The sequence below is a fragment of the Cebidichthys violaceus genome, unplaced genomic scaffold (genome assembly GCF_023349555.1).
Source record: "Cebidichthys violaceus isolate CVI_PGR_0920_01 unplaced genomic scaffold, fCebVio1.0.p SCAF_7, whole genome shotgun sequence".
NCBI classification, from domain to species: domain Eukaryota; kingdom Metazoa; phylum Chordata; class Actinopteri; order Perciformes; family Stichaeidae; genus Cebidichthys; species Cebidichthys violaceus.
In genome coordinates this window covers 10,540,295-10,612,383 of record NW_027176927.1, presented here as the reverse complement: position 1 = coordinate 10,612,383, position 72,089 = coordinate 10,540,295, and the positions used below count along the sequence as shown (strand labels likewise).

General features: G+C 40.7%; 2 protein-coding genes and 1 pseudogene across 2 annotated transcripts; 2 read left to right on the top strand and 1 right to left on the bottom strand.

Annotated features, from left to right (window-relative positions):
• Positions 1–449: 449 nt before the first annotated feature.
• Positions 450–3,744, top strand: ncoa7a (nuclear receptor coactivator 7a). The gene is made up of 6 exons (XM_068736299.1): positions 450–610; positions 916–1,068; positions 1,310–1,462; positions 1,589–1,684; positions 2,208–2,281; positions 2,482–3,744. The coding sequence occupies exons 1-6, from the start codon at positions 497–499 to the stop codon at positions 2,618–2,620; spliced, it is 729 nt and encodes a 242-aa protein (XP_068592400.1). The 5' UTR covers positions 450–496; the 3' UTR covers positions 2,621–3,744.
• A 9,098-nt stretch (positions 3,745–12,842) lies between these two features.
• znrf2b (zinc and ring finger 2b) lies at positions 12,843–42,585 on the bottom strand. The gene is made up of 5 exons (XM_068736135.1): positions 41,676–42,585; positions 22,207–22,302; positions 14,580–14,685; positions 14,240–14,312; positions 12,843–14,125 (listed from the first exon to the last, which is right to left on the bottom strand). The coding sequence occupies exons 1-4, from the start codon at positions 42,067–42,069 to the stop codon at positions 14,255–14,257; spliced, it is 654 nt and encodes a 217-aa protein (XP_068592236.1). The 5' UTR covers positions 42,070–42,585; the 3' UTR covers positions 12,843–14,125; positions 14,240–14,254.
• A 9,907-nt stretch (positions 42,586–52,492) lies between these two features.
• On the top strand, positions 52,493–59,165 carry LOC137891059 (acetylcholine receptor subunit alpha-like; annotated as a pseudogene).
• The last annotated feature ends 12,924 nt before the right edge of the window (positions 59,166–72,089 follow it).

Here is a 72,089-nt window from a genome sequence, read left to right as displayed (position 1 = left end):
GTAAGGTTTGCACAAATACACACAGAGACACACACACACACACACACACACACACACACACACACACACACACACACACACGATCAAGGATGAAAACAAAAGCCCACTGGGGCTCTTCAACAGCAGGATAACATCAGGGCAGGGCAATAAATACAGTTTAAACATTTACTGAACATTTGTCAAGCACTAGTTTACAAAAATCATCAAGTATCCCTGACTTACAGTAAGTGAGGCACCAGAGTGCTTGGCAGTTCTCCCAGAGGTTGTGGGAAATCCCACAGTCTCCATATATGGACATCCTATCTGTAGCTCCCTCCCATTATCCCAGAGCAGCATTCACTTTCCTATTACAGAGAAAAGGAACTGTTCCACGTCAGAGCTAACCAATGAGAAGCCCCTCCACTTAGGTTTCAAACCAATAGCCTTCAGATATAAAAGTGAAAGTAACCCAGAGTGGAATAAAACGTATAGATGCTGCCAGTTTCGAGTAACAGACATGCGGTACTACAGAGTGCAGAGTTTGACGGAGAAATCAGAAACTATGAAGCTACTGCCAGAGAATGTCAAGGTGCTTTATTTTGCCAGTGACTGCGTGGAGCCGTATGTTGAGGTAGGCCTGCTATGCTGCATGTTATCATTTTAGGAGGTGTTGTGCATGTATGGGGTAAAATATACTTTACTTTGGGGGTAAGAAATGTTAGTCATCATCCATCCATCCCGCCAGCTTGTCATCCAGCAATCCAGTAATGAATTCACTTGTGATGAAGCTGTGATAGCCAGGATCTACTGGTGAAATAGAATGTCTTTCCTTTCAAATTGAATGTGTGCCCTGTCTAAATGAGTTATTCAACCACAAGTTGCTGTAACTAATGTAGAGGAAATTTTCATTTTGGAACATCTCTTGTCCTCCACCAGATTATCACAGTAAAGGACTCCAAGTGGCATCAGAGTCTGTGTAGCTGTGGGGATTATGAAATAGAAGAGCCAGAGTACGAGGAGGAGGTCGAAGATGCTCTCCCTGTCCTGAACGACCACAGCCAGCTGCTGGATGACCGACACCTGGAGCGAGTAAGTGTGCACGTACACACACACACACACACACACACACACACAGACACTGCTTTTTATCTTTTGATAGAAGTCTTAATTTGCATGCCCTCTATGTTGTGTAAATTCTTCGAGTTTATTATTGGATCGAGTTTTGAAACTCCGGTATGTGACAACACTAATACTAATATAATAATAATATAAAAATGTGTTATACCTTTCAGTCAGACATCTTTTGATTAACATCTCCTTTTCCCAACAGATTGCTGCCCAAATGCCAGCAAAGACCCAGGGCTATCCATGGCAACTAGTCTACAGCACGGCCGTTCACGGGAGCAGCCTGAAGACTCTGTACAGGAATATGGCTGGCCTAGACAGCCCTGTGCTGCTGGTCGTCAAAGACATGCACAAAAAGGTTTGCATCTTTATCTGAACACTCCAAGGCGTTTCTGTAAACAGATGTAGTCAAACTGATTAACAGTGATTAATAGAATATCTGTGGGTACTCTTTAAATAACTCGATGTCTTGGTCTTTTTTCAGGTGTTTGGGGCTTTTTCTTCTGATCCATTCAAAGTCAGTAAATACTGCTACGGCACAGGAGAAACTTTCCTGTTCACCTTCAACCCTGACTTCCAGGTACGAGGGGGGTTTCTTATTGATGCAAAAATAATATCTACCAGCAAGTCTGAGAACTGATGTATTTATATTACAAGTCAAGTTTGCAATCATCTGAGAGTGATTATTTTCTTATGGAACTAAACACAATCTCTAAGAAAATGTTTAAACTTGTACACTGGGTTTGATTTAGGGCTGTCACAATATCAGATTTTCCCTACACCATTATCATGGCCAAAATAATGAATGATAATGATGTTACTGCGATATTTATAGAAAATTTTAGAAAAGTATATGATGCTATTAATCAAATTCATCTTTGTGTTTGTTTATGGTGCGCTTTGTCTGAGTGTAGGGAGGTGGAGAGTCTGTAACCATTATTTAACAAAAGTGTGAATAAAGAGGGCATGGGTTATTAACACAATATCATCATGTGTATTATTAACAAGATATCAATATTTAAATTTTATGTTATCATCAATACCGGTGTATCGGCATAGTTTGAGTGCAAGTGTCTTATGTCTTTCATTTGGCATTTTCCCAGGCATACAGGTGGAGCGGTGAGAACTCCTACTTTGTAAGTGGAAACCTGGAATCTCTGCAGATTGGTGGAGGAGGGTAAGTTATGTGGTTATTTATTTCCCCTAAAATATAGACATGCTCACCCAAGGTAATGGCAGCAGTTAAGTCTGACATTGTCATGAAGAAATAAAAAGCAAGACCATAATGTAATTACTTTATCTGGTATCTGAGAGCATAACACATTAACAACTTTAAAACAATTTGACATTTAAGTGCTTTTTTTTGTTTGTCTGTAGGGGCGGATTTGGCCTGTGGCTGGATGCTGATCTGTACCGTGGCTCAAGCTTCTCCTGTCCCACATTCCAAAACAAGTCTCTCTCCACGCAAGAGGACTTCAGTGTACTAGACCTCGAAGTCTGGACTGTGCAGAACTGAGAGCAGAACATCTGAACAGACAAGCTAAAGTAGATCCTACTATCCTGTCCGGAGTTACAAAACGTCGAGACTTCAAGGGGGTATGTGTGGTTTTAGCCACTACAAAATCTGATAGAGCAGCTGCTTTCATCTGTGCGCCTGGTCCAGATAAACTCACATCCAGTAGCAGGATCCTGCTCTAGCAGTTCTTGGGCTGGACTTTCCGTTTATGCTGGCTTGATCTGTGCCAATAAAAGACAAGTGATCAAATGAAAGAGTCAGGGTCCTGCTGCATTAAACTACTGGGTATCCATCGGTAGCATTTAATAACTGGACTCTGACGCTTTAAGCCCTCCATACCAACTCTTTGTTGTGGAGAGCATTATAATACAAAGTTCACAGTAACACTGTTGAATAAAAAGATTGTAACTACTCTAAGCACATTCAGGATTTAAGGAAAAACTTTTCTATTTTCTGTCTAACAGCCATGTACAGTATATTTAAGAAAAATGTTTTTTTACAGTATTTATCTCTGTGTAAGTGTGCATGATTGGGATGGAACATACTTGGCACATAAAGGGCATAAATACTTATTTTATGGTAAAAACACTGTAATATTATAGGGCCCACAATTACCTATCTGGACTCTAATTGTGCTTGTTTTTTTTCTAACATGAGTTCTGGTTTTATTGTTCTCCATTTGAAAACTACTGCAGCAAATGAAGACCTTACCACGCAGGTTGAAAAACAGAAGTGTAGAGTGGCACTATAAACAATGTATGATATCGTATGTGTGTGGTTTGTGGAGGAAGAGACCTCAACTGTTAACTGTCACTTCTATTTTTAGAAAGTGAGACACCTGCTTGCCTATTTGCACAAACAGGCAATATTAAGGAAATTACGTTTACCATCTATATACATCTAAATGTATGTTTAAGAAAAACTTAACAGGAAAGCAAAGCCAACGTTATTGTTGTTTGTTTCACTTTTTGTTTGTTTGTGTGTATATCAGTGTCTGCCGGGCGGTGCTGGCACTGCCAATGCTGCTTTGTGGAACCACATTAAAATGTTGTCTTTCCTGGTGAAGACAATATTTTCAGAGCAATCATATTTTATTATGAATAAACCAAACAACATCCCCTTTTCCACTGAGTAAGCTGTTTTTTTTCATGCTACAAATAACAAAATAGAAGTAATCAAATTATGATTTTTGTGTGACTCTGATGAATAGCTGATGCTACTGTATTTTTTCTATAATATTGCATATAGCTACACAAACAGGCATATGATAGAATGAATGGAACAAACCAAAAATATAGTTGAACAGAAAAATTACAATAAATTAAACTTGCAGACTTCCAGAAAATAAGCCGCTGTACCTTTCTTTAGTAACTTCATGCAGCTAATGAATGCCTCCCCATACATCAGTGACCTCCTGTTCAATGATTTGCACTTGTCTTTAGAACCAAACTAACCTGAACAAAGATATCGAGACAAAGAAAATCAGAAAAAAAGAGCAGGTGGTGCGCCTGTAACATCATGCACTGAGTTAGGCAGAGCATACTCTGGACAGGCTGCCAGTCTAGATACAGGCATGAATGGGTTACTAAATGAGCCAACGGGCACCCGTACACTGGCCCTGAGCTCAACACACTGCAAATAAAAAAAAATGCAAAAAGACGAAGCAAATTAAGAAAAATCGGCATAATACAATAAAAAAAATATTTATTAAAAGTGTTTAGGCTATTTCTATTTCATTGGCTTCAGAAAACAGTATTAGTCAGTTTTAAGGTAGGCCTACTCTGCCTTTAACTACTGCGGTCAAGTCAGCAAACACTCCGATATCCGTGGTCAACTCACCAGACACTTAACTTTTAGTGCGCCTATATGCTAAAAATTACGGCAAACGCATTCAAACGGCACAGATCGGGAGCGAGCAAAGGACTTTGTAAAGTTAGCAGAAAGATTAACGTGAGATAACATCCGGTTTTCTTCGACGAATATCCGGTTTTCAAAATAAAACAAGATGTTTCGTCTTAATGTTGGATATTTTGTTGTATACTTGGAACAAAGTATACATATTGCATATTAGAAATAAGATTAAATGAACTACATTCACATTAAGTATGAAAAATGTTACCTGCATCTCGTGAGTAAAAGGGAAAATACACCTAAATTGTGCGTGAAGTGTCTTTATTCTTTGATTTGAAGGTTGCTGGAAAGATATTAAAATGAATAATACCTGACTGACAGTCAATTAAGATATTTTACTAAGCAAAAACTCTGAATTTGTACCTTCAAATGGCAAATTTCTGAAATTTTTAAGGTGCTATGAAAATGTTTTTCTCAATAATTCCACACAATGACTGATGTATATGTAATCAAGGCATCGTTGACTCCACCCATACTGAAAATCAGACATGTTTACTGTACGAATTAAGAGATATATCAAAGTAAATGTCTTACATTTGTACCAACAAAATATCTAATAACTGAATATTGAAATAATATTGGAACTATGCAATGTGTTGAGAATGAAAATAGAGTTTGAAAGGCTTTAATAATCATACATTTGTAACAAGAAAATAATTAAAAGTTTGAAGGGCTTTAATGTGTTCAGGACAGCATTGTCAGCGTTACATTGTTTAATTGTTAGATTTGGACACATTTGTACTCAAATGTATGACTTTGAGAAACAAATGGAGCATAGATACAAATGTATGTACATTCTGATATAGCATTTAAAAATTAAAGCCCTTCAAAATAGCATACATGAGCTAACTTCAAATCACATTCATGAGACAATTTGGCTAATTTCAGATGAGATTTTAGAGGAAATGGAGCATAGTCACAGTCATTGTTTAGAATTATTGAGGAAATCAATTTTATAACACTTAAAATATTCAGTTTTTAGATATTTTTCGGTACAAATGTATGTATGTTTACTTTGAAATATCTCTTAATTGGTACAGTAAAAATGTCTGATTTTCAGGATGGGTGGAGTCAGAGATGTGTTGAACACATATTCCTCAGTCATTGTCTGGAATTATTGAGAAAATACTTTTTATAACACTTCATATATTTAATTAGATATTTTCTCTGTAAAAATATATGACATTTAATTTGAAATATCTCTTAATCCGTACAGTAAAAATGTCTGATTTTCTGAATGGGTGGAGTCAACGATGCCTTGATTACATATACATCAGTCATTGTGTGGATTTATTGGGAAAAACATTTTCATAGCACCTTAAACACTTCAGAAGTTTGCCTTTTGAAGGTACAAATTCAGTTCAGAGTTTTTACTTTGTAAAATATCTTAATTAACAGTCAGTCAGGTATTATTAATTTTAATATCTTTCCAGCAGCCCTCAAATCAAAGAATAAAGACACCACGCACAATTTAGGTGTATTTTCCCTTTTACTCACGAGCTGCAGGTAACATGTTTCATACTTAAATTAATATAATTAATTTAATCTTATTTCCAATATGCAATATTTATACTTTGTTTCAAGTATTCATCAAAGTATCCAACGTTCAGGCGAAACATCTTATTTTGAAAACCGAATATTCGTCTGAAGAAAACCGGATGTCTCACGTTAATCTTTCCGCTAACTTTACAAAGTCCTTCGCTTGCTCCCGATCTGTGCCGTTTCAATGCGTTTACCGTACATTTTAGCATTTAGGCGCACTAAAAGTTAAGTGTCTGGTGAGTTGACCGCTGTACCGATACGGAGAGTACAGTGTGTTCAGTAGCTAGAACATCCACCGGTTCTTGTGTAATTGTTGGCGTCAATTAATTAATGCGTTAATAACGCGTTAACTTGCCCAGCCCTATTTTAAATACTTCTCCATAACTTTCGCTACAGGCTAGCGGTTAGCTGGGTGGGAAGCTATATTGTAACTGAGTGTCTCATGGATAACAATTATATCTCTGGTGTCTTCAATTGATAACCTGTGCGGTCCCGCAGCTCCCGTGGCCCACAGGTGCAAAACTGAAAGTTTTTTGTGGCCCACAAAGTGGCGCTTGCGGCCCAATCATGGGCCATGGCCCTATGGTTAAGAATCACTGCTCTAAACCATACCGGGAGTCGGACATTTCGATTTTTGTGTCATTTTTTGATAGATTTTTGCACATTTGTAGTCGCTATACTTTAACGAACTCCTCCAAGGGAATCTGTCTGATCCTCTTCAAATTTGGTCAGTACAATCTCAAGACCGTTGTGATTCAAAATTATTAAAAGCTTTACGTTTGGTCGAATGGCGTAGCCGTAGTAGGCGGCTACTTTACGTGATTACCCATCAAAAAAGCTGATGTAACTCAGCTGGACTTGTTCCAAACGGTCCCAAATATCCCATGTGTGATAACACTCATGGCCTGAGGATGTCTACAAGCACATTTTCACTAATACTCACAGCGCCACCTGCTGGCGAAAGGAAATTTGCGTTTTCTGACAAACAGCATTAGATTGACATGACTTTTACACATCGTGGTTTACACTTGATATAGAGCAACATAATGTAGGTATGCGCGTGTTCTGTAGCGCCACACAGTGTTCCATAGCGCCACACAGTGGATACAGGAAGCACTGCACTATTTGCAAAGCATCATTTCCTACGTCAGGTGGTCCAGGCGGGAAAAAAACGTTGGACTCACGAGCGTGCTGTCTGGCGTGAGGATGCGAGGGCCTGTTCATCACTGCTGTTAGCAGCTTTGATTATTTTTTGTATTTATTTGTATATCTGTAGTTTTTTTTTCTTGTGAAGTAAGAAAAATACTCAGCTCGTCTTCTCTTACCCTAGCTAGCAGCTAATCCGCGTAGATACAATAAGCATGGCTACAGTTTTATTTCACTGTTAGCATATCCGTCGTACATTTACTGACAGACACAACTCATTATAAGTTTGGGTCTTATAAATTATTAATTTTATGATGGAATCTTATTATTAATGATATTGTTACTAATAATCCTACATTAATATATTATTCAGTGCTGACAGCAATTCCTTTATGCTGTTTATTGATTTATTACCTTAATATTAGCTTTAATAAATAAATTGATGGGGTCCAGCCTTTTGGATGACTGTGCTTCCATGTGTCGGGCCTCACCATATAATAAACATAAGTACACACACACACACTCACACGTTACTCTGCTGACTGACTCCTGACCTCCTAATTGTCTCTCAAATGAGCCTGACTGCCTGATCATTTTACAATTAAAAATATAAAAATATAAAAGGCTACAGTAAGGCAATCTCTATTGTTATCAAATATTCATTCTCCTGTCGATTAACTTCTCTCATTTAATGGTATCATTGCTGAGTCAGCACATGTGCAGTCATTTTAGTCAGTTTACTCTTCTGTCCTCACTTGTGAAACCTCTTTAAACCCCGGTTCATATCAATGAAGCATTTACTCATTTTAAATTAACTTATAAACCTCAAAACATGAATAGCTCATAATAAAGCATAATGTTTTAAGAATAAAATTAATCTGCTCTATAGTCTGCTGTGCATTATATTGCTCTGCTGATATGGTGGTATCCCCTTCAGATGCAGGCAATAGTTCACATAATAATAATAATAATGTGATGCGATGATGATGCCAATGAGTTTGCTCAGCTATTGGTGGGGACAATCCTACGTTGTTGAGTATCAGGGTGAGACTGTGTTGTGTGTAAAGCAATAAGAGACTTCAACAGGAGACCAGAGACCTGGAGCTGCTGGAAAAGTATTCTAATATACTGTATATGTTACACTGGAGCTGCAATAGTGTGTCTCTAATACTACAGTGATGCTAAGTGTATCTGTGAATCATATCAGCATGGGAAAAACGTCACACACATTCCAGCTGGCTGCTACAGCTTTGAGGCCTGAGCACGTTGACAACTGTTGGCTTTATAGATTTTAAGGAGCGCCACCTCACCTTTCACTTTCTCCCAGTAGAGTCCATCCAGAAATATGGTGTAAAAATGCAATAAATACAAGAGAATGATTGGTATCCAAATAATTCACTCTTCATTACTTTTTGTACATACTTTTTCAGAAAATAAATATTTAAACATATTTTATGTTTGTTACGATTTTCTGTCTTTGTCAGTTACATATTGAACAGCACACACCATGGGTTACATTTCCTTAAGTGATGGTTGTTGGGGCTCAGAACTGGTAAGAGATAAATTATGAAAACGCTAAAAAGTGAGACTTATTCTGAATCTGTCTCCTCAGTTCCTCAGAGTATGAACTCCAGTTAAACCAACGACAGTGTCTCGACCTTTCTTCTACTACAAAAAAAAAAAATCTCATAATGGTAAACTTCCTCAGTGGGTTGAGTTGAGTTGTCCTCCATCCTATAGGAAGGCCATGGCTGAAAGCTTTGGACAGCTCTAGAGGAATTTTAACCTCCAATGTTCTTACACCACCAAATGTGAGCTTCTCCAACACTCCACCCCTGGTTATGTTTCATTTAAAGGGGAACCCCCATTTTATCCCGATGGTCTAAGGCAGTCCACAAATATTACAAACATGAACATCTCTTTCCCAAATCCCAAAACTCAAATGTGTGATGTCATCAAGTATAGTGTGGTACTGCTCCATAGACAATGAATTAGGAAAGGTGTTCTAGAAGACACAGAGCACCCACAGATACAGGGACATTTCACGAGGATGGAATATCCTAAATGGTTTATTTAGGTATTAAAAAAAGAAAACAACACAAAGTCAGCCATCGTTGTGGAGCAGCTTGATGACATCACCAGTTTGAGACGTACTTCTCTGGTTTTGAGCTTTGCAAGAGAATAGGTTCACAAACAATAAATGAACCTTCCTAGGCCATATAAAATAAGAAATGAAAATGAAACTGCTGTTAGAACAATCAACAATAATGGACAGGTGATTGAATGTCATCATCATATCTATTCACGCTAGATCTGTTGCTCTCGTCCTCACACAGACAGAGAAAGACGTCACTAGTCACTGTCAAACCTTTGATTAGTCAGTCATGTAAATGATTGATGATTGATTGCAGAAGTCCGATTAAAGAGACAAAGGTTGAGCCAGATGTTCAGACTATTGCTACAAACAGAAGAACACGCCCGCCTCCACACACTGCAGAGGACAACTCTATGACCATGTGTCCCTCTGAGCGGAGGGACAGCGAGTTACAGAACTCTGTGTGTGTGGCTGTCAGCTTTACAAAAGCAGCATGATGAGTTTGGATCCGAAAGCTCACTCAGCTCTTCCTCCAGTGACCCACAAACTGATCCCTCATGGCTTCCTAAACAGAGAATGACATAACATGAAATCAAACAGTATTGGTAAGTATTATCATATAAATAATGGAGGTGCCTAAAAAGGAGTACTCATTTAGTATTTCAATCCCATGAAGTTTCTAAAGATTTACTTTTTACTTCAGTATATTTTGTGTATGGATGCCCTGAGAGGCAAGAAACAACATTCTGGTGATCCATTTCCTCAGTGTGATCCAAGTAGTGGTCTCTCCTTACCTATAGTTTTTTGACAGTAATGTTATAGAACTTGCTAACACACAATATGTACCTTGTGTTGAGAGTGTGTGAAGAAATTAAAACTTGTCCTGTGTAGAAAACATAAATGCTTTTCGTGCTGTTTAGGCAATTCCAAACCGGACCCTCTCGATGAAAAATCCATCATGTCTCCACAGAATGCTTTTAAAAGCAGCTCATTTGTGTTTCCAGTATAAAAGATAAGAGAGTCTTCATGGTGACGGGTCGAGCACTGGGCTCTGTGCAACGGAAAGAAGAGGAGGTTGAGGAGGTAACACACACTCAGTGATTTCACTGAGGAGTTCATATTCTCATCAGTGAGATCGACTGTGACAGTTTTCACTGGAGCAGTCTGTACGCTCCAAAGCTCCTCCGTGGTAGAGGTCCCGATGCAATCCTGAACCCATGAAACCCCAACCAACAGACTGGATCGGTGTCAGCTCAGTCATTCCAGTGCCCCTCAGATCCTGGACCACTCTAGTCAACCAATCACCAGCCGGCATGACCTCAACCACATCCTGTTCTCAACAGAGTTGTAGTGGAACAAAAGGTTACTTGGGGACCAACATTTGAATGTTGCTATGAATGTGCTCCCCCAAGTCACCGCGCTCTCTACTTTCATCAGTCAATAACATGTCAAAAAGAGTATTTGAAGTTCACATTTGCTTTATCCGTATTAATTACATGCAGAAACTTAACAATCACAAACATTCAGCTGATGTTTTCCTCAGTATGCAGGCTCAGTGACTGTCACAGACCAAAGCAAGCAGTGTCACATATACAAAGTAGTTAGAACTCATCAAACCATCATAGAAATAGAACACGCAGAGCAGATTACAAGGAAACGTGGGATTACACTAGAAGGTGCCCTGTTGAGTTTTGTAGTATACAAATTAAAGTTATGATGACATTCAACAAAGTTGTGTTTGAGCTTGAACAGATTCACGTGTACTGCCTCTGCTGGTGCATTGCAGCAGTTCTCGGCACATTACTGCCACCTGTAGAATAGTGGCATCATTGACAGCACTGCGTATGTCGTCACCCGTGTCCATGTGATCTCATGCACGTGCACGAGAGAAATAAGACGGGGACAAAAAAACTCCAAAGGGAAACACTAATGCAACTGAAAAAACGAATGGAAAAATGTGGATTTAAAATAGGATCAGATACTAAGAAGCTATTTTTAGGTTTCATTTTATTATTTAAGTTAAATTAAAAGAAAAAGATGATCTATTTTAACTCTCTGTGTGTTCAACTTCTATGACAGCGTTTGGTTTATTGTAACTGTAGATCTGACACTGATATGATAGATATGATAAATGTGAACTTCAGAACATTTCTTCCCTCTGAGTTTCATCATATTTGTATCAACAGAAGTATGACCAAATGTTATAATTAATACACAGCCTACATTGTAGACCAGAGGTCACTAACTGGCGGACTGCGGTCCGGATCCGGACCTAGACGCCGTTGTATCCGGACCCAGGACCTAAAACCGATAGATAATTGAGAATTATTAAATTTTGACGGAGCGCTACTATTTTAACCGGCGCAGCATTTCCAGAATTTACGGCACTTGTTCAGCGGTGCAGGAAACACGCCGCCCAATGCGTCACGTCATGCAGTTTAGCCAATCAAATATGGGTATTCTGACAAGTTTCCTGACTCGAGTGAGATGTACACACACCGTGACACACGGGGGAGAGACGAGGAAACAGATCGCGGAGCAGGACTACCAACTCTAGAATTAGAGAAGTCAAATCTGAGGACAAAGTGTTAAAAGAGCAAAAAGTTCAAAGAGCCCTTAATCTTAGGCCAGAAATAGACAGACTCTTAACGGCGAATGCACTCTACAGTCAACTGTAAATTAGCATGTTCTTAGTGGTGAATAAGCCCATTCATTTGAGATGAAGACACAGAAAATAAACATAGGAGCACATAATGATCAAAACTATACATGAATTCACTGACAAACAGTGATGTTAGCAGAGAGAACTGAGCTGAAACAAGTGGTTTAATAACCACAGATATAGTCCATGCACACAGATTTCTCTTGTTAGAAGATAGAAAAATATATATATTTTTTTAATTGACATCACTTCACACCTGAATGAACTGAATTTAAAGCTGCAGGGAAATTCAGTGAAATACATTTTTCTAAAATGAAGTACTTTATTTAAAGATGCACATTTTTCAAAAGCTTTCTGTTCTGTCAGTTATTCTTTAATCCAGCCCTTATTTTACTTGAAATGAGAAGAACATTATTTCATGTATTTCTATGTATTATTTATAATCCATCCAGTTCAATTGAAAACTGAGAATAATAATTGTTAAAATATAATTGATGTGTACTTTCTTCAACAATTTGACAGTTGTTGACTACACATATATATATACATATACATATATATATATATACATATACATATATATATATATATATATACATATATACATATATATATATATATATATACATATATATATATATACATATATACATATATATACATATATATACATATACATATACATATACATATATATATATATATACATATATATATATATATATATATATATACATATATATATATATATATATATATATACATATATATATATATATATATATACATATACATATATATATATATATATACATATATATATATATATATATACATATATATATATATATATATATATATATAGATATGGCACTAAATAGTGCAAGTTAGATATTATTGTAATGTTCCAGACCTTTGCCCGAGGAGATTTTCTCAATCTGGACCTTTTGGAAATTTACTTGAATACCCCTGTTATAGACTACATCACAGACTTTATGAAAAAAAATGTCATATTGCCATGGAGAAGCACAAAACCAACACAAAATATAAAATGTCACTTTCTTGTTGATGTTAAAATGTTTCCTATGAGATCTTATTCATGTTATAAAATGATGTTTTTCATGTTATAGTCACTAGACACTGTTTTAAGAACAAACTTTTCATGTCATAACATCTTGTTTTATCAAAAGTCGTTCTTGTTATAACACAAAATCAACAAATCTCTGTAAAACAAGAACAGTTTGTCCTTATAACATGATACATTGTATAACCAGAATCTTTATGTCATTAACAAGAAACATATCATGTTATGACATGAGAAGGATCTAGTTCACACAAGATAATGTTTCTGAGCCAACATGTGTTTGTCATGTTGGCAGCAGGACTCTATTTAATAGAGGTCTAGGACCTCTATTAAACGGTATGCGATTAAAAAAGCACTGATGATAAAGTGTGTGTGTTTGTGTGTGTGTGTGTGTGTGTGTGTGTGTGTGTGTGTGTGTTTGACAATATTCACAGTTGATTGGCACCATTTTTTTCAGCAGCAGCTTCGGTTCTGAAAATGTCCAAGCTGCTAAAGCAGACAGACATTTCTGCTGCTCTCCTGTCTCTGGCTCGTTTCTGCTGGACTAGCAGTTGTGGCGAGACGCTCCTGCGAGTCCGTCCAGCCATCTCTGCCGACCGGCCAGTCCTCCTCTGTCCTGTCCCGCTGAGGCTGGGCATTCGAACAACAAGGCACTGGTAGACCCTGACGCTGAAGGATGAGGGGAGGGACGGAGTGACCGCCCTCTACTTCCAGGACCTTGTCCACCGCCTTACTCCGGATGTACAATCAGCTGACACCTGCTGTCCAATGGCCGCTCAGGAGGAGGAGCCCTGCCTGCCGGGATGTCCCGTGTAGCTCTGAGTGTCAGGGCCGGAGAGGACGTGAGGTGGAGACCAGTCCGTCCAGAAGGAGACTGAGCGTGGATGTGCAACTTAAACATAAACACAAACTGTCTGTATCCCTGAAGATTGCTTAAATGAGATTTGGCACACAGTGGCACTACATTTTTGGGTGGGGGTGGGGGGGGGGTCAAACAGATCACAGTGTCCAGCAGTCTCCCTGGATCCACACTCCCTTTTGTAGATCCCTCACATTGTGGAATACCTGGCACCAGAGAACCAAGAGAGAATATTAAAACCACAATAAACAAATGTAGAACAATTCTACAATGACTGTTAGGATACAAATCCATTGTGTGGGATGTTGGTGACACTTTACCAGTGCAAAGCAGCTTTAATCTGATGGATGCTCTGGACACGATCTGTTCACCTCAAACCACTCATCGATGCAGCTGAGTAAGGAAGCAAGGAAGAAGAGATGAGGAGCAGCAGAGTGAAACACAAGGACAGACAATTGTACAGCAGTTCTCATCAAAACTCCAACATGGTGGATCTGGTGACATCTAGTGGTGACTACCCTTCACCACTAGATATCACCAGATCCACCAAAACAAATATAAGCTCGGTCAAATCAAGTGTCTTTCCTTCATCATTCCCTGACCATGTTTTTGTGCTGAGCTGCGTTGGAGTGAAAAAGCAAAAGAAAGAAACCTTCTCACCCTTTATGGTAGATGCAGAGGCAGGGCAGGCGAGCGATGGTGTCTCCCTGCACCAGCTCCTCCAGGCATATTGCACATTCTCCTGCATCCTTGGTCAGGACGTCCTCTGTAATATGACAACATGATACTGTATATATGATACATGTTTCTGTATGTTTAAGTCAATCAGCCAGGACGGCAGATGAAAATTAGCCTGCACAGCTAAATCTGGCATATTATGATAATTAATGAGCATCTTAAATAAAATACACATAAACATGTGACCTTCATTTGTCTTAGTTTAACTTTAAGTTTGTAAATGGTAATGGACTGCACTTGTATAGTTCTTTTCTAGTCTTCCGACCACTACATGTCATCATTCACACACTGATGGGAGGGGCTAAGTGACACCTGCCTATCAGATTCTATCACATTCACACACCGTAGGCACAGCCACGGGAGCAATTTTTTAAGTGCCTTGCTCAAGGAAACATAGACTATATCAGTTATATAGTCTCTAGAGCTATATCAATGCTCTGAATCCTGTATATGGAACCTTTAAAATATCACACTTTCCTTTAGATGGTAATTAAAATGAAAGCGCAGGAATTAATTGCAATCGTCCCACCAGATTACCATTTCTTTCACATGTGGTCCTGTGGTTGGTGTTAAGGGAAGCTCATATGAATATACACAGCAATATTCATGGCAATCTGGTGACGCTCATGGGTGCAAAAGCAACTCAGAATTCCACCTGTGCAACCAGCCATGATGTGTACAATAGTTACGATATACGTGTATACGTTTGTAATGCATAATAAAATAAATACAATATATACATATACACATGCATAACTTTATAGTGTTATGAATAATATTTGTGCAGCATACCAGGCTGTTCTAACTATAACTATGAAGAGTCAGGTGATGTATTATAAGGAGAAAATCCCCACAGAGAGGCGGTTGGACTTTCACCGAGGAGACTGGTCATGTCCCAAGTGAAACCAAAAGTCAACTTCCATACTTCAGTAACACTTCAGTACCTTGTCTACCTTGGAGTAACCCTGGATCGTACGCTCTCCTTTAAGGAGCACGTCAACAACACAAAATCCAAAGTCGGTTCCCGAAACAACATTCTACGGAAACTGACCAACTCCAAATGGGGAGCCACAGCACACACATTAAGAGCTACTGCTCTGGCCCTGTGCTATTCCTCTGCGGAATATGCATGTCCTGTTTGGGAGAGGTCAACCCATGCCAAGAAACTTGACCCAGCACTGAACAACACCTGCCGCCTGATCACTGGCTGCTTGAAACCCACCAACACAAGCAACCTTCACCTCCTCGCTGGCATTGCCCCTGCTGATATTAGACGAGAAGTTGCCAGCCGAGTCGAAAAAACGAAATCTACTAGAGATGAACGCCATCCCCTCCGTGGATGTCACCCTCCGGCCCAACGGCTAAAATCAAGAAGAAGCTTTTTCAGCCATGTCCAGTCCCAAACAAAGTCTCGGGAAGAAACCAGAATCCAACTCTGGAGGGAAAAGCTTGAGAATGTCCCTCCTCCTCCTGTCATGGGAATACCCCCTTACTGAAAACCTCCCCCCTGGCCCAGAAGCACCTCGGTCTCAATGGAAAACACTAAACCGCCTCAGAACAAGAACGGGACGATCAAAAGCTGCCCTGGTCAGATGGGGCTACAAGACCGGCCCAACCACCTGTGAATGTGGAGAAGCAGACCATAGTATGGAGCACTGCCTTGTCTGCCCCCTACTACCCAATCCTGAGACTCAAAAGACCTTGCAGTGTTCAATAAAAATGCAAAGGACTGTAAAGAAATGGGAAACTGTCATGTACCATCACGCTTCAGTGAAACGAAAAAAAAATAAGTACGGATTGTAACCCAAACCACCAACTTCTCCTAAACCTACCCAAGTAGTTCAGTTGCTCCAACACTGCAGCAGCTTACACAAGATATCATTCAGTCAGATGAGGAAACGTTAATTATAGACACATTATACAGTAATAATACAGTACTGTGAATATATAACACAAATAAAAAGAATACTATGATATAGCATCAAATATATAAAATTATACCAAAAAAACACAATAATACGAAGCTGTAGTAAGATAGAGTAGTAATAAAGTAACATGCTTGTGTTAGATATGTCACCACGACTTATAGTACTTCTTCCTTAGTAATACTACACATAGTACACATAAGAATACAGGTGTACTGTTGTAATTGTCTCCACTACTACCTTCATCTTTTATGCATACTCAAGTTGTAATTCTGTTATTTCCAAAATATCCCTGAAGGCAGCATTGATGTGTTACTACACTCAATCAACTGAATGGCCACCTGGAAAACTAAACCTCTGTATTCTTTGTGTGTGTGTGTGTGTGTGTGTGTGTGTGTGTGTGTGTGTGTGTTAACACTCAGCAGTTCTCATCTCTTCCTGCTATGCATAGCATTAGTTTGGGTCTAAAATGAAAGTCAGAGTATGCCCCATTAAACCCATCACCTGCAGCATTAGAACTGGCCTTATGTAACAGTGGATTAACCCACACAGGCCCAGAAAGCTAGTTATTATGGGCTGCAGCACATGGCATGCAGCTCAGCTGAGGGGGAAACATCTTTAATGACCTGACAGTGCCGGTTCATTCTTTCATACAGTCAGACAGTCAGACTGACAATAATTATACTGATGTATGCTGCAGACACTCGCTTTGTTAGAACCGTTTGCTTTCGTTGCTGGGCATTAATGTTCTCAGTAGCTACACACACACACACACACACACACACACACACACACACACACACACACACACACACACACACACACACACACTGGAGGATACGCTGAGATAGGATGCATGTCTGTGGGTTCACATGCAGCGACACTGGCACAAAATTACTTTTCCTAATTCACAATTATTGCAAAAGGAACAGCTGGCTGAGTCCAATCTAATTTGACTCTAGAGTATGTTATTTTTTCATGTCATTAATATTTGTTGTGTGCAGTGAGTCAGCAGGAGGTCAGCTGGCTTGGCCAGAGAGAGTCTGTAACACATGTGATCAACCTGTTGAGCCTGTGTGCCCAGTGAGCAACGTTCACTGGAATGAATGGGGCGCCATCTTGTAATATGGGTTTGATGCCCAGGAGTTAGCTTAGCATAAAGACTGAAAACAAGGAGAGGTGATGGTGTGTTTTTGAGTTATGTCATCAGTCTTTATGCTAAGCTAGGCTAATTGCTTCCTGACTGACTGTTAATCCTTCCATCTCACTCTCTGAAAGAAAGCAATTCAATATATCATCTGTGTATCACGTATTTCTATTCACATTGGTGTCTTTGTACACTGACACTGATTGTGCAACCAACTTCTGGTAGTCACAGTCGTTCAGGTGGTTCTGTGCTCTATGCTATGTGAGCTTCTTTGTAGCCATACACTGAGTCTTCACTCTCGTTTTGGAACAAGAACACATTTGTCCACTTGGCGGTTCACCAAACTATTTTAGTGTTTTTTCCATTTCCGTAGCTTCCTCTTGGACGCGTGCTTACGATCTGACAGCTGGTCGCTTTGTACGTCATTGATGCCAAGAAATGTCGCACATATTGCAAAATCAGAAAATAGGTCAGAGTCAGAAGGCAGGGTCTCTGCAGATCCAGACACCACCACAAACTTCTGTCAGATGTGATAATTGAAAAGGATTATTTTTGTATGAGTCTAAAAATAGTTTACTATAAAAATCCTACTCATTCTGCCTTTAAAGAGATGCTTAACCTTCTAGTTTCACTTCCCGTGGATGGTATGACAGTTCTTTAAGCTGATGAGGTGTTCTTATTTTGTGTGACAATGCTCCAATGTACCATTAAATACTGTCATGTGTCTCTGTATTAAAAAATATATATCGGAAAATATATCTAAAAAAACATATTGGCAACCCTGATGAATATCTAGACGACAGGCAACAGTTAAAAATATCTCTTTGAACTTAGACCGCTGTAATGACCCCAGCAGGGGATCAGCAAAGAGCTTTTACTGCAGCGGGCTGATCGCTGAGCTGTAGTTTCCTGTCTATGGTGTTTACTAGAATGAACTGGGCTCTGGCAGCGTCATCAGTCTGTTTCACAGCAGCTTGTAAATCTGAAACAGGGTCGTGAAAAATGTCATGCTGCAGAATGCGGCTCTCTGGAAACCCATGCAGACAGGGGGCTGTGATGTTATGTCCACGTGACAGCTGCTGTTTGTGTGCGTCTGGGTCATGAACCAGCGCTGGATATATTTAGGTGTAAATAAACAGTACTACAAGGCCAAACCACAAGTCTATTGACTGAGGTGTGGGGGATTTTCACCTGGATCTTTGCTGTTTCTGCTGTGCAGGTTTCCAGCAGTAGCATTGTGATTGGCTGTGTCAATCATTAACAAATGACGTCAGTGACAGATTGTATAATACTCTATATGTTCTGTCTTTTCACAATGTTGATACTTGACGTATAAAACATACGACAAAATTAGACAAGAAAAAACATTACTCAATAGCATGCAAAAAAAGTCTAGACTGTTGATGTATTGAGAGAGAGAGCGAGAGAGAGAGAGAGAGAGAGAGAGAGCGAGAGAGAGCGAGAGAGAGAGAGAGAGATAGAGCGAGAGAGAGAGAGAGAGAGCGAGAGAGAGCGAGAGAGAGAGAGAGCGAGAGAGAGCGAGAGAGCGAGATAGAGAGAGAGAGAGAGAGAGAGAGAGAGAGAGAGAGAGAGAAAGGCAGTCTTTGCATGGCTAAAAGCAAATGACTGAGAGGAACATAAACATGCTGATTACAGTCCTTCAGGGTCATGTGAGCCAGCGTGTGCGTGTGTGTGTGTGTGTGTGTGTGTGTGTGTGTAGGCAGTCAGCAGGAAGGCCTGAGCGGTGATTATCTTATTAGAATGGCCACAAACACCACGGAGCAGCTGTGATCACTGGGCTAAGTGACCATGATGTTGGGACACACGCACATCCACACCGCTCAGCAAGTTCACATGGACCGTGTTATTTGTTGACCCTCGTTTTTACACCACATGCCCCCTATTTAAAGACAGTTTGAAGGACTCATCAGGAGACATGTATATATAGCAAGTCAAGAGAAACGCCGGAGGGCACAAAGGAGGTCTGCACACTTTTAGTGTTGCTCTTCCTTCATGAACTATGGCCAAGTCCGGTTTGAGGAATCTTCATGAGAAATAAACCATATTAAGAGCTTAACAGTGTCCTTTGTGCTCAACAGTTACGTTTGTGTCTTTTATCTGAGTATTTTTCTCAGGATGTGCACACTATTGGTCCCTCTTCAAAAGACATGTTGAACACAAAAGCTATTTAAACAAGGCCAGGAGTCCACAGCCATGCAGAAGGATGTAGACTGTGGGTATAAGTCGCCGTGTGTCTCAAGTGGATTGCCCTCACCTTCCACTATCGATATGGTAAGGGCACCATTGCTGCAGCCTATGATTAGTGCTGCCCAGGACTATTGTGATTGGTTTAAATAAATACAAACAAGCTAGTTTTCTTTACCTCCCTATTGCAGAAGGATAATGTGTGGAGTGGGACCTTTCTTCAGCACTGACGGCGCTGTGGAGAAAGGTCTGACGATGTGAGACTAGCAGCCGTGCTAGTGGCTCTGTGACACTGCACCTAGCTAAATGCTTGCACATCTTAGTCTTTCATGTTAGCACGCTAACATTTGTTAATTAGTGCTAAACATTAACTACAGCCGAAGATATCATTAATTTTGCTGGTATTTGGACATAACTGTGTGTGTGTGTGTGTGTGTGTGTGTGTGTGTGTGTGTGTGTGTGTGTGTGTGTGTGTGTGTGAGCATGTATATATACTGATCAAAAAAACTTAAGAGAACACTTAATCATCACAGTGTAAACCAAGTCAATTACACTTCTGGGATATCGATCTGTCCAGTTAGGAAGCGTAAGCGATTGTGAATCAATTTCACCTGCTTTAGTGCAAATGAAAGAGACAACAGGTGGACAGGAGAGGCCACAGTAAGACAATCCCCAAAAAGGGAAGGGTTTTGCAGGTCTCTCCTGATCCTTCCTGGCTAAGTTTTCTCTAGTTTTGCATTTTGCTAGTGCCCTTGTCACACTACTGGTAGCATGGGCGGGACCTGCGGTCCACATGTAGTCCAGCTCCTTCAGGCATACGAGCAATCACAAGAAGGTTTGCTGTGTCTCCCTGCTCAGTCTCAAGAGCCTGGAGGAGAGACCAGGAGACAGGCCATTACATAAGGAGAGCTGGACAGGGTGCTAGTTGCCTGCAACATCATCCAGCATGACCAGTTTGGCGGTGAGTTAGTGGCGGTCTGGCGAGGCATATCCTTTGAGGGCCCCGGGTTCCTCACAGTGCAGCGGGCCCCGCGTTCCTCCTGGTGGCCAGAGTGTTTAGGCGGTTCCTGGATGACAAAGGCATTGATGCCATTGACTGGCCTTCACGTTTCCTAGACCTCAATTCAATAAAGAACCTCGGGGACGTCATGTATTGGTGCATCTGACGCCGCCAAGTAGCACCGCAGAGTGTCCAGTTGTCCACCAGAGAGCACCAACAAGGTTACATTTTAGCCTTATTATCACACTCAGAACAGACTCACAACCATATATTACTGTGTATTAACCATATTTAAGGGATCTCTATAAAACATATTTACGTTATGCTTTCATACTAAAAAACAAATATTGGCAGAGCTCTCAAAACATCAGGCTCAGATGTGTCACATAAGTGGAGGGATGCACTTATATACATAAGACGTATGAAACGATGTAATCATCTGAATACGGTACAGTTGTTTGTGTTAGAGGTTGTGTGTGCGTGTGTGTGTGTGTCATATATTCCTGCTGAATGAGAATAGCTGTGACCAGAGGAATGTGCTGCAATGTCCGGGGAGGAGAGAGACACAAATAGGCTCAAGAAATGTGGAAATAACTGGAAGTTAATTTGATAACTACATAACTGATATAATGATGTGTTTTTGTTATCATCATCATCATCATCATCATCATCCCCAACATCACTAAGAATAATCATACTGGATAAATAGCAGTAATAATATAAAAAAGTTACAGAAAGTTTACACAAGATTTCACAGCTATGGTTACATATTTCATGAGGATGTTTTTGAACACTGATGATCATCTATAGGATAATTATAAGCCTGTTGGAAGGACAAAGGTCTCATAATTACACATCCTGCATTTATTCTTTTTGTGACATTTTCTTATATTTCTATTACTTTTTATTTATCATATAATATCTTGTATTGAAGTTAGTTTTATTTAACATATATTTATTTATATATAAGTCTTGGTTCATTCCGTAAAAAGAAAGAAAATAACTTAAAGTAAAGAGGTAAAAATGAAACACTAAAGTATGGTTTCCATGTACTACCTTATCATTTGCAAGGTCCTTCCTCATTTCAAGTGGTAATTGTAAAAATAAATGTTATTTCTTGTTTCTATTATTTTTATATTATCTTAGATCAAAGCTAATTATTTTTAATCATAATAGTTTAATTTTCTCACTGATTGTTCTGCAGCTTCACTGCTTGGCTTTCGTTGCTTATGTGTATGATATTAGTGAAGTTCAACAGGAACAGAGTCCTACCATTATACGTTACTCTGGGTTTGGTTAAACACAAGACCAGGTGAAGATCCATCTCATCCGAGGATACGAACTTGGAGCACACAGGGCACTTGAAGCCTGGAAGAAAGAAAGGAAGAACACACACACACACACACACACACACACACACACACACACACACACACACACACACACACACACACACACACACACACACACACACACACACACACTGTCAGAAGAATGATACGCATTTCAGTTTGTCCACTTCTTGTGTTTCTATCTAGCCTCAGAAGCTATTGATGCAAACTGCCCAGTTGTATTTAATTAGTGTGTACGTATATTTATTGCAAGCAAATAGGAAACACAACACATCACTGTCTGTGGACGTAACCCAGGAAAGCCTTGCCCTCCCAGACACAACTGTTACCAGCAGCTACTGTTATAGTAAGGGGTTACTATAATACATGATCATAATAATAATAATAATAATAGGAAAACCAGCCTGATTATCATGGTTATGTTATAGTCCTTAAGACTTTCTGTACTAGCCATGAATGTCTTCAGAGTCTGACGTTACCACACAGTATTTTAATAGTGTCAACTCATCCGTCAGCCGGTCCCATATTACATTAGTGTAATGCAGAGATCTGCCTACTCTTTACAGCTCATTTTAAAACATAAAACAAGGCAATAGTTGCCCTCGTATTGCAGTTTGCAGTGGGGGACTTTGCATCAAGGCTGACAGACATGAGTACAGAGGCCGACTGCTGCTGAAACCAGACCGATGAGACGGAGGTTTGCTGCTGGAAAACCAAAAGAGGAACCTGAAAGATGCTTAAACTCTCCATAGAGCTCAGGTGTTCATCACTGTGATCATTCTCTATGGTTCAGTCTTCAAGTAGTATTCCACATTACATTAACAATGTGATCCACTGTTAAAGCAAAAATATCACATTGGAGCTTTAAGGGTTCTAATTTAGAAACAGTTTTCACCAGATTGACAATCCCCTTGATTTGATAAAATGCACCTAACATTAAAGATGTGCTTCATATGTATTACCAGAGACAGCATGAAGAGGAATGGCAGCAGTGTTCACAGCTAAGCACCAATCAGTGAGAAGCAGATGTATTTCTATAAAGGGTCCCTGATAACTTAACAGATGAGCCAAACATTATCCTCCCTAAATGTTTACAGTTACAGTTTAAACACACACACACACACACACACACACACACACACACACACACACACACACACACACACACACACACACACACACACACACACACACACACACACACACACACACACACATAACAGCAGCAAATCACGCAGTTTCCACTGACATCAGTGTGCCCTTTGTCAAACATCACCTTTCATTCATCCAGCAGCTGCCAGCATACAGCTGTGCCGACCGTCACATATCAGTGACAGGTGACCGCTGTGTGCCGTATGTATACAGTGTGTGGAGCTTCCTACAGTCTATCCACACGCTGTGACACTGATGGGATGAATAGATTAGTGCGGCCAGAAGCAGGCGATCCACTGCTCGTCTGACCTATTTAAGTGAATCACAACATGCTCACACAGGACGCCATCGCTCACGATCTGCCCGCCATCTGCTGACAGTTAGGAGTGTGTCATCTAGGTGTATTTATCTGAAAGAGAGACGAGGATGAATTCCAGCTCTGCACGACTCCACAAGTCATTGTGTGAGGCCGTGATGACTCATCCAGTAAACTGGATGTTCTCTACAGGAAGTGAAATTGGCCTTTTTTTTTTGTCCTCATGCATGTCTGTCTGAGGTCATACCTGCTCTTGCTAGCATTAAACCTTTGTCCTCTTGAAGTATATTTCTCCTAAAATCACAAACAGGAGATGGAATAATCAGGTAATAGTTGTTATTTTTAAAGTACGCTGCTGTGGTGGGATTCCTATCCACAGACTTGATGAAAACAAACAACGCAGCGTGATCGGAAACATCTGTCGCCTTGAGGCACAAATGCGGAAAGTTGCAAATTTCCAAAACAACACTGAAGAAAGGTGGAAATGTTTGGAGGATGAGGCAATGGAATTAGTATTTTTTATTTCTCTTCATGCAAAGAAAATCAAAAAGCCAGCAAACAAACCAAAAAACCTCCTCTTTACTTCCTGCTCTCATAGCGACATGGGGACAAAACATGTTGGACAAAAAGATCAGTGCATCGTTTAATATGGCTTTTGGTTTCAGTAAGGAGAGGAAGAACAAAAGAGGAAGTATCCCATAGGTGTGACATAAGAGCAGCTCAAAAAAACATTGATGGTTTCTTTTCAGATACTTCTTCATTTGGCTGCAAAGAAGGTTGAAAAAGGTAGAAAGACTGCATTATTGGTATTATTGGACTTGTTATGATTTTGCTTTGACTAAACCAAACAGGTTAAGTGTGAAAGTACACAGCTGTTCGTTGAGCTAGCATGTTGATATTTAGCAAGAACACCGTCTAAAATTAGCACTCGCAGCTCATTAGGAAGTTGAAATCTACATTGGCAAAAACAATAAATTAGGTCAGGCACCACTGGCAGGTTGCTGAAATATGCTTACTTCACGAAAAAACCTCTCTCGAGTTCAACACATACGTTGATTAACCCCAATGTGTTTTTTATCGACTGGCTTCAGCATACGATGTATGCTCGTCAATATGTACTGTATCAAAAGATCAGATAACAGATCAATAACCAATCAGAAGGTGAGGAATGATTGTCTTTTTATGACAGCAACACTAATACAATGAGCTCAAATGTTTTTAATGACACCATATCAGACGGTAGGTTTTTTCAGTATACCAACCATTAGCAGATAGACCACAGAGTGAAATTTGGGACCCTGAGCAGGAATAATCTTTACGTCTAATTTAGTGTGTTAACAAGCTAAGATTTTCAAATTAGCCTTAAACTCATGGTACAGCCGAGGCTGATGGGACTGATTGGACAGACCTGATGAAAGGTCAGGGGATTACAGTTTGTAATTCATCCTGATGGGGACATGACGGTCTGTCCCAAATGTAACGCCAATCCATTCAATAGTTCTCAAACTATTTCATAAAAAACTAAAGTGTCAACATCATGGATTATCAAAGTCATCAGGATTCATCCTCTAGGAAACTTGAATAGCAAATGTCACAGCAATCCATCCAACAATTGTTAAGATAATTCAGTCTGGACCACGGTGGAGGACCGACCGACTGACTGATATTGTTATTGAGCCATGCCACTAAAAAAGCATCCAAGAAGGTCCATCTGCCATAGATTCAGCCTGTTGTCGATAGCTTGTGTATTTGTCCCACCATCTAAGCCAAGAGAAGATCAGATGGTGGACAAGGACATGCTGGAGGGACTGGCCTGGGAATCCCTATCTGGTGAAAGAAAGAGCTGCGTTGGCTTAACTGTGGCGTTCAGCCCAACTCCAAAATTCACCAGGGAGATGAATCAAAACACAAATTGAACTAATAATAATGAACAGCACAAAGGTCGGGTTAATGGCTGGGCAAACACTGTCCTCACACTGAGTGATCGTTTCCAGAACTCTTAAAAGATAACGGATAAAACTAATCTGGATGAAATGAAAGCCAAGAACAAGTCAAAGCTAATTTATCTGCACAAAGACTTATTTTTACTGAAGAAAACTCACAGTGACTGCAGTGGTCCCGAGATCAATGCTGTTCTCCTGCATCGTGTTCTGTGTGCTCACAAAGACCGATGTGACCCACAGAGTTGAAGTTTCTCCTGAATGAGCCGCAGCTTCAGATCTTACCACACCGTTACCCAGCATTCTTCACAGTACTGACTGTGTCTGCCGTTTGGAGAGCTTCAGAGTAGCCTGTTCATTATCTGCTGCCCTTAACTCAGCTCAACTGAATCAGCACATCTTGGACTCCAAGCTATTAAATGGGATTTATGAATCGTCATTTTATCGATCAGTTCACAAGCCTGGCTGAACCCCATGGCTTTTTACAAAGGCAGGCAAATTGTCAAGTTGAGAATTGCCTGGGATTGTTGTAGTGTTTGAGAGTCTTGTTCTCTTCCTGCAGTGCTGTTCTCTACTGCGTGTGCAGACTAGGGCTGCACCAAGTACAAGTACTCACATTTGGGTACTTGCTTAAACAAGACGCTGACTGTAACAAATTAAATATAGAACATGATGCTGTTGCTGACATTTTGCCATTGTGTTTTCCTAAAAACAGAGCATAACTTGCAGTAGGGATGTTAATAACTAACCTTTTAACTAAGAATACGTATTTTGACCGATTGATGCTACAGTTAAAAGAAATATCAAAAATCTGAAAAAATATCAGCTGGTCCACCTTAAAGATCAGCCCACCTTCAGAGAGCGTGGCTCTTTATAACCAACATATAATATTGATAGTTAATTCAAGTTAATAGTAAAATAACTATTAACAATGAAACGATAACTAATAATTATTGATGTTGCAATGTTATAATTTATGTTATTTGTTATATTGTTACATTTATAATAATGTAAATTATATAACTATAAATAATAGTTTAATAAATTCATATTTTTAGGTAGTTCCAATGAATTATTTTATTTATTTATTTAGTGAACAAGACATTCAGGTAGCAGGATTCTCATTTTTGCCCAAACTGATTTTCAGTTTGTTTGTTTGAAATGAAACCATTGATCAGTGTCAGGTTACGTCAGCTACAACCAACACTAGCAGCGCTCCCAACGGTTGGTATTTTCCAGGCCTTGAAATTTGCCCGTCTGAGATACTTTGGTGCTCCCGTGGGAGCTACACTGAAATTTGGCAGTGCAGAGCGAGTTGTTGGTATTAGGATGACTTTTTCCACAAGGGCAAACTTAATACTTGGAGTAAATGCATAGCAATAATGCAATAATGCTTAAAATGTTGTCCTGTTGATTCATGTAGAAGCCACAGTACTGGCCCCTGGCCTCCAGAGGACATGGAGAGGATAAGAGCTGAATGATAACAGAATAGGAGGCGGGGGGCTCTCCATCTCTCCCCCAGTAAATATTAGCATCACACACAAAGCACCAGGAGGCCACGGGGAAAAGACCAAAATATCTCACTCAGGTCCAAGTAAGGCCATCTAGAAAATAACACCTTTCATTGCAATCCAACACTGTTGCCTCAAAAAAGACCAAAACAATAACAGCAAAAAAAAAGATAATTAGAACCAGCCGCAGCCTGACTTCCAATGCTCCTAAAGTAGTGTTGTTACGGTGTGAATGGCCTCTGAGCCAGAGGAACGGCGTACCGCGGCTTTGCACTCAGCGGCTCATGTTGTCATAGTCTTGGAAAGGGAGGAGTGAGTGGAGAGGTATTCAGGTGGTTGCAATCTGTAACCTCACCACTAGATAACGCCAAATCCTACACACTGTGACTTTAAGTAAAGAGCTGGAGGTATGACGTGGTTTGGACGCAGGGGGAAACGGCTAGCCTGGCTTTGTTCAAAGTGAGAAATACACCTATCAAAATCTTACTCTAATCTATCTGTCCTGTACAAATGTCAAAAACAACTATTTGCTGTCGAAGAGGGAGTTACATGTTACTCGCAAACAACCAGTAACAGATTTGTTGTCGAGACATAGTTACAGTTCGTAACCCCTGGCCCGGTAAAACCCCAAATAGTAGTTTTACATTTTAGTTTATAGACAGACTAAACAGCATTTGTCGGGTTCCAGACTCTGTTCAGATATTAATTAAAAGCAGTCAAGTGGAAAAGAACGTATATGATACCATCACTGGCAGGTAAATCTCAATAAAATCTGAATCAATTCAGATCATTTATAATGAGCTATACACCCAAATGTAGCTAATTAAGGATTGCTACAAGGTGTGATTACAAGGTTTAGCAGTGGGTCAACCAAAGTGGAATTAAGCATAAAAACACAACCAAAGGTTTCCCTGTCTTTCTGAATGCAGCATTAACACACAGACATGAGGTGGTAAAGACTGTCTCATCTCTTAATGGGATGCAACCCTAGCACCCTGTATGTAATAGTTATGTACTTCGTCTGTACTTTACTATTGCCTATTGTGAACATTCTCACCATTTTATGACTAACACTGCCAAGTCTTCACCCAGGGAATTTACCTTAAGCTCCTCTGCATGTTTCAGTCGTCACATCTGATCACACCGTTAACGGACAGGGGAAGAGGGTTAAATTGTTCTAAAGAACCAGAATACTTTATTTGGCTTCAGACACTTACAAATGGTAAGGCTGTGGTTTTATTCACGTTTTTCACATAACAATCACATAAAACAATTTAAATTCAATGAAACAGTCACTGTGCTACTACAACTCATTCTAACACTCCTACTCTGAAGGGGTCTTTCCTCTACTCAGTTTTCACTCATTTGCGATGCTGTATAATCCAGGTCTCTCCTGGCATCTCCCCTCCTCTTCTCTCTGCTCTGCTCCGCTGTCTTCCTGTATTTTTGGGGGTCTATCTTTCCTCTTCCTCATGCTTCCCTCTCTGATAGCAGAAGGGTCTTCTGTCCTCCTATAAGTCGATAAGACAGCGAACGGGTCTTCTTGTCTATTCAAGAAGTCTATCCAATTCTCTAGTACCTCCTTCAGGTTCATGCGTCACTCACAAGAGTCCTCCTCTTTCTAAGTCAGACACAGAATGTAACTGGTTGTAACTGCTTTGGTCCTGTTAAGAAGAGGAAAGATACGTTTTGAGTGACTATTTTATATAAGGCGTCTATGCAGTTTATATGGTTAATCACTTCTATTATGAATAAAAACAGTTTCTAGGTTTAATCACCTCTATCAAGAAATAAAACAGCATATATGTTTAATGGTTATATGAATCAAAAAGGTTACAGGTTATAATAGTTATACTTTCATACGATCTCTCAACAATGCTTATACTCAATCAGTATGTACTGCCTACTAAATGAACCCTTGCACAGACTGTTCACACTGAAGCGGCGGCTGGCTGGTCTCAAGGCTCCATTAGATCTCTAAGAACAGTCGTGCACAATTTCCAAACAGTTGTTATTTGGATAAACTGACCATATATTGGGAATCTAAACGGTTACTTTCTTGCATAAAAACTTAATAAAGTGACACATTAACAGCTTTTAGGTTGGCTCAAAGTCTCAAAGGTCTGACAATCTGTCTCAAGGCAGAATCAGCTTTATTGGCCATGTATGCTTTGGAATTTGACTCCGGTTTCCACTTCGCTCTCAACATAAACCTATAAACAACAATGGCAATGGAATTGAGGTGATAGTGCAAGTGGTGGTAATAGTGCAAACAGAGGTAGTAGTGTAGTTTCTCTGATTAATTGTTCATCAGAGTGACGGCCAGTGGAAAGAAGCTGTTCCTGTGTCTGATGGTTTTGGCGTACAGAGCTCTGTAGCGCCTACCAGAGGGGAGGAGTTGGAACAGCTTGTGTCCAGGGTGTGAAGGGTCTGCAGTGATCTTTCCAGCCCGTTTCCTGACTCTGGAGTTGTACAAGTCCAGGATGGAGGGCAGGCTGGAACAATGATCCTCTGCAGACCTGACAATCCGTTGTAGTCTGTTTTTGTCCTGTTTGGTGGCCGATCCAAACCACACAGTGATGGAAGAACAGAGAACAGACTGGATGATGGTGGAGTAAAACAGAATTAGCAGCTCCTGAGGCAGGTTGAACTTCCTGAGCTGGCGCAGGAAGTTCAACCTCTGCTGGGCCTTTTTCCGGATGGTGTCAATGTTGGGGGCCCACTTCAGGTCCTGGGAGATTGTGGATCCCAGAAACTTGAAGGTCTCCACCGCAGACACAGTACTGTTGAGTATGGTGAGGGAGGGCAGTGTTGGGGGGGCTCCTCCTGAAGTCCACTGTCATCTCCACAGTTTTGAGATTGTTTAGCTCCAGGTTGTTCTGTGACCGCACCAGAGGACCAGCTGTTCAACCTCCCGCCTGTACGCAGACTCGTCACCGTCTCTGATGAGGCCGATGGCCGCTGTGTCTGCGAACTTCAGGAGTTTAACAGTTGGGTCCTCTGAGGTGCAGTCGGTGTAGAGGGAGAAGAGCAGTGGGAATAGCACACATCCCTGGGGGGCACTGGTGCTGATAGTCCGGGTGCTGGATGTGATTTTTCCCAGCCTCACCTGCTGCGTCCTGTCTGTCAGGAAGTTTGTGATCCACTGACAGGTGGATGCCGGCACAGTGAGCTGAGAGAGTTTGGGTTTGAGTATTTCCGGGATGATGGTGTTGAACGCTGAGCTGAAGTCCACAAACAGAACCCTTGCATACAACCCTGGGGAGTCGAAGTGTTGCAGCATGGAGTGCAGTCCCATGCTGACTGCATCATCCACCGACCTGTTTGCACAGTAGGCAAACTACAAGGAGTCCAGCAGGGGCCCTGTGAAGTCCTTCAGGTGGGTCAAAACCAGTCTCTCAAAGGATTTCTCCTGTAGTTAGTGAGTACTTGCAGGCCTCTCCACACTGAGGAGGGGTCGTTGGCTGAACATTTTCTCCAGCTTTTCAGTGTAGCTCCTCTTTGCTACCTTGATCTCCCTCGTCAGTGTGTTTCTGGCTTGGTTGTCCAGGATCCTGTCCCCCCTTCTGTAGGCCTCCTCCTTAGCCCGATGAAGATTTCTGAGTCTTGCAGTGAACCAGGGTTTATTGTTGTTGTGCGTGCAGAAGGTTTTTGTCAGCGCACACGTCCTCACAAAAACTGATGTACGATGTCACAGTGTCAGTGAGCCCATCCAGGTCTGTAGCAGCAGCCTCAAAAACACTCCATTCAGTGCAGACAAAGCAGGACTGTACCTCCAGCTTTGCCTCATTGGTCCATCTCCTCACAGTCTTCACCACAGGCTTTGCAGATTTTAATTTCTGTCTGTAGGTTGGGAGAAGATGAACCAGACAGTGATCAGAGAGTCTCAAAGCTGCACGGGGGACTGAGCGATATGCATCCTTTATTACAGTGTAGCAATGGTCCAGTGTGGTTTTCTCCCTGGTGCTACACTTAATACGCTGTCTGTATTTAGGCAGTTCTTTGCTGAGGTTTGCTCTGTTAAAGTCCACAAGAACAATGAGCAGGGAGTCTGTGCTCCATGTTAGTTATCTGCTCAGCCAGATGTTGGAGTGCCTCGCTCACACAGGGCTGAGGTGGGACGTAAACACCGGCCAGAATGAATGAGGAAAACTCCTGCGGTGAATAAAATGGTTTGCAGACTATTAAAAGTGTTTTTAAGTGAGGGCTGCATGATTCCTTTAACACTGTGACATCCGTACACCAAGAAGCAGATTCTGCCTCCCCTCGTTTTCCCTGACAGAGTCGTTACGCAGTCCGCTTGGAAGCCCGGCAGATGTAGTGCGCTGTCCGGGTTGTGCTCACCAAGCAAGGTTTCAGTGAAACACAGGGCAGCGGATCTGCTAAAGTCCGTGTTTGCTTTGTTGAGGAGCAGCAGTTCATCTATGTTGTTGGTCAGAAAGCGGACATTCGCCAGATGGATTGACGGGGGCGCAGTTCGGAATCCCCGCTGACGCAGTTTAATGAGCGCTCCTGCACGCTTCCCCCGTTGGCGTCTCCGGTAAACTCCGAGGAGAGCCGTTGCTCCTCCAAATAAAAGCTCTGTAACGCTTTCTGGTTCAATGAAAAACGGCGAAAAAGTTTGACCTGTGGATCGACGGATGTTTAAAAGTTCCTCCCTACTGAATGTGATCAGAGAGGGAGAGCTGGAGACGAGACAAATAAACAAAAACAGAAAAACTACGAGAGAGCGCAGTACCGAGGCTGCCATCTGCGGCACCATCTTGCCATCTTGCATCTATGCAGTGTGAATGCTCTACATACTACATTTTTACATCATACTTCATATGGTATGTAATTTGGGATATTTACGTTTACAACTGTGAAATGGTCTACAGTCACCTAAAAACACAAATGGATGTTGTCATCTGCCATCTCAGGCTACATCTACACTACTACTACTATTCGTCTGGATGGACGTAAACGCATAAGTTTGGAAACGATGACGTAACACCCGCGATCGACTACCAGGTTAATTTAACACGGACAACTGACTACAGGCGTTGCTGACCTTGTTGTCTTTACTAGCAGCTGTTGTGTAGTTAAAGTCTGCATGTCTGCGGAGGAAACAGCTGTTATTGAAGCGATCAGTGAGCGGTGAGAGAGAGAGTGAGAGAGAGAGAGAGAGAGGGAGAGAGACCCGCAGCTCTGTAACTAACGTTAAGTCTGAAAAATAAAACTTTAAAACTTTCCACGACCTGTATCTGTTTGAGTTTATAGAGGAAGATTTAAGAGAAGATCTTAAGATCATTAAAGACTACTTTATTACTCTGGTTGCTTAGTTACAAAATAAGACAATCTACTTCCTGTTTACATCGGCGCATCCCCAGTGTACGTGAAGAGTCACGTGATATTCGTTTTCAGGCGTGTGGTGTGGACGGAGATCGTTTCGAAAACGATGGCTGAAACGCTGTGTGGACGGAGATTGTTTTCGTAGCCTCAGACTCAGCAAATGGACAACACTTAAGAAAAAGAGATTGGGGGGGGGGGGGGAGACAAAAAACAGACAGCTGGCAAACAAAGCAAAGGCATTAAGTGGCTGCTGACTGGCTCTTTATGCTTTACATGTGGCCGGGACATGGCTGTGTGAGTGTAAACCTAGTCTGGTAAATACACTTCCAGACTACACTGTGTGTGTGTTTAGGTCTCATCAGCAGGAGGGCTGTGCTGACAGCGTCTGTTCAGGAACACAATGGACCAGTTCTAACATGATCTAACCCCACCGTTTTAACACTCTAAAACAGGCTATTATACTAATCATGAAGACTTGAAATTGCATTACACAACCAAATACGGTTGACTTTCATTTTCACTTTTTCTCTGTGTGAGCTGTCACACTTGTTCTCTCTCTCCCTCAGTCAGTTAAGACTTAAACATCTATATAAATGAATGTGCATGACGTGGCTCAAAGCAGTACATCTGTCTCCTTAGTGTCTGCAGTAGGATAGGGTTGTTACAATAGAGAGCTGTAGAGATGACGTGTTTTTGTAGGCCAACAGGAAGTTAGCATTATACTGGTTCCCTCCACAAAAAGCCAATGGGATTTTTACATTCTAATTGTAGATTATTGCAGAAAAGAATCTCTGTTGCAAACAAATGTTTAAATGACACTTACACATTTTGATTATCAAGAAAATCTTCACAAATGAACACATGAGTTTTGAGGCGTAAATACAATCAGCAGAAGTAAAACGTTAACGTTAGTCTATAAAGAAACTCCACCATGGTCACATGACTTCACGTTAGGCTATAAAGGAACTCCACCACGGTCACATGACTTCACATTCGGCTATAAAGGAACTCCACCACGGTCACATGACTTCACATTCGGCTATAAATGAACTCCACCACGGTCACATGACTTCACGTTAGTCTATAAAGAAACTCCACCACGGTCACATGACTTCACTTTTGTCTATAAATGAACTCCACCACAGTCACATGACTTCACGTTAGGCTATAAAGGAACTGCACCACGGTCACATGACTTCATGTCACCACTAATATAAAAGAGGACTAGTGCTCTAGTGAAGGACGTTTGTTAAAACCGTTTGTTTTTTTAAATAACACCTAATAGCTTCAAACTACACAAGGTAGTTACTGACGTATTTTTTGTCGTAGAACAAAACATTAAAAATCGTTTCAGCTTCTTTTAACCAAACACCTCATTTCAGACATCTAACCAAAAACACATTGAAAAGACACTGACTTCAAGACGAGCAAACCAAAAGTGCAAAGATGCTGACTCATGATTGGGTTTTAGGACTCATTCCTGCAGCTCTCTAAGGGGCAGAGAGAGTCCGGGACCGACAACTGACTTGCATGACAAGTAGGTGCAGAATCTGCACCTGAATCATTTGGGTTAAAAAATACCTTGCTACCGTAAACTTGACATTATACTGAAAATAGCTACGTTACCAAAACACTAGTAGGAAACGTGGTGGCTAAATGTTAGAGGTTTGTGCATGCAAACTGCAATAAGCACCTGCCTAAACCGGATCCACTCAGCCCATTTATTTAAACACTGAAGCGTTAGCAGCTGCTAACATCCATCAATAAGAGCTCGGTCACACCAGCATCAGTGGATGTTTTTTTTTTTTTTTTTGCAGAGATAAAGTACTCTTTCATATTGAGTTCAACATTGTGTGACGCTGAGCACTTTACTCAGCGACTGGCCCGGTGGGCAGAGGTGAGGATGTACGCTCAACCAACAAAGGAGGTTTCAAAACATGTCTTCAGGTGAGGCCATGCAGTTAGACACCAGCACACATCTGCTGCTGCATTCAGACAAAGATTAGGAGAGCGAGTTAGGTCGCCACCGGCTTATCTCGTCAAGGTAGACTTTAGCTAACCTGGACCGACTCAGCCACGAACACCACCGAGGCTCAGCTCTGTGGTCTCCTGAAAACCTCCCTCTGACCTGTGGACCTTTCTCCAGTAAGACACAACATTTATGGTCTCAGTAAGAGAGCCTTTGCAGGCTTCTGATCTCTGCGTCCTTGTGAATGAATAATTATAGCTTCAGTAAGAACTGTCAGGCAGCTCCAATCTGACTTCAGATCTTTGCAGAAAACAGTTGAGCAACAAACCCGTCCTCGCTACGCAGATGTTCTACATCAACCAGCTTTTTATTTGTTTTAACAATCTCACAAACCAGAGCTGCAGGAAATGCAGCTACTGTTGGGGATTTTTTGCTTAGTTTGTTTTTGATATTTAGTTTTGTCCTGTGTCTGTAAGAGTGAAACTTGAATTCAGAAGGAGTACGTTGTATTTGCTGCTTCGGTGTAAGAATATTAGTCATATTCGTTCGAATAGTCATTTTGTCAGAAAAAGTTAAGAGAGCTTGTGTAACGTCGCCGCTCACATGCAATGCATCCTGATACATGTAGGCACAGCAGGCACTGCTCCGCAGCAGGAGAGATCCGCTTTCTCATTCAATACAGCATGCACTACAGAATCTATTTCTATTTCTTAAATCAGACACATAGAACCCTTTAAGGATTCACTTCTAGAAAGATACTATAGATCTCCTTTATGTGGCTTACAATATGTAATTCTCAACCTTCTCTTTGCATTATGTCAACTTAAGTACACAGAATGTTTGGATTTGTAAGCTTCTGATCACTTTAAAATTCTGGACAAAAACATTTCCTCCACAAGAATGTGACACGCAACACGACTAAACCCTTTGGAATAGCTTTGACTAGAAAACGCACTGCCCTCAGTTTAATCAGCTCTCAAGACTCACTTTTACCGTTGACTTTTCTATAATTATTCTTTCTGTTACTTATTTTCTGTACCTTCATCCATTGCTTTTACTTCTTCTGTTATTTCTATTTGTTGAATGTGATGTTGTATTTGCTTTCCTGTATTTATTCACGTTTAAGAAGCACTTTGTAACAGTAGTTTTGAAAGGTGCTTTGTAAATAATGTTGTTGACATTATTGTCATTATGATTAATATTCAATTACATTATAAAGCTTTAAAGCCCTACTAGCTCCCCTTAGATACTGTAATATTCATTGTATCAGCAGCACTGAGATCCAAAAGTCTTTCTCATGTTTGAGTGGACGGTTGGTACACTGCTGCTGCTCTAACTTGTAAAAGGCATGTCACTGCAAAACTTAAGATATGTGAGATAGTGATGAGAGAGCTGGTGTTTACATCTAGTGGAACTATTTGATCATTATTCTGTTGTTTTGTCTGCTCATGTTGTTCTTTTGTAGCAAGCTGTGGGCTACAAGTGCATGTCGATGAGCAACCCCATGATTAATAACTTCAAAAATTCTAAAGTCATGAACAATCCCTACAAGAGGCAGGTTGCACATTATACAGCTAGGTACTAAATCATGCTAAAATAATCATACTAATTGTAGGCTATGTCTGCTATACTAGCTGGTAGAGGGTTAATAGGTAACTACAGCAAGCCCCTGCCACATTAGCTAGTGTTCATGAGCGACAGCTACCAATAAGGAGTCATTACATTCCAATAAAAAGGTATGCCTTAAGTTAGCAGAAGATACCTGCTGTGGAATCTCATAAAGGGCTCAGTCACAAACACGTGGGCCTGTCGTTGATTGTTACATAATACTGACTGTGTGTTTGTTCCATTGCTTTGAGGATGGTTATAAAAGAAGAGCATCAGGTCTTAAAATTGAAAATGGTGTATATCCCCATGGGAGCATGAATAAGAAAGTGGATAAATATGTAGCGCTGTCGGCCAATGCACTTCCAGAAAAACGGAATGACGAGAGCAGGATGGCAACACTGCAGAGGTGTGACTGTCACTTTGGGCTCCTAGCAGTCACACTAATGTATAGGAGGTACTGTGGGGATAGATAACAGTTTGTTGCAAATGGAATATTACAGAGGACAGCTGGTGTTGCTTTTGTTTTACAGACACATGTACAGAATACATTTCAGAGAATCTATAGCTCTGTATCAAACCTTTGACCCAGCTGTAATTACTTTTTGAAGGAAAAGAGGACACAGGAAGTGAATAGGTGAACTGCAGATGGAAAATCTTTGATTGCACTCGTAAAAGGTCCCTCAAAAGGTCCTTATCTTCCTGTTTCTCAGTCACAGCGCAGCCCACTGTGAGCATGTCCATGACATCAAAAGTTTGAATTTAGATCTGTATCCATTTGGTAAAACTGTTGTTTCACTATGACAGGAGCTACATCCATACAAGTCACATGCTGACAACAGCTTACAGGCTAACTGGGTTGATATTCTACAATCAACCCACACATAATGGTTACAGGCTGGACTATGACATCATCTCCCTGTACACCTTTAAATGTGTTCCGTTTTAACAAGGAGAACACAGACTGCTCCATGGCTGTCAGAAGCTTTCCCAGGGTTCTTCAAGTCTACGACTAGATTGGAGTCAAGGATTTGAAGAGATCCAGAGTTCAATCCAGACCCTTTTGTGGCAGCCTGAGGGCATTGTGTTTATTCCCAGGGATGTCTATTGTGTGCATGTAAAAGGTTGCTGCTGTTATCTGGAAGGCAAAGCTTTGCTATAGGACTAGCAGGGTCCGTGTCTTTTCACTTGTCTCTCTGCCATTTCCTGACTGAACTGTGGTGCCAACATGTTCAGACCCACACACCAGGCCGATCAATTTAAAGGATCATTTTCAGTGTGAGGTAGGAGGATGGGGGTGTATGACACACCAGACGTGGGTCTGTGGGCAGATAGAACGCTTCAATCTTTCAATGTTCTCTGCAAATGCTACCGTCCTTCTGTGCAACATGATCAGGTATATTTAAATGAACACTGAGTTTTGTTATGCATAATGTATTAGCTAGACTGTGGCGGACCCATGTGGGGTCTGGAGCAACGTCAGCATCCCATGCCAGACCCGCTCTGAAACACAGAGCCCGTCTCTTTGAGCTGCTCTGTAGGTGGGTGTCATTGCCTCTCGTATTCATACAACTGTTGTGTTTGTGATTCGATTGTTTACTAGAGCCCAGCGGTGGAGGAAGAAGTAGCCACAGTAATATCACAGTGTACAAATACTCTTAATTAAAAGTAGAAAAGTATTAACATCAAAATATACTTAAAAGTATCAAAAGTAAAAGTATAATGCTAAATGGCCCATTCCATAATAATATAGGCGATATTGTTGAAACGTACAGATGTATTAACGTGTTTAATGTTGAAGGTGAAGCAAATTTGAACTACTTTATATACTAATACCATACAAAATACTCAAGTAAAGTACTAAACGTTCCACCACAGTTCAGTGCACCAGATAAATGCATTCTACTTCTAAAGTGTACAAATTGTATTCATTAGTTGTTTTGGAAACTTGGATTACTGCCTCGTCTGCACTGACGTTACTTTCATGAATTGAAAATGAAATGAGTGGTTATGTGAAGCTGAATGAGGAAGAACACCAGCAGAAAGAGACACCATGTGCTAACAGCAGGCATTGAGCTACATCATGTCAACAAACCAGGCTATGCTTCTATCAGCTGTACTGTGAACAAATAACCAGATAATGAAGTTGCTAGAGTACTATTTCATTTTGAACTTTAATAAAGAAAATCTTTTAAATTACAATGCGTCTATAACTTTCACGTTGCCATACTTGATGACCTGTTTGATAAAAGCAATGAGCTCACGACAGGTATGTTGTGATTCTACCACAGCTGAGGGAACGCTGTGAGAACCACAAATGAAATTCTATTCAGTCTTTGTGTGAATACATAACTATTAGAGACAGATACCTCAAACCCTGGTCACGTAAAAACCAAAAGCATCCCAATCCTATAGCTGGATAGATACCACTAGAGTTCAGAGAGGAGAGTGAACACACGCCTTAAACCAACTGGACAACTGCTACACCACACGCAGTATCTGTCTCACTCTGTCTCACTCTGTCTCACTCAGTCACACACACACACACACACACACACACACACACACACACACACACACACACACACACACACACACACACACACACCTCGTTTGGCTATCATCAGGTTGCTGTGTAGGATTGATCGGTGCAGGTGAACCTTAATGTGTATTTCTCAGGCGTTGGTGCATCATCAGCGTTCAGCACGCTTCAGTGAGCAAACTGACGATGCAGTTAGTCTTTGTCTTGAATGTTAAGAAGCTGCTCTACTGTATTTCCTTTATCAGATTTTTGAGGCTGTTAAATTAAGATCCAACACCACTAGCAGAGAACATCACACCACCTGCTAACACAAGCTGCACACACATGCGTGTGTGTGTGTGTGTGTGTGTGTGTGTGTGTGTGTGTGTGTGTGTGTGTGTGTGTGTGTGTGTGTGTGAGTGCTCACTATTGATTCATCCCTGATGCACCATTACTGAGGAAGGAAACAAAAGAGTTGAGTTAATTATTACGTCTGTGGCCTCCCTCACACTACCAACCTGTGTACACAACCTGCTGACTGTGTGTACTCTGCACCTGTTTGTTTTAGGTCATACACTCACTTGCGTGCACACTGATATGAAGTGCTTAATGAAATATGATAAAAATAAATAGTAAGACTAAGCGGACAGTGGGATGATGAACAAGTTACATATCACATGTGAGTTGATATCTAGACAACCCAGGACACACACACACACACACACACACACACACACACACACACACACACCTGTTAAGAGGTAAATGTGTATGAAGGACTTGTCCTAGCATTTTCAAAAGAGTGTTAACCACACACCTGTCTTAAGCTGCCTTCACACCCCACCAGGTGTTGATTAGCACACGGTTGTGCATCGGTATGGGAGTAGAACTTGCTGATGGCCCGTTAACACTCAACTACTGGACCTCTATTGTTGTCTCATGGCTGGGCTGTGCAGCTCCGGATCGCCGCTTACATGACTCAGCGTGACGTCGGGTTGCATTTCTCCAAAAATAGAATTGAACCTTTTAACCATCGCAGGTTAAAAGGTTAAATTCAGAACACATCTAGATTAAGGGATTGCCTCCACACGGCTCTCAACGTGAGGAGGGGCTGAGCCCTGTTTCAGACAGTGGCTTTAGAGGAAACTCTCCCTGAGATGAGGGACACTCTTGGGTTTTCAGGCCCAGGAGGAAATGTAACTTAAACTCTAGGTCTGTTACCATGGTAACCCATGGAGACTCTGCACACACAGCTGATGTCTGCCGTCACTGATGAACAAAATGTTTATAATAGTGAGCGAGCGGCTGTGGAAGGAGCGGTTGTGATCTTGTTTTAACAGCAGTTCAGTGAGTGTTTAGCTTAAGGTCACTGATGCTAAATTCATCTTGTTTGGAGTTTGGCTGTCCACCACTTGAGATCAACAAGAGACTATGAGACAGGCAGCCAAAAGAGAAATGGCAGCGAGTCTTGAGGCTTCCACACACACACACAGCGGAACAAACGGTAGTGAGTGACGATCAATGAAGTTAACAAGAAGAAGTTCACGAGGAGCCGCACGCTGTTCATCTTCACAATGTGTGACTCATCCTCCTCACACATGAATGCCATTAAAGCAGCGTCTCCATCGGTCTGTGGAGTAGTTATGAGCACAGCTTTGCTTCCTAGTGAGGACCTCAGTACTGTGACAGTAGACCCGGCTGACACCGAGGCATTACAGCGCTCACAACCACAAAGAAACAAGTGGGATTGACGGCAGTGCATTTGTGTTTGTTTTTTGTAACTACACCTAAATCCATGTTGCTGCTTCCAATGGCTGCTGATTGAAATGATGCAGCTGTTGACAGAGGAATGTCAACAGCTGCATATAGTTTATATATATGGGTCATTTCATGTCTCCATAGCAATATGTGTCACTATATAGCTGGTTTTCTGATAATGCCATAAATAAATAGTCTGGATGAAACATACAATAAGTGAAGAACTTTAGTGATGGAGTACGTGCTCGTTATAAGCAACGTAATTGCGTATCACAATATCTGAGTCTGTGAATAATCATGTTGAATTATCACCCGGCTCTTAAACGATTACCTGCACCCATTTGTCATCGTGTTGCTTTGAAGAGCAACACATGTGGTCTAATGAGAGCAGGAACAGAGGAGCCAGGCTCTCTTTTGACAGGACATGTGGCTGACATTGGAGCACTGAGCTCAGGTAGACACTGTATTCACCAGCAGATGAATACGCTCCTAATTCACTGTCTATGCTGCCAATAAGGCTTTCACAACTAAAACTTCTACAACTGTTGGAGACCTGACCTAATCAATAGTGTTGTAATAGAGACGATTACCTTGATGCCTGACAGTGCGCTCTGTGTTGAACTATTTCCATTGAGTGATAGACTCCTGCGGTCCAATGGGAAGGACTCGGTGTAGTGATTGCTCTTGAGGGGAGTCACACTTTAATGTACTTTGGAAATCAATTTGTTCCACAGTTTTAGTAACCTGGGGGAATCTGAGCATTTCATAAAGCTAACAGTGGATATTTATTGACTGATTGTCTTTTTAAACTATTTTTGGGCCTATAAATGAATTAAGTCTTCAGTTTTCATCAGCCAGATTTAAAAACAGACTTTTGGGAAGTAAAATGTACAAACACACAGACACAAATACGTTAAACGTTTGATAAAGTGTCTAGGTTTTAGTGTTGGTGTCTGGTGAGCTGGGGACCTCAACACCAACCTCTGACCCTGCTTCAGGAGGTTTTTAGTTTAGAGCCCACATCTGTTAAATGTGGCCCGTTGAGGGGTCGTTTCCCTCACATGACTCATCAATCCTCTGATCAACCAATAGAATGTCATTCATCTGAGTAGCAGTTCATTCAGCTGTGAGAACACATTGGTGCTCACTCTGCTGGTTTGAAATCATACCTTGTCATATTTGAATTATATGAAATATCTAAACCACATATTGGTAACACTGGCTCCATCGAGTCATGTGTCAGTGTGGCTCTAGTTCAGTGAACCGCTGAGCTGTGTCCCTCTTACCTCCGAACAGATGAGGCGAGAGGTGAGCTGGTAGTGATCCGATCAACAGTCGGGGACTTTCGTGCCCCCTGTCCGCCTCCTCCGGGCTGCTGCCGCCGGACTCCTGGGAGCTGTAGGCTCCGCTGCTGTTCGGAATGTTAATACCGGACTGGGGTCTGGTCCCGGAGCCCCCCGCAGACCTGGCCCTGGCTCCGTGGTGCTGGCTTGTGCTGGACGAGGCTCCGGAGGCTCCGGACGCACTGTACGCATGGTACCTCACACCCCCGGCGGTAGTCCTGCTAACATTACTGCCGTTGCTGCTGGACGAGCTAGAGGGCAGGTCCGAGCCGGAGTACGCTCTGGTCCGTCCGTTGGCAGCTGGATTAGCGGCCGGGCTGCTCTGCTTTGCCCCCATGGTAACCTCCAGTGACTCGGCTTTGAAATATTAAAGAGGCTCTCTGTGAGCCACTGCGGGACAGTGCGCCAGATTTACGCCTGAGGCAGATGGCTTTACAGGGCACACGTAACGTCGCTAGAGGTAAAGAAAAGCAGAACTAACTCTGCGTCGCTATGATCCAGTCGACATTTAGGAAACGCCAGTTGGGTGAAAAGTTGAACCGGCCAGCTGTGACAAAAGCTAGCGACGTGTGTAAAACTTTAGAAGCCGTCACCATTGTATTCCGTCAGCGGTAGTTGTGGCTGTGCCGCAGGTAACGTTGAACCCTCCTCGGTTGAGCCGCCGCCGTGGACCCGCTGAGCTCCGACCGCTGGTTCCTCCTCAGTGTCCGCTCCGCCATGGCTCCCGAGCGGCATGACAGAGTATAGAAACGGGCTCCTCGCACCTCCCCGCCTCACAACGCATTGCTCAAAGGAAGGAAGTGATGGGGGAGAAAGCCCCGCACAAAACCGTTTTATCAACGGCAGCAAGGAGACTCGGTGCAGGCTAGCTGTCAAGCCAGCTAGCTGAGCTCACAAGCATTTCCGTTGAGAAGTTTCAAAATAAAGCCGTTGCGGTGTTTTATATAGGCAACGTTCACATTCCAAATGTCCACCTAACTGAAGAGGGTAAATTAAACTAAAGAAGGTCGAATTTTTAGTTTTAGAGAATTGTTGTTACTTATTATTCCCATTTTGGAGTGTGTACTTCGTGAAACTGCTGGGAGATATCTCATATAGTGAGTAGAACAGTTCACTTCACAGAACAAACCAAGAGTCTACGTCCGCACTTAACCGAGTCTGTGAGGCTGCAGAGCCCTGCTTCAAGATACTGTCAGCATGCTAATATGCTCACAATGAAAAGATTTAAAATACTAGAAAGGTATTCAGAAGAGGTTTCGGCCCTTGGGCCTTCTTCAAGATCAACAATCATCGTAAGACACGTTATATGGGCCACACCCTAATGATTACATCACAATTAATGAAATTACTTTAAACTAAATGACAAGAGCAAATGCACTTTGGTGGTTTTCCTATACTGTTGCATGACAACCTGGAATTAAGATGGGTTTTTTATGTTTTATGTATGTTTATATTATGAACCTGCACAAAATAGTATAAATTGGTGAAGTCCAATGAAAAGATCGATATATATATTATACAATATTCATCCCTTTTGTTATGAAGCCCCTAAATAAGATGTGGTGATAACAATTACCTTCAGAACTGACATCATCAGTTAAATAACGTCTACCTGTGCGCAATAAGTGTCACATGATCTGTCACAAGAAAACACATTTAGAGTGTCCCACATGCCTATTGGTGAACTCCAAACATGTTTTGTATTTTTTTGTTCTGGCCCTGTGGAGTGTACTATGAGCAGATACTGTGGAGCGTTCCAGCCCCATCAGGGTTATGTTTTCTCTGTTGCCTCTCTGATTAATGTCCTCCTCACCTGCTCCATGACCATTGGTCCTCTGTCGGCAGTTTTGTTGTGGTGCCGTATTTTTTCCACATTGTAATAATGGATTTAATGGTGCCCTGTTAGATCATGTGACAGATGATGTGACACTTAGATTACACACAGGTGAACTTTACTTAATGATATGACCTTTGAAGGTAATCAGTAAAACTCCCCCAGGTAATTGAAACTGTGGAACAAATTGTTTTTCGATGTGCGCTAAGGTCTGATTCCCCTCACGTCGACTCACTAGACCAAATACTTTACGAGTGGCAGCTCAAAGGGTTTCACCCACAGTGGTCTCTCATTCAGTGGAACTAGTCTGTCTCACACAGAGCTCATTGTCATACACAAAGGGGAGGAATATCTATGCACGCCCAGTTTATGTGCACGCCACACTTTTCACTATTATTTGTCATTTAGAATTTTTGGAATCAAGTTTCATTTGACTCATTTCACTTCATCAATTATGTGTATATGTGTGTATATGTATATAAATATATATAGCAAAAGTTAAAGATCAGTTCTAGATGAACATCATGAACAAAACACTTACAGTCATAATCTAAATTCAATCCATGAGGCAGGCTCAACGTTTGCTATCATCTATTAAAATATATTCAGTATTTATTTATTCATAATCAAAAAGTTGTATGCAAAATGTTAATCTTTATATATGGTAGGAGACACAGTGGCTCTTGTTATTTTGAAGAAAATGAGAAATGCATGGAGCCAGAGTATGCAACTCTTTTTTCATACTCGTAATTGAAAATTTCAACATTGTGATTTTAAACAGGTTATGTCAATGAGCCACAATCCGGAATGTGAATGTGGCCAAAAGAAAACCTGTGAGTGCTCTCTGGTGGACAAACTATGAGACAGCCCCCCCCCCCCACTACCATTTCTCAATGACATATCTTTGTCTTTTGCTTTCTGGTTATTTACTGGCTTTTCTTGATGACAGTGCTACTTATTCTTCCATAGTACTAATGCACTGCAGCTTTTCGTGCAGTTGGTATGGTCAACTGCACCACACAACAATACCGTGCAGTCCTGTTTATTGAGATGAATAAAAGCATAATCCAAAGTAGATTACCATAAGTAACATTGATATGTTTGCAACATTGTGAGCAGTTCTGTAAAATATAGATGTATACATCACATGTAAACTGGCTGTAAAAGTAATTGTATAATCCGTTAGAGAGAACATTGAATTGTAACTGAATATGAAGTTTCTGGGTTTTCTTGTTGTAGGCCCCTACAAGATGCCATATATACATCTTGTATGCATGGCAACTAAAGTTAATTAACCCTGTAATGAACCATGCAGCCATATCATCATATCATATAAAAAACATCTACATACAAACTAGCAATGAATGATATTTCACACATTTGAAGTTGTCTAGTGTTTGGCAGCTGACTGAAGGAACTGCAGAACACACTTCATGTACAAACACACTCAGATAGATGATCTCTGGTAAATGAAGGTCAAGTCAAGCCGGCTCAGGCTCAGTCTGCTGCTTTGACCAAACACTGGATATCAGAATTCACAGTGTGTTTACAACGTTACATGATGCAAAGTTCATTTCAACTGCATCTTTCATTACATAACAACTTAATGACACACTTTGCTCCAGACTGTATACTCATTTACATTTATATTATTATAATTATGTTTTCAGTTTCTAACTATAGGAATCTTCCATCTTGTACAACTTGATAAGGTCTTTTGCAATTTGCATCGGAAATTTACTATTTTATGCAACAATTTCACTGCATTGGGCACTTGAACTATTGTATATTCTGGGCAACCTGATCTCTAAAATCATTCTCCAGAACGGAAGTCATGCTCTTATTGTGAAATCAGAAGGGACTATTTTTGGTCTGATGGTAGTATATATAATATGGAAGATTGATAGGTTTGGACGTTCGGCGTCGGCTGACGTCAGCAGCGCAGCAACGTCAATAACACCAGAGAGCCTCGCGCTACTTTCATGGTCTTCCTCCTGAACTCATCCTGATGTTTCTGAGTGACAAACAACATGCACTCAGGTGTTCTGTTGGCATGGTTTGGTTTTGCTACCATCTTGTATGTGCAATTACATTCACCAAATATTGTCAACAGTTACTGCCTTCAAGTCACTACTTAGTCCTTTTCATTTTGCTTCCTGTAGATGGAATCTGGTGCAGAGTGATTTTAAATCATGAAACAAATTGATATGATTACTATATAAAAGTGGCTGCAGGTATTATGGCATATGTAGACCTCAAATGAGGTGACGACTGTAAAGATTTCTTGTGAGCAACTGAACACATAATAGTAAAATGATGTGTTTATGATTTTACAGTTATGAATAGGGCTATGCTTAGTGTAAAATGTGTGTAGATGTATTGTGGTGAGTGTGTCTGCAGTAAACTTCAGTGGGGACTCCCCCGAGGGTTTCTAATGCAGAATGACTTTCTGTCAACAACAGCACGAACATTATGTGGACAGCAGAGTTCACAGAGCCGGTGAGGAAGGTAGTTTTTTCTCACCCTCCGCTGCGTTAATCCTTCTAATCTCCTCTGTCTGGAAATAGCCCAGGTTATCTGTCGACCGATGGCCACAGCATCCATCACCAGCTGCACGGTGGAGGGGAGGACGGGGCGGCTCAGCGGCCCAAGCAAAACCGCAATCACATTAGCCTTAATCAGTCAGTGTGGGTGCTTCATTTAGGGTCACTGGTGTTACTGGCAGGAATCCTTGTGGACTCGGTCTGTGCTGGGTATCAGGGGTGAGTGTACTCAAGCTTCTGACACAGCATTTAGACCATGGAACACTCAGTGTGTAGGATTTGGCATCATCAAATCAATCCATGACAAAGTGTCCTTGGGCAAGACACTAAACCCCAAGTTCTTAACATTTGATCAGTGTTTGAATGGATGTGAATGTGAACTAGTTTAGTCCTGATGGGCAGGTGCATGGTAGCCTCTGCCACATGGAGGTGCAACATAGCAGACTCTGTGAAGAGGACCAGCCCTCTGTAGACGTGAAGGGCTCATTCTAAGCTAAAGAAAAAGTCCTATTTTCAGTGACAATCTACATTTTTTTATATTACACATTTTTATTAAACGCTTGTAAACGGTTAATGCTCAATACAAATGCACGGGATTACTGTGTCTCTGGCAGCTGAGTGGCGCCGATGCAGTCAGAAATGTGTGTCGTTTTGTTAGCTGTTAACAGCGGTGATGCACTTTGTGTAGTTTTATTAGCTGTTAGCTGATAGCCAAATACACCTTTGTAAACAACAAGAGCAAATCGTTTTTACACCACTGTGTCTCACTTGTCGCCCCTATCGGTCCGGGGGTCGGTTATGAGTAGTGAGTGAGGAGTCAGCAGTCAATCAATAGCCGTAGCAGACAGTCAATACAAGGTCTTTTGAGAACCTGTGAGTCAGAGCAACCTCGAGAGGTCCTTGGACATGCAGCCATAACTGGGCACCCAAAATATTATGCCTATTATTATTTTGCTGCGACAGTATGGGAGAATAGGTGTGACACAGAAACAGATGGTCACTCACTCAGGCAATGACATTTTAAATTATCCCTAAAAAAATATGAAATTACTTAATATGACTTTTATTCTGGGCTTGGCATACAATATGATGTCTTTGGTTTATGTAAAGTGACAATATTTTGTGAGGGTGTTGGAATTTGAGTTTAATTTGGTGATAGTTGCTTTAATTATTCTACTGTAGTATTTCTGTATCTATGTACTTCCTTAATACTTAATGTAGATGTCATCACAGACCACTTCTCTTACTATCATAAGTTAAATGTAAATAAAAGCTCTGTCTCTAACTTGACCCTGACAACCACTGGGATCTGTGTCCTGAAGTATACTGTGTGTTTATATTGTTGTTAAGCACATTTCCTGAGACAACATATATTACATTTCTAACGCAGAAACTAATCAAATTAATACTTAACCAATACTCAAAGTGACACTTAAAGCTGTATTAATTGTTCGGGGGCAGCAGAACCAGCTGTAAACACAACATTGATGAATCATGATCTTATAAAGTTGATATTAGCAAACAGACCCATAGACACATCAAACAGACTCAGTTAAATATCAGCATTCATTTAGAAATGTGCCCAAGATCCACTGGTCTGGTTTCCACCAAGTCCTGAAGGCAATATCGGTCTCTTCAGCTGCTAAATGCTCCACTATGTTCACCAGCTGCATAATACACTCTTCATTGAATAGTGTATTATTGGTGGATATTTAGGTTATGTGTCTATTTAGGTTATGTGTCTTTTTAAGTGGTAAAATACAGGTATATTGTTTATTATTTATTTAAGTGATTGTGCCAACAGGAAGTTTTTAGGTGGAGAAAGTTTAGGACATTGTGGTGCTAGTACGATGCTGAAGTGTTTGACCGTGTGCTAATGTGATGTGTCACCGGTAATACTATCATGAATAGCGATGGACTGGGCTGTGATGTAACTTTGGATAATAATCACCGTCCTTGATGAAACCCTGCCTCCTGTACATTGAGATTAATTTATTCAGTGGAACACGAGTTAAAGCTGAGACACTTTGCAGACTAAGTGGCCCAGGAACTTGGAGCCAGTTTGTTATGCATTATACATGCATAATGTTCATCACTTTCCCTGATATGAACACCATTCTACATTAACCACAGCCATTGAGCAGTGTTCAATAGGCATGGGCAGCTCAATAGTAGGTATTAACAATCATTTAGTACTTGTACACAGCTCATTAGATATGAATATAAAACTATTAAAACACACTAATTACAAAGTCAATATTAGCCACTAGCAGTGTGGTCCAGACTGAAATATCTCAACAAGGCATATGAACATATGAACAGATATTAATGCTCCCAAGAGGAATCTGTCATCAGCACAAATTTTAATTTACAAATTGTTGGTTTAGGACACAGCTTCATGATGGAAACATGCTGTTAGCTCATATTTAACTATGAGGCCTCATTTTAAAGCAGACAACTAGTGTTTGGAGAAGCAGGATCAAGGTCTCTGGGAGACATTAAACAAGAAAGCATTTCATCATTTGTAGGGATGTGGAATCAGGTCTTTGTGAATCCTCATTCCCACACTGATCCCGTTCTTTGACCAAAATAGAGCCGTGCTACTTCAAGGTCCATAAATCGAGCACAGAATCCTTTTCAAATCCCTCACCTCATCAGCCGTAGATCACACCTTTACTTTGAGGAGGACTTGAGGTTGCATCATGGATGGCCGGTCCAGCCTGAGGCACAACTAAACATTACATCATTCAGGCATCACAAATCTGATATGTGTCTGCTTTCAAGCCACAATCTGAAATCATATTTACTACTGTTGATATTCCCATTATAAAATATGTATAACATATTATTTTTTTTATTATTTACCATTGTATTTTCTATTTTTCTTAGGAAGGATAATATAAAGTACCTGACAGAACTCCACCACAATCCACACTGCTGGCTGAGGAGAACACAGAGAACAAACAGTTGACCGTGTTGGATTGTTTATGAGTTTTCATCTACAGGAGTTTATTCTAATACTCTAATAAAAAAACGTTACTTTACTATACAAAGTATACTTTGTGACCAGTAATTGCACATTTATACAGTTATTACGGAACCAAACATCCTGATTAAAATATATATAGAGTATATACAGATACAGATCAGAAGTAGATCAGTACAGAGAAGGGTCCAGATAGTACACACAATACTGCATTAAGGACCACAGTTCATTTTTAATTTCCATTTTGATTCCTCTGGATCAAGTTTTAAGAAGGACATGTAAGTGTGGACTTTCATAGACTCTGGCTACAAGCTTTAATTGGGGTTTCCACTGGAGGAATGCTACCAAGGGACCAGGAACCTTTTTTTGAAGACAGAAACTTTACCTGCGTTTCAAACGAGGGTACCAGGGTTTCACTTCCTGTGACCAAGTGGAGTTTATTTTGAGCAGTAGAGGGGTTAAGTGAAAACCCCGAAAGATTTGAAGGTAGTCAGAAGTCTGAACTCAGGGTAAACCAAAGTAACATCCCAGAGTCCTTGAACACTGAACCACAAGTTGCTCCCTGTTCGCTTTACAGCAGCCCACTGCTCCTAATAATGTGGATGGGTTAAAAACACATGTCAAATTGTATTTGTATATGACTACTGTAATTAGTTGTTCTTTTTCCCACTGTACTTTAGAACCGTGGTTTTTAAAAAATCCTGCAGCAGTCATCATAAAGTATTGCTTTTCATCTTTTTGTTCTAATCCAATGAGAGCCATGGAGAACATTGTGACACACAACAGTCAGGCTTTGTTAGGCATTCTGTGCAGGAGGGTTTGTGGGAGGGAAGTCAAATGTAGGGGAACCGTGCTGTAGGCTACTTCCTGCTGCCAACAAATCTAAACTGCAGACTACTGAAAAGAAAGCGTCTAGAGTGTCAGTGTATCCTCATCTTGATATGGTTTCACTTGACTCTCTTTGTCTCCTCATCCTGGCCCTCTTCTCTTGACTCCACCTACTTGTAGAATCTCATGGTATCACATGATTCTCTCTTACACACCACTGGATGGCAGTGTTGCTTTAATCAAATCAGTTCAGACACTCCAGGATAAAAGAAGCTGTCAACATTAGCAGCTGTGTCCATGTCACAAAGTGTTGCAACACTCAAACAGTACAGATCCGATTTGTACACCTGGTCACAATCATCTAACTCTTAATACAGCTGCAGGTAAGTAGACTATGAGGTCAGGTATTACACTGATGTAGAAAGAACTGCTATCAGTTCTACTCAATACACCCAACAAAGAATAAGCCTTTGTGTTGTGTTGTTCTTTGGCTGATTGTGTTACAGATAACATGTGTAGGCTACTTTACTCAACATAACAATTAAAGCAGGAGTAAAAAAATACTAATACTGCTTCACAGACTGCACAATATTCTACTTCTTTCAGTGATTTGACTTTATTATAATCATTATTATAATTTGCATAATTTTACATGACTGCTCTTTGAAAAACTTAGCAATCTTGTGTTAGATTGTTACCATGAAACAGTTTCATGTAGGAGTCACCTGAGGGCCATTAGCTAGGTTCCCTTGAACTTTTAATCACTATATACATACACTCTGGGGCTGAACTACTCATCTTTGAGTAATGCCACTTGAGATTCTAAACTGCAACTTTCTTTGTATGAGACGGGAAGCATTCACATTAAACGCTTTGTTAAAATATTAAATTGCCAAGTTTAGTTTGCCAATTGCCTTGAAACTGTTTTTCATCCGGATCAAACTTGTGAGCTTCAAAACAGGCAATTTTATGGAGCCCCAAAGTGTTCAATATTAAATCAATTAAAGTAAGTATGATCTATAATATAATAAATGTTGTACAATTAAATTGTAAAATATATAAATTAAACAATACTTTGTAAAATGATTTAAGGAATTGTTAAACTCAATGCATTATTATTATTACAATTCTTATTTTCATAAAAAACACAGATGTTAAAGGAACTACCTACCTTGCTTTAAGCTTGGTTTATTACTTAGCTTCAAAGTGAAGAGACAGTGGAGCGGCTACCTTGTTCATTCAGAGTTACCTCTGCTGTGTTTTTATTCTAAAGATGTTCCTCAGAAAAACACATAACTCTGTGAAGGTTGAAAAGTCTCTGGTCGCTCAAGTCAACAGGACCTAGCTAACACTGCAAACTCTGTAATGGTTTAATCTAAACTCACGAAGCAGCCTAGCTAGTCAGCCGGTTAGGAAGCATTGGCAGCCTTGTTAAACTTAAGCTGTGTTCACACTACGGACGACACAGCACCGGTGACATGAAACCACACACTGGCTCTCACCACTTGCTGATGTATGACGGGCGTGACGCTCTACAAATCAAAGTTGAGCTGGTCTCAACTCTTTTCAGCGCTACAATGACAAAGTGAAACGTCGACCAGTCATTCACCTTGTTCCATTCCATCCCCCCAAAAGATGCCATCAGCCAGTTCCCAGTGCTATTTAATGACATAGTATGCCAACGAGCACTTGAGCAACATTTCAGTGGCGGCTCATGGCAATGTCGCCTTGCTTAGCCATTTTGTTGCTTTTTTCACTTGTAGTGTGAGCATAGCATAAGCTCCAAATTTGTAGCGGCTATAAAGGACTGGATGTCACTCAACTTTCTTCAGCTAAATTCTGACAAAAATGAGCCTCTCATTATTGGCCCCAACAAAACTACAAAGGACTTTCTCCAGTACATTGGCTCTTTTGCCCCCCATGTCAAACCTAACTCCAGGAATCTTGACTTTTTATTTATCTCAAATCACAAACACCGTGTCAATAAATCGGTTCAAGTCTTTCTTTTTTTTCAGCTGTGAACCATTGCATTGGCTTTTGATTAAGAACATATCATTCCCGCCTCCTTTTTTTTTCCAGTTTCAACTTCTGCAATTACCTTTTTTAACTTTCCTTGGTCAAACCGTCTTCAGTTTGTACAAAATGCAGCAGCTAGGCTCGTAACCACGTAATTAATCTTACATCAGGCCTATTTTTTTAAGCCTCGCTGCATTGGCTGTTATGAAGTTGTGGATTGATTTTAAGATCATTTGAATCACTTATAAGGCACTCCATGGCCTAGCTTCTGCCTACATCTCTGAATTACTAATCCGTTACACCACCGAGCGGTCACTTAGGTCATCTAATCAAAACCTGTTGGTACACCGATTGCCAAAAGTAAAAACCAAAGGCCTCCTTGCTCCCAGCCTTCAGAACAAACTAGGGGTGGGGGAAAAAATCGATAGAGCATAGTATCGCGATACTTTGTGTGGCAATATTGTATCGATACTCGGAAGCCGATCTTATCGATCTTTTATTTCAACTTTTTGGTACTAGAATAATAAAATCAATTGCTTTTTCTGTCCACTAGATGGTGCTGAAGTTTTTTCTGGTGAGGTCAGCAGAGGTCCCGGGTCAGCGTGAGTGGTTGTTGGTAGGAAGTTGGTCAAAACAAAGATAGAGACATCGGAGAAAGAAACAGAAATGCGCCGTCCGCATTTAAATCAAACGTCTGGACTTATTTTGGATTTTTTAACAAGGAAGGGAAGAAGGACATGGATATGACACATGGATATGACTTGGTTGCTTTCCTTTGGGGACATAATTTGCAGTTGAAAAAAGGTAATATATCGCAATATGTGTTATCAGCATATCGCAGTATCGTGATAATATTGTATCGTGAGACTTCTGGTGATTCCCACCCCGAGAACAAACTCATGTTTGATCTGCTGAGTCCGTTTCGAGAAACATCTAAAAACCTACATCTTTAAATTTGCATTTTCTACACATTCTATACATTTTCAAGTGCATGGGTTGATCTGTGTGGTCACAGGTTGTTGTATGCTCTCTGTGTTCGTAAGTACGTTGTGTTTGTATGTAGTTTTGATTAAGTTTTTCTCTTGTATGTACTTTGTGCTTGGTATTTGTGTTTTCCGTTAAATGTTAATGTAAAGCACTTTGTAAGCCGTGTTAAAAAGATGCTGTATGGTTTCACAAACTTACTTCCTATATATCTTCTGGCTCCACTATAGCAGTCAGAATCTTTTACTCTAATTGATCTATTTTTGCTAACAGTATCTCAGTCTACATTTGGAGTGCTTCTGTCTTAGTGTACCAACTTTAATTTTATTTTATTTGTTTGTGTTTCAGCCCAAACAATCTTTGTCACGATTCAGCTGACTGTCAATAAACTGCACTTTTGTTGGTCAGGGCTCAAGAATGAATTTTAATCCAACTTTGAAAAAAAATCCAAACTCATATTGTCAACGTTAGGCATGATTTAATTTAATATGGATAACTTGGTAAAAAGAACGGGGTGCTGACATTAGAAGTGACCTTTGTATGCAGTGCCTTTTGAGTCCAAACAAGAAATAAAGCATTCATAGTTTTGGTCTACATAAGTGTACTTTACTGAAGCTTACACATAGACACAATCTTCTCAGAGACAGTACTGAATACATTGAATAACTCAAAAAAAATGTGATGATTCATGCAAAAACATGAACCATAGCCTCCATTGCCGTGTGTGTGTGGCAGCTCTGTGGTTTTACATCTCACAGGGTTGATGTGAATTCTGATGTGTGACTCCAGTTTACAGACGCATATTAGAGCCGATTACACAAGTGACCAGTGACTGACCTCAGGAATACACCAACACTGCCTCTGTGTGTTCTGGGTACGCCACCCTGCATTCCACAAGGAAACTTGAAAAGAAGAAAAAAAACACTTAATTAATTGCCTGACATATTTTCCAGTCCTTCCCCCAGCGAGTTTAGCAGGAGATGTCAATCAGGTGGATTAGGCTTGTTTTTCTGTTAGCCCTGTGCTGACAGTGGGAAATGATTAAAAGGGGAGATTATGTGACAGCAAATTTGTGTTGATATCATTAAACTTTCATCATGGATTGGGTCTAAAGCTCTAAATTGCTTATTAAATGGGCTTTTTGTGGCTGTTCGCCTATCAACACTTCAAATGAGCCAGATATCAGAGTGCCCCCCCCAGACCGCCACATTCTCTGCTCCTATTGGTCTGTGGAAACATCCTTGGAATGACCGGGATAAAAACATGGACGCACATGCATGGGTTTTATTCTATCCCTGGTCCTATTACGCCAAGTTATGTAGTTGTAGATCTATTCAGTAATGTTCTTTAAATGTGAAAAAGTATGAATATTGTATGTTTATTATACTACATATATATATATATATATATATATATATATTTATATATATATATATATATACAGTATATATATATATATATATATATATATATATATATATATATATATATATATATATGTTCATTATATTGTGTATTTATACAGGTCAGACTACAGCTGTCTCTTTATAATATGAACTTGGAATTAATATAGCTTGAAAGATAGGCTTGAAACAATCATAACCAATCTTAGTACAATACTCACATGCCATATGTATATGTACAAGACTCAAAGCATCTACAGTAATCAATCATTCAATGAATATATTCTGAAGTTAACAAGCCTGGACCCTCTTGTGCTTGTGTTCTCATTTATTGATTGTTCAGCCTGTTGATGTCTGATTTTTGAGAGTCTGTGCTGAATGTCTGCTATTTTTGACTGTGAGAATTTCTTCATCCGTGACAAAAGGACAGCCAGTGAAGTCCAGAAGTGAACTTGTTCATGAGCTCGCACCCACTGAGCCAAAGAAGGAGCGAGAGCCGCTACTCTGCGAGCTAACCCGGCAGCACAAAGCTCACCCGCTGAGCCCAAGAGGCCACGGAAACTGAAATCGCAAAAGGTACTTTGGTGATGGCTATCATGCTTGTGTTCATATGATTATGTCATAAACACAATTGTTTATTTTTTCTCATGTTACTGAAAAAGCTAAGAGAGCTTGTTGAACTAGAAAATGCATTTCCTGCTGAAAATGCGTTGGAATGCTGAAAGCTGAAATGAATTGCAAAAACATTGCTGAAAATACAGAACTGGGAGACTACCTGACTGAAAAATGTTGAAGCCCGAAAGCATTTAAACTGCACTGCTGAAAACCCTTCTAGTTGAAACGTCTAACTATGGTGTCAGTAGCTGAAAGTATGAGAAAGAAGAAGGCTTTGAAAGTTGAAGAAGTTTAACAGGATTTGAAGATTTTCTCCATAGATATCTTATTCAAAACAAATTGCAAAAAGCTTAATAATTCAAAAATGTAAAGATTATAAATATGAAAAGTCATATCACCCTCTCCTGAAAGAGTTTAACATTTTGATATTCGAACGGTTTCTGTGGCTTAAAAAATGTCAGCAGTAGTGATATTTGTAGTAGTAGTAGTAGTAGTAGTAGAAATATTGTTTGTAGTAGAAGTATTAGTAGCATTAGAATAAGTACTAGTAGTAGCAGTAGTGATATTTGTTGTAGTAGTAGTAGTAGTAGTAGTAGAAGTTGTAGTGGTATTAGCACTGGTAATAGCATGAATAGCAGCAGTAGTAGTAGTAGTAGCAGTTGTAGTATAAGTAATAGTAGTAGTGGTAGTAATAGCAGTAGTGGTAGTAACAATATTGATGGTAGCAGTAATAGCAGTAGCAGTAGTAGTAGTATTAGTAATGGTAGCAAAAATTGTAGTAGTAGTAGTAGTAGTAGCAGTAGTAGTAGTAGTAGTAATACTAGAAATATTAGCAGCAATAGTAGTAGTTGTCGCAGTATTAGTAAGAGCATTAATTATTTCATCAAAAAAGCCTAATTTTGAGCTTAATGTTTAAATACAGTTAATCCATGGGGCTTTTATTTTGAAAGGGTGGGGCTGGGTGGGTGAGAGAGGGGGGGAGGAGACATAATCATAATGTGACTGAAGCGACTGAATACCTCCAAGTCGTGTGTGTGTGTGTGTCTCAATGTCTCTGTGTTCATCAACTGCACTAACGAGCTCATGTCACACAGCTGTGTGCTTGTATCCCATTATCATGTATTTATGTTTTTTATTGGTGAATATATTACACAAATAGTATCACATATTTCAGATATTTGTTGTTTCAACTAGTTGAAATAGAAAGGAGGGTTTATGACATGGTGACTGCTGGAGGCTACAAGATTTTTATTTCTTCCGCAGTGATATATACAATACATGACAACTTGTATTTTCACAATGTATTAATTCTGGGAATAAAAACAACTAAATTTGGCTTCATCAGTACATTAGTAGACAAAATGATGTCAAGTTTCCCTGATTTTCACTCCAGCAATGGCTCGATGTGAACCAGATGAATCCAGATGAATACGGAGGCATCAGGAAGATCAGAGTCCCTTCAACCGACATATGGAAACCAGACCTGGTGCTGTACAACAATTAAACACACACTACTCAAACTCAAACTCACACACACACACACACACACACCTATACGTTCAAATGCCTCGCATGCTTCTCTCACACTCTCCCTCTGTCCCAGTCTTGCTCTTCCTCAGCGCTGACGGCGACTTTGCCATTATCCAAGAAACCAAAGTCCTGTTGGACAGGACAGCACACTGGGATGATAACGTGGAACCCTCCGGCCATCTTCATCGTCCTCCATTTCCCGATCGACCTGCAGAACTGCAGCATGAAGCTGGGGACCCGGACGTACAACGGACTGCTGGTCGTCATCAACCCAGTGAGTGTGACTTATATATAATATATATTCACAGGGTTATGTTGACAGATCAGTGTGAAAGCTTGTGTCTGTGGTTTCAAATACTACAGATTTAGAAACCATCACTCCTGTCATAAAACTTTAGTTTACAGCATGTAACCCCTAAATATCTTCACCTTTATGGCCCTTTTTTTACTGCATTACATTTACATTACATTACAGTCATTTAGCAGACGCTTTTATCCAAAGCGACTTACAATAAGTGCATTCAGCATTGGTAATCAAAAGAACTACTAGTCACCAGAAGTCATAAGTACATTTCCTTTTCCAAACAAACATCTAAGAGCATGAAGCAGAGCATAACTCAGAGCCAAAGTACAGTGCAGAAACAAGAAAAACAGTTAGTGCTATAAGTAATACGAATACAATAAGTGCAACAAGCTAGCGGTGCATTACTTCCTATACTCCTCTGTCTTCTATGACAATGATCGGCCTGACCTCAGTAACTTCATGGAGTCTGGTGAATGGGTGCTAAAGGACTACAGGAGCTGGAAACACTGGGTCCTCACCGGACTGGTCTTCTACCTGCCCACCGACGTAGGCGTATACAGAAACTTGTCCAAAAAAAACTTTGACGGTGTGACTAAATAAAGTAGGTTATGAGCATTTCACCAGTTGGTACAAGTGACACATTTACTTGCTCACACGTGTTGCAAATATCAGGTCGGTATTATGAATGTGGAAACTGAGGAAAAGCACATGAAGTCAGATATTTTCACACCATTTTGGGGACACTTTCATACATGGAAAATACATGAAATCCAAAGGGATGTGCTTGTACTACAAGAGCTTGTTATTCTGTAACATTAGAGCATAAATAAAACACAAGTTAGTTCATCAGTTTGCCTGTAAAGCCATAACTTGCCACCATTTCTACTATAAGAGCTGTTTAAAAGTGTAAAAGTAGCCTGAGTGTCTGTCTCTGTGTCCTTCTCACTGTCTCTACAGGTGAAAAGATGACTCTCTCCATCTCCGTCCTGCTGTCTCTGACCATCTTCCTGCTGGTCACCGTGGAGCTGATCCCCTCCACCTCCAGCGCCATGCCTCTCATCGGGAAGTACATGCTCTTCACGAAGGTGTTTGTTATCGCCTCCACCATCATCAACACGCATCACCGCTCGCCCAGCACGCACACCATGCCCGCCTGGATACGCAAGGTTTAGGGTTGTTGTTTTTTTAGCATTTATACCCGTGATGATTTAAGAAAGTGTTGTGTGTGACTGAATAAAAGGAATGCATCTGTTTGTGTCTCAGGTCTTCATAGAAACCATTCCCAACATGATGTTCTTCTCGACAATGAAGCGTCCCAGTCAGGAGATCCAGCAGAAGAGGACATTTCCAACATGTCAGGCAAGGCTTCAAATAAATGAATGATACATTTGTTTTATTAGTAAAAAACAAAATACACTTAAAGGTTTCCAGGAAGCCGTTTCTCTCTGCTTTGTATTATTATCATTTTTATAATTAAGTATTGCCACAAGTATGACCTGTCTCTCCCCTGCAGGTAACCCCACCAGTGTCACCTACCAGTCTCCTATCGCCAAAAACTAAACTATAAATGCAAAGTAAACAGATATGAAGAGATTCTGTGTAAGAGATAAAGCAGAATCTGAGTTTTTAAATATTAAATATAAGTGACAGCTTCATATTTAGAACGTTTACCATGTTTTCATCAACAGCAGGGATAAAAAGCTTGTAAACACTTGTACCATCAAAATGTGGTCACGGTGTGGAGTCTTTAAATTCATCACATGGTTTCTCTTCAACATTCAACAAACTTTTTGTCCAAAAGCACCTTTGCTGCGATGTACTGATTCAAACGGCTAGCTCAAATCTTTGCCAAATAATGTTGTGATAATAATGTTGTTGTTGTGAGTTTTTGAGGGGTTCAAAAACTAACTAGGAACACATACAATTAGTGCGAAAATCCTAAATTAAACATATTAAAAAACACATTTTAATGTGTTGTTGGTGTACCCCTTTAAGCATATTTAGCCTGTGTGTGTTTCTAGTTCCAGACCTGGGCCCCGTTCCTCATACTTAGTTCAACTAAGTCGATCAAATGTCCTATTAGCCAGCTTAAATTAACCCGATGATTGAAGTCAGGCTATCTCGGTTTCTCAAAGGCTGATCCGCGCTCAAACAATCTTGTTAATTCGAACCAGACTTCAGTTATCAGGATAATTGCGTGTGCCCGTCCTACTTCAAAAGGGGGAAGCGTCGATCACCAAAACCATGATTTTCTAACAGTACAATGGCAAATAAACTCAAAGAAAGAGCCTCTTTTTTTCTCCGCTGGCGAGCAGGAGATGATCATGAACGCATATGAGGAATTCAAGACAAGAAGCATGGCAAAATATCGTAGACAAAGTTAAATGCGTAAGTGTTGGGAAAATGTATAGGCTAATTTTAAATGCCTCATCACCCCAATCAATCAGATTATATTTCTTTAAATGTGCCTGCTGGCAGTAGGTTTAATGGAATGCATCATTGAATGAGATCTTGCTAGCGAAAAAAATAATGATCTCACCTCTTTCAGAATAGGCAGATAAAAACAAGCCCAAAGAGTATGTAATTGATACGAATTAATAGATATTTAAGAGAATATATGTACTGTATGCACTTATGTATCATGTACTATATATGTGTATATACATGTATGTGTAGATTACCATATAGAAGTAGGAGTTTGAATATGTGTGTGCAAATCTGTGTATGGGCGGATCAGTATGTATGTATGTATTATTCATAATCAGAAATTCAATCAATTGAAGCAGTGAAAAGAAATTGTGTGATTCTTTCTATTCTTATCATGAGTCCACCTTAATCATTTTCTACAGTAATGATATGCTATGGTGTACTAATAACACTGTCATATAATTATGAGTGCTTTCAACCCCCATGTAATTGCAACCCAGCCATCAACAGGACATGGGAGCAAGTAAAAACTAAGCACAAAAACATTATTCAGAATAGTGAGTCAATACAATATGTGCCATGGTAATGTATTGAACAGCTTGTCAGTGTCATATCCTTCATATTTTAGCAAACTAAAAGAGGGCTGATATGGTCAAGACGGGGGGAGGAACTAAGACTCCAGATTTTACTCCTGCTGAGGAGCTGGCACTCCAGCACAATAGGGGTAGGCCCATAATGGAGGGCATAGCTGGGGGCAGCTCCTCTGGAGAGGTGGGCAGTACTGGGAGGAGGCCTTATCTCAAAGGTAGGTGCACTTCATTCTATGAATTTTCCTTCATAATTAGTCATTTGGTTAACCATCGTCACATTTTGCAGCGGCTTTCCCGATATTCTCCACATCGCCGACACTGTACAAAAATGTACCACTCGCAAAAAAGCGCAAGGCTATGCATACAGTCTGTGAGACAGTCAATGCTCAGCTGCAGCGTGTGGTGTTCGCAATGTATGACTCGAGAAGGTCTTGTAAATAAATGATTCCTTTTCGGCAGAATCGATAGCGCTCATATAGGAAGTCATCATGATGTGATAACAGATATTGGTGATCTCGAAGAACTCTCTCCCTATAAAACGCTAATCTAACTAATATCGCTCCTGGGGATGGGATCTCTGGGATCTCTGAGGAAGGGAGCTGCCATTTTTTTCCGGGGGAGTGGCAAGCTTATCCAGCTAACTTAAGTTAGCCTGCGCTGGAGCAGGTTCAAGTTTATGGATGTGTTGCTATGGTGATTTTAGCAAAACTTGCTTCGTGGAACCGAAAAGCCTGACTTATGTAATCTTATCCTGAAAATGATCCGGCTAACTCAGTTAGCCAAGTACGAGGAACGGGGCCCTGAACAATGCAGGTGACACCACATATTTACATTTACATAGACACTCATTATTATTATAACAAAAGAAGAACTTGTTGTCAAAAACACGCCGTGATAGTGCCGGCCAATGAACCTCCTTAATTCTTATGTTGCTACAGCAGCTAGACATCGTGCAGAACTGGAGGACAGAGGCAGACAGAGCAGATCTCTCCGGTGGTCCTCCTGGAGCTGAGAGAGGGACATGTTCTGTAAGGAGAGCAACACGGGATAAAGACACAGACGCAGGTCTACAACAACTAAGTCAAAGGCAACTGGGCTTTCTGTTCATTCCAGTTGCCTTTGACTGCTTCGCCCAGAATCTGAGAATCTTCACAGTCGGACAGAGACCTGTAGTATTCCTCAGTGAAAGAACACAACTGACAAGCTCTCACTGTCAACTCAAGGTGCTGTGTGGGTCCAAACTGTGATGCTCCATCACACTTGATGTTAAGTGTCTCTGTATGCCCCTTTACCCACAGGTGTGCTCCCTGGTCCCAACATGGGTCGTGCTCCAGGTGGGGGAGTCTTTGCCATTGCACCCGGGGTGCCCATCGGCATGGCTCCCATTGGCATCCCTCTCTGTCGAATCTCTGCATAGAGGAGAGGAATAATCACAGAATTTGGTCTTTTTCAGATGTCATTTTTATTTATTACTTTTTGTAGCTGTCGTCTCTCCACTAAACAAACTTTAAACTTTTATCTTTCAGTTATGTATTGATGTGCGTCACACCTTGTCCTGGCCTGGGAGTCATCTGAGGACGCAGCAAGACTCCAGCTCCTACAACATAACAGCAAACAGAACCAACAAAAGTCAACCCAAACAACAAAAAACACTAAAAGATAAAACTAGAACAAAAAAAGACAACAGCACTCACAGCTTTCTTCTTAGAGTCAGGATCAAAGCGTTCCAGGATGAGTTTGGCGTTTTTGTACGTTTCTATCATTTCCTCCAGCTGGAAACACAAACAAGGGAAACGGTCATTTTAACACTGAATTGTGGTCCTTTAGTTAAAACATAGATGAGCTCTGATGATAAACTTAGCCTGAATCATTTTATAACTAGCAAAACCTAAATGATAAGAAGGGAAACTACACTAAGGAAACATTAGGAGGCAGCTGCAATGAACATGTAACAATTGTTGTGGCAAGAAATATTACTTTGCATATTGTTAAAAAAAAAAAAGTCATTTTGCATTTTAACATTTTGAACAGTCACACTCCCTAACGTCATGAGATCCAAACTCTCTTTAAACAAGTCAGTAAAAGCCACATATATTAAATGTTGAGTGTGAAAAATGTGGCACTTACAATCTTTTTTTTGGAAACCTTTAAATCTTCCAATTTATCATCTAAAAAAAGGAGGCAATAACAACAGTGTTGTGAGTTTAAGTCTCCAACAAAAAGAGGTTATAAAAACTCTAGAAAAATACTACGTCAAAATGTAATTTGGTAAGTCACAACATTAACCAAACCATGAAACAGATGTGTTATGTGTTCGCTGGATGGACAGATGGACAACTGACTGTTTCTCTCAGTGCGTTTGTAAAAGAGAAGGACCAACAACTTCCTAATGAATCAAACCCTGAGGACGAGGGAGAAGAAGAGAAGCAGGTGTTCTTAATAATCAACTTCAGAGTCAAACTTTTCAACTAACATTAACTCACTTTGCACACTGTACAGTTTCTCAAAGAAAACACCATGCATTGAAGGAACAGGGTACTAAAGTAATAGTTTGCAGATGGTTGTGAGGGATATTATAAATTAACTCACAGCACAGGGCATATGAAGAAAGGCAGGGCCATGGCTATTCTCTGAAACCATTGTTCAGGTAGGTAGAGCCAGTACACGACCAGCGGTACATGTACATCAGGTACAGGACCGACGAGTAGAAGAGCAACCGGCTGACCCAGAGCTACACACACATACACACAAACACCACGGTGAGGGAGAGGAAACTGCAATTCAAGCACATCTGGGATGTTTTGCTGACTCCACCTTTTGCTGACTCCACCTTTTGCAGACGTTGGTTTTTGGCTCTGAACTCCTCCAGCTCTTTAATCTCCTACAAGGGAAACGTGGAGGTTTAAAGGTTATTTAAACAGTGTGCAAAGAAGCTCAAATAATCAGACGTCAAGGTTAGAGTTCACTAATTGAGAGTTTGCAGAAATTTATTTTTTGGTTTAAGTTCCATTTGTTCTCTGATTTCATTTGGGATACTCAAATATGAGTTTCAGGTTGATACACCCCATCTTCAATAAAATACAGACCTTTCTCATGAAGCAGGATTGAGGGCATTCCTGCACCACATTCAGTGTGATCGTCCTGTAATTCAATCATCCAGCTTTTGAGAAAGGCCCCTGATATATTGTACAACTGTATATATTCATTGTGAGAAACTAAAATGCAAACTGGGCATGCATGGACCACTCAACTGCACACATAATCCAAAGAAAAACACAGAGAAACTGTGTGAGTGACTAAGAAAGACATAAATCAGATCCAGTGTTTAGTCGCTACCTTGTCAATGTTCTCCAGCTGCTCCACTGTGGTTGGCTTTGTCTGGATTGAGGATAAAGATCAGAAAGTCATCATCAAGTTCATCAGACAAAATAACAGACAAAGGTATCACAGTCAACAGATTAACAACTGATTGATGTGCCAGTAATCAACCAACCCTGTCACTGTAAACCATTTACTTGTGACTAATCAAGGGTCAGTTCCTGGTTCACTGAAATATATTGGCTGACTGTCCAGAAAAGAAAATGTAACTTCACACTTCTCTACATCTGTGCATATTCCTCTCATTATACTTCTTACTCTCTTTCTGAAAATGTATGATTTCAAAAACCAAGGGTTGCACTTTCTATTGCTCACCCACTCTGTCTGTCTGTCTTTCCCTTTGACTTCTCTAGTATGTCTAAAAATAGCACTTGAATTTCATCAAGCTCGGGTGCAGGGTTCACTGTGTCGACAGTTAACACAACCAAATCATCTCAAATACTTTCATCACTTGAAAATCACAAAAATCGACTATGATTCACTGTTCAACTTATTTGTTGTCTCACTGTTACCAATCAGTCTTTTAATAACCTACAATACTACATGTGTTTATCAGAGCTAATTACAGGTAGACTGAACACTGAGCCAAAGTAAACAGCCTTTACTTTCATTTGTGTAATCCTAACTCGGCTAACTTGCAATTAGCTGTGACTTGTCTGTATGTGAACACACAGTGTGTGGTGTGTTCAGGCGTCCTACACCATGGGAATATATCTCTTTACCTTTGTTTGGTCTGTCAACACATCATGTCATAATTTACTTAACACAAGAGTGCTTCAAACAGCTGGCCCAACCTCTGCAGAGAAGTTCTCCCAGTGTAGGCCCAGTGCGCGCGCACACACACACACACACACACACACACACACACACACACACACACACACACAGAGAGAGACACAGGCGGTGGGAAAGTCTGCAGGTTCATCTTCAGGATGTATACAGATACAATGTAACACCAGAGACAGGGTGGGAAACTGCACTCCTGTTTTCATAGAGCCATCATTGTTCTTTGAAACATGAGGAAGAGCAACAAAGAGCTTTTGTGTCACAGCACCCTGGTGACCATATCAACAGTACACAGCTCTGGGCTTAACAAGGACTCCGAACCACTGATCACATTTCTACATGCAACCTGGCTGTCTGAATACACCTGAGTAGGATTTCAGTGCTTTATTTGAAACTAATATTGTGTTTCACTTTGTATTTACTCTCTGTCTGATTTTAAAACATCAATGTGAACAGGAAACAGACCTGAACAAAAGTCAACTAAAAGCAATTTTACTACAGCCATCGTGAACATCCTAAAACTGATGTATGGTTCATCTACATGCTGGTAAAAGCTCTGAAATATATGAGATAGAAACAAAGAGCCAGTGACGTGCGATGAGGTTCGTGGCTGGTGAGGCACTGACACTACATAAGTCAGATTTACAAATATATGAACCCAATAGAGAAGCTTAAATCACCATTCAATTGGCAGCTTGCACATTGACTACTGGTTGTTTTTCATATCAGCATTATTTACACACACACATAGGTAAGGTACATATTTGATTCCACCGGGAGCGTTTCAGAAGCGGAGCGATCATTGGCTCCACCCGCGAAAATCGTGAGATTCCGCGATAATCTGCGTAACAACCACGGATGTATAAAGAGAACAACAAACACATAAAATGTTACTTTACCTGTCCGACGTTGAATTGCTGTTGATTTGTTCATATGTCCTTGTTTTTTGAGACATGTTTAAGCTTAGATATATAATCTTACATGTTTGTGGTCAAAGCAAAATAGAAGAAGAAGAAAAGTGTAGAAGAAGAGCAACGACAGAACAAGCATAAACCCGACCCGTGGGCTCTCGCTCGCCCCCTTCATTGAGGCAGAGTAGTGTTTGCCTCTCTGTGCTTTTTCACTGCGGTTTCTGTCAGATCAGCAACACTAAATATGTTCTACACAGACGTGAAATACATTACCTATTCTATGGAAAGAAAGGCCATATAATAAAAGTGTCTACAGATATTACAGTGGTGACAAACAATGAGAAAGCAATCTGAGGTGAGGGCTGCCTCACCTCACGTGTCTCCTCTCTGTCTCCTGTCTCCTCTAAGGACATGCGCTAATTCAGCAATTTTGATTATAAAAATGCTTTAAATGATTGGAATCATACAGAAATTACATTTATAGCACAGATCAGTAGAGAAATATTAATATTTATTTTATTTTATCATTATTTGTTTTTTACTTGTCATGATGACATGTGAGCCTCCCCTGACCGCATGTCCCTGCAAAGAGCATACTCTGAAAACCTGAAAAAAAATGCTGAAATGCTAACAAAATGTCAGACAAACTTCAGATTTTAGCATTATAAAGACATTTTTTTATCACCCTATGTCTACCAGTGGTGCAGTTGATAACTAAAATGAGGATGGGACAAATTAGCTGTTACTAAGCTGATTCAAGGATTGAAGGATAATTCTTTGTCAATATGTATCACCGTGATGCCCAACAAAATTCAGTTGTAACCAACAAACAAAACAAAAACAGTAGTACATTCCTGTATTGTTTTTTTATTTGATAAATTTGCATCATAAGGAGTGTAAACAGCAGCCACAAAAACAATTCTCTAGGCAGATAACATGGCCGACAACTTCTCATTAAAAATTCAACATGAGGAAAACATTGTCCATCTACTGTGACTGTATTTGAGCACCAAGCGTCATGATGTGAACACAGAGTCCTCCTCCTCTGGTCCACCGAAGTCCTGCTCTCTGTCCTGCTGTTAGCAATGTGTCAGCTAGCTACTGTAGTTAGCTGAGGCATGCGTTCTGATTTATCTACATTCCACTTTAACAAGTGTCATACTGTCAAAATGCATCAGCTTAACTTACACAAATATAGTTATAGTTAACTGACATTTAGACAAAACACTTGCTACAAGCGTAACGTTGGACATACTGATTGTCACGATCCACAGTTTTACCATTCTTCCTGTTGATGCCTCACGTTTTGTTGCCTGTATTTGTTTCTACTTCAGCAGTTTGTGAAAACACAGTTCTGATTCTTTGCTCTGTTGGTAGTGCATCCCACCACACAGTAGCTTTTACACATTTGTTTGTGGTTCACTCCGTCTATATGACAGTTGGCTGCTAATAATCAAACCCAGGGAAAACATGCATGTGTTAAAATAAAATAAGAACTACAAAGTTCCTTGCATTAAAGATTGTTGTTATTGCATCAATATTCCAACAATCAAATAGCCAAACACAGACATATTTTTTCATGTCTCAACACATAGTAAGCAGTCTGAACACCTCTGCCTGACAGCTCTGCAACATACCATGGATGCAGTGAGAACGCCTGCTGGAGGTAAAGTGTGTATATGTGTGTTTTTGTGTCGTGGATCAGTGGATCAGTGGGAGTAAAGCAAGCACGGCTTTCCCTGTGGCAGAGACCAGCTGAGGGCAGGAAACTCTGCCAAGTTTACCCCGTCTCATTTGCATGCATAGATGGCACAGTATTAGCATAGTAATAGCGGGAGCAAAAAAAAAAGCGCAGAGAACTAACAGGAGATATTTGGCAGCTGATACTCAGGGCCCAATTACAAGCGTTCGCCTGCATTCTCCTTTACTCAGGGGCTTTCTCATCTCGCAGCCCTCTGCTCTGCTCTGCTCGGCACAGTGGGCCTATCTTCAAACTGTCAGCTGTAGATTGCTCTGTGTGAGTGTGTGTGTGTGTGTGTGTGTCTGTGTGTGTGTGTGTGACAGGGAGAGAGAGAGAGAGAGAGAGAGAGAGAGAGAGAGAGGGGTGGGGAGGAAACAGACTAGCTCTGCACTAATGAGGACAGGGACAGAAACAGCTAGAATCCTCTCTACTGTCTTACCTCTGCAGCTCTTCCCACAGGATGAGGAATGTAAATATGTTTTTCATATTCTGACAAAAGGACCTGGAAGGTGTCCCAGGGAGGAGAAGAATGAAGTCATTGTGAAAAGCCGGACTTCTATTAACCTGACCTGTGGATCGTTGTAAACTGTTTTACTACTAAAATGATTCACAGTGAAGAGGACAGATCTGATAAAGTGTGTACAGAATCATAATTGCACAGCTCAGCTGTGATATATATATATATATATATATATATATATATATATATATATATATGTAAAGAAATATAAGTTAACATAATGATTGACAGTCATGCTTTCTGTTGTCTCGGCACATTTGTGAAAAAGGTCAGCGTGTCCCTAGTCTTTGGATGAAACATGACCCTGCAGTCTCTTTAGAGCTTTGATGAGTCTACTGTTGATGACTTCCTTCCCATCATTAAGCTATTTTGCTATGAACCCTTCACCGCTGACGTATTTTAAATCCTAAAATTCTGTTTAAACTCCATCTCACCCAGTGCTACATCTGTCTCAAACAGCACAGCTGCTGGGTAACTCAAGTTTTCTGAGCCAAAGGCATCGCTGTCCACCAATTACATGAATAAAAGCTCTGCTCCACTCCATCTCCCTTGCACCTGGCTTTACATGTCCCTGACTGTAGGAGATGGAGGTGAGGCTACATGAGAAGAACCAGAAGCAGCAGGGTGGTCCGTTTCAAAAAACGGCTATGAGTAAGAATCAACCTTTCTGGGCTGAGTCATGTGCAGCATCTTCTCCATCTCCATTTGAACACCAAGAAGAGCCCCTGCAGCTCCAGTGAGGAGAGAAATGATTGAGTCACCTGGGATCTCAGTAGAGAACAGAGAGAGAAGCTCCCAGAGGACCGCAGGTCAATACCAAAACAGACAGCCGCTCCTATTTACACACATTCACCCGTCGGCAACATCAAACTGACCTAGAAAGAGAGAGCTGGAACAAAAGACTGGAGAAAAAAAATGTTGAGTGGTATTCAGACTTACGGCTCTGATTTAATGAAACGGGGAGCAAGTGCAAAGGCAAATACAAGCTCATGGCGCGGTTCATTTTTACAGTTTTGCTGGCCAGAGGCTCCTGTGCAGCTGCGGCTAACTCATGGGCCGCATCGCCAAACATCTTGCTTTTTATTTCGGCGGGCATGTTAACAGGTTAGAGCAGCTACACCGCGTATGTGAGCAGTATAGTTCAGGTGAAGATCAGCTTCATGTATGCTCCCTCTCTTCCAGTGATTCAAGGTCTTGCCTATTTTTTCTGTGTGCCGCTGCAACAATAGACAGGGAGAATGATCTTTTCACATTTTATTGTCATCATACAAACAACATTGCTTCAGTTTTGATGTCTATATCTGTAGATAGTGTAATGAAGAGACATAAAGACATGAAGAAAGTAAGTATTGATTTTTAACTCAACACTTCCTGTTTCCGTTTCAGAATAACAGCTCTCTGTGGACAGAATCCATAGACTGTATAGCCATTGGTTTGTTTTTAAGCCTTGACTTTGATGTTTTTGTCGTTGCCATCTTGCCTTTTTGCAATCAGTGAACGGAAGTTACCGTATTTGGACTGCGGAGGCGTGATGTTGAGACGCTGTTTTAACTGCCATAAAGGTTATTTATGTTGTTGTTTAGTATGCTTGTTTATATGTTGTTGTTTGTACGGTTTGTTTTATGAGTATGGGTTTTTCGTTTTGTTTGCTATAAGGGGGGGGGAAATATTGTTGCGTGCGTCGTTGCACTGGGACGTGTTTTGACTGTGGCACGGTGAAAGCAGGACAGGTGAAGCGGCAGAAGTCGCTAAAGGTTTAAGTAAAGTAACTGAAGTTAAAGGGTTACTGTTTAAGTTAAAGTGATCATCTTTGATCGGACGTATTAAGTGGACTCATTTCCCTCTCGGTTGTGTGCAGCCAGTGAGGTACGTAACGCATGTAAATTTGTCAACGTGCATATTTGCGTTTTAAACTGTTTGTGTAAATGTTCATGTCAGATTGTTTTGTATGTTTAAATGTAATTTATATAGTTCGACGGTGGATTGAGGACGGTGGCGTACGACGAGGAATAAATCCATCAGTGGAAACGAACTAAAGGTGTCGTGTATTTACTGGAGGGAGTGATAGTCGAACTCATACCTGCGTGAACGTTCCCGGACCTGCTCGTGCCAGATAGGTCGTCAAGACGGAATCACAGATAAGACTGTTTAACGTTAAAGGACACACAAGTTCATCCGTTTTTTCATGGACACATCCATAAGTCAGACACTTAAGTTTGAGTTCTGAAAGGTGTTGTGTGTACCGAATTAACATAACAGGGTTTGTAAGATATTAAGGGGCATTAATGTGCGTCATTTGGTGTTACTGTTGATCATTGAAAAGAAATAAAAATTAAAAATTAGAAGAAAAAAAATTAAAAAAGGGTTTTGTGCATTTAAGAAACTTACCATTTAAATCTGTTCATGGTTTAATATTTTTCAAGCTTTTGTAACACCTACTATACTTTAAAGGGTTAATTTAAGAGAAAGTGACTTAATTTAGTATATCATATTCTCTTGAATGGGTTTGTAAAATGTTTGTTGTGAACTGCACTGCTTATTTGGGACAACTTGACTGTGTATAGGTCACTTTCAAATAATTTAAAATGTCACAAACCAGTAAAGAGAGTCAATATGTAGGTGCACTTCTAGAACAAGTGGCAGAGCCAGAGCAGGCAGATGAGTCTAGTGCTGTACAACAGACGGTACAGCCTGAAGAGCCTCGACGAAGTGAAAGAGCCCACACGTTAACAGAAAAGGGAAAAGAATTTCAGAAGACGATGCAAAGGGGAATCAAAAGCAGCTCGTTTGACAGTGATGAAGACCTGGACAACGCTACAAAAGACCTGCTCAAGACAAAAAAGATGTCAATGAAAGAAAAAACAAAAGAGCTACTACCACGCTTTGACAGTATCTATGAACGCTGGAAAGCTTTAACGAAGGTGGCTAAAAAATCTGTAACAAAACAGGATCCCAATAACATCCTACAAGAACACATCAGTACTATTCAAAGAGAATTATCTGAACTGAATAAAGTTTATGATGAATATCGAAGGATTGACAGCCCAGCTCATGAAATGCGCCGCAAGCTGGACAAATGCATATCAGTCACCAATATTGTGGTACATAACGCTCAGTCTCAAATTCAAGGAACCGAGGAGGAACTGATTTGGCCGGATGCAAGCTCTGTATTCGCATCTACGATTTCCAGTGTTTCATCTCCAGACTCCAAGTGTTCTAAGGCTAGTTCTATTCGCTCTAATGTATCCTCAGTTAAAAGACAAGAAGCTGCTGCGGAGTATGCAGCCACTAGAGCTGTATTAAAGATTATGGCTGAGCAGGAGTGCCACCAAGAGAAGCTGCAAAGACTTGAAGTTGAGAACAAGCTGATAGTTGCAGACCAAGAAGCAGCTGCATTAACTCGCCGTCTTCAAGGAGAAAGGGAAGAGATGGAACGTAAGATAGAAAAGGAGAGACAAGAAGCTGCTCTCTTAAGGAAACGGCAAGAAGAGAATGCTTCAAGAAAAAGGTCTGAAGAGGACTTGAAAAGAGAGCTTGAGCGTTTGGAGGAGCTAAAAAGACTGAATGCAGCCAGAGCAAGGCTTCAAGTCTATGATGAAAAGGACTTTTATCCGGACCATAGGCTTACACCACATAAGTCTGAGCTGCCTACGCTTGAGCAAGCAAGTAATCAGTTGCACCCTGTGTATCAGCACCCACAACCACTAAGAGATGCGGCTCCAAGAAGTGTACTTCAAAACGACATGGGAGAGCTTGGGAAAGTACTGGCCGAGGCTATATCAGCAAATAGGCTGCCCATTCCAGAGCCTATAATCTTTAGTGGGGATCCACTCAAGTTTAATCATTGGAAGTCGTCCTTTCAGGCACTAATTGATAGGAAAAATATTCCAACCTCGGAGAAAATCTTCTTCCTTCAGAAGTATGTGGGAGGAGCAGCTAAAGAGGCCTTAGAAGGTCACTTTCTGATTGATTCTGAAGATTCATATCACGCAGCATGGGACCTGCTTAATGAACGACATGGCGAGCCTTTTGTAATTGCCAAAGCCTTCCGAGACAAATTACATGCTTGGCCAAAAATAGCCTCTAGGGAGAGTGCTGAGTTAAGAAAATTTGTGGACTATTTACGTAGTTGTGAATCTGCTACTGCTCACAATGAGAGTCTAAAGGTTCTTAATGACTGTATTGAGAATCAAAAACTAACTGCAAAACTACCCGATTGGTTAAGTACCGGATGGAACCGAAGGGCCACACAATACCAACTGGAAAACAGAAGGTTCCCCAGCTTTAATTATTTCGTGACATTCCTATCAATGGAAGCTAGTATTGTGTGCAACCCTATAACATCTTACCATGCATTACGACAAAGTGAACATGATAAAGCTAAGTTCAAGAACCAAACCATAGTTACTTCCAAGAATCAAACTGTAGGTGCCAAGATCTTCACGACAAACACCAGTGAAAGAAATGTAGTCACATGTGTGTTTTGTAAGAAATTTGGACACAGTTTACACAAGTGCCGCAAACTTATTGAAAGGCCAGTCTCTGACCGAGTCAAGTTCATTCTGAGTGAGAGACTGTACTTCGGATGTTTGAGTCCTGGCCATCAATCCAAGAGCTGCAGTAGCCGGATGGTCTGTGACACCTGTTCAAAACGTCATCCCACCTGCCTACACGAAGATCGCTCAAAACAGGAACAAGAACCAAGAAGAGAAAATTATAAGGAACTAACTTATGGCAGACAAAGAAAACCACAGTCAACACAATGACAAGAAGTTTTCAAGGAAACTACATCAGAGTTGTGCAAGATGACAATAGTACACAGACTTCAGCTATCGTACCTGTCTATGTATCAACGCAAAGTGATTCAAGCAAGGAAGTTCTCGTCTACGCTCTGCTAGACTCCCAAAGTGACTCTTTGTTCATTCTGGAAGAAGTGGCAAATGTTCTAGATACGAACACAG

Excerpts from the sequence above, each read along its gene's own strand:
- ncoa7a (XM_068736299.1), top strand. The coding sequence starts at position 497 with ATGCGGTACTACAGAGTGCAGAGTTTGACGGAGAAATCAGAAACTATG. Across the intron at positions 1,069-1,309 it reads ATGACCGACACCTGGAGCGA|ATTGCTGCCCAAATGCCAGC; the intron begins GTAAGTGTGCAC and ends TTTTCCCAACAG. Across the intron at positions 1,463-1,588 it reads TCAAAGACATGCACAAAAAG|GTGTTTGGGGCTTTTTCTTC; the intron begins GTTTGCATCTTT and ends GTCTTTTTTCAG.
- znrf2b (XM_068736135.1), bottom strand. The coding sequence starts at position 42,069 with ATGGGGGCAAAGCAGAGCAGCCCGGCCGCTAATCCAGCTGCCAACGGA. Across the intron at positions 22,303-41,675 it reads CTCGCCTCATCTGTTCGGAG|GCTTCAAGTGCCCTGTGTGC; the intron begins GTAAGAGGGACA and ends TCTTTCTTCCAG. Across the intron at positions 14,313-14,579 it reads CTCTGCATCTACCATAAAGG|CTGCATCGATGAGTGGTTTG; the intron begins GTGAGAAGGTTT and ends TTCCTTACTCAG.